Source organism: Diadema antillarum, unplaced genomic scaffold (assembly GCF_040938485.1).
Source record: "Diadema antillarum isolate AM-2024a unplaced genomic scaffold, OU_Dant_1.0 scf00000227, whole genome shotgun sequence".
NCBI classification, from domain to species: domain Eukaryota; kingdom Metazoa; phylum Echinodermata; class Echinoidea; order Diadematoida; family Diadematidae; genus Diadema; species Diadema antillarum.
Window position 1 is genome coordinate 43,011 of NW_027271116.1, and position 63,749 is coordinate 106,759.

At 37.7% G+C, this 63,749-nt stretch overlaps 3 protein-coding genes across 3 annotated transcripts; 1 reads left to right on the top strand and 2 right to left on the bottom strand.

Moving 5' to 3' along the window:
- Positions 1-7,461: 7,461 nt before the first annotated feature.
- LOC139724763 (neuronal acetylcholine receptor subunit alpha-10-like) lies at positions 7,462-25,675 on the bottom strand. The gene is made up of 7 exons (XM_071635881.1): positions 25,559-25,675; positions 24,398-24,442; positions 21,507-21,616; positions 12,729-12,909; positions 9,819-10,176; positions 8,831-9,023; positions 7,462-7,546 (listed from the first exon to the last, which is right to left on the bottom strand). The coding sequence occupies exons 2-7, from the start codon at positions 24,404-24,406 to the stop codon at positions 7,462-7,464; spliced, it is 936 nt and encodes a 311-aa protein (XP_071491982.1). The 5' UTR covers positions 24,407-24,442; positions 25,559-25,675.
- A 14,360-nt stretch (positions 25,676-40,035) lies between these two features.
- On the top strand, positions 40,036-48,799 carry LOC139724757 (uncharacterized). The gene is made up of 4 exons (XM_071635878.1): positions 40,036-40,189; positions 44,035-44,463; positions 46,085-46,225; positions 47,370-48,799. The coding sequence occupies exons 2-4, from the start codon at positions 44,089-44,091 to the stop codon at positions 47,823-47,825; spliced, it is 972 nt and encodes a 323-aa protein (XP_071491979.1). The 5' UTR covers positions 40,036-40,189; positions 44,035-44,088; the 3' UTR covers positions 47,826-48,799.
- Positions 48,800-52,559: 3,760 nt separating this feature from the next.
- LOC139724758 (DNA-directed RNA polymerases I, II, and III subunit RPABC2-like) lies at positions 52,560-60,700 on the bottom strand. The gene is made up of 5 exons (XM_071635879.1): positions 60,606-60,700; positions 58,477-58,534; positions 56,785-56,918; positions 55,570-55,641; positions 52,560-53,283 (listed from the first exon to the last, which is right to left on the bottom strand). The coding sequence occupies exons 1-5, from the start codon at positions 60,629-60,631 to the stop codon at positions 53,196-53,198; spliced, it is 378 nt and encodes a 125-aa protein (XP_071491980.1). The 5' UTR covers positions 60,632-60,700; the 3' UTR covers positions 52,560-53,195.
- Between the last annotated feature and the right edge of the window lie 3,049 nt (positions 60,701-63,749).

The following is a 63,749-nucleotide window of genomic DNA, read 5'->3' on the forward strand; positions in this document are numbered from 1 at the left end:
TATTCTTCGCAATATTAGCAGGCGAATATGCTAATAGGCACACGAAACTCTAATGCAATGAGGGCTCACTGTTTTCAGTTTCATCTTGCTGAAAGACAGTGCTGTGGACACTAAGAGAATCGCAACGTTTGCAAGTTTATATGAATAGAGATATGCATAGTTTTGTGTCTCTTATGGATGCCAATCAAAGTGATTTTAAAAAATTCTTTGATGTCAATGTATTTACATAATCATTATGTCCATACTTGAGTATTTTCATATTTTCATTGACAAGGTGACGAAATACCAAACTTGCTCAATAACGTAGAGTGTACGATATGAAGCACTGAAGTACAGTACGTCTACAGTAGATAGCAAGGGACACTTTTGCAATATATGCCCCGTTACCTTTTATTCACAGATTATACGATGAGAATCGTAGCGTTCATTCTCGCTGGCCTGCTGGGTCTTGCTGTCGTCGTGATATTGGGTTGCTTTGTGTGGAATTGCAAACTCAGGTGAGTTAAATACTAGTACTTTAAAGAAAAGTGATTCAACGTTCAACCTGACATGATGAATCAGGAAGTCACTCAACTGCTTAGGAACACACACATACGCACACGCACATACACTCACGCTCACATACTCACAATATACGCCATCACTAACTCATGTCCTATATGGAAGGACGGTTGAAACTTCAGGATTACAATTTATACCAAAGCCACAACAAAGGTCAGGGCTGATTAGGTGAAACACTCATTTTGACGAGGAAGTTTGTACGTCAGGAACAGCTGTATCCGTTGGGAATCCTTTATCAAACAGATTGTGGGTTAGGTCAATAACGTCCTAGCTCTTTCTCTGTGTGAATTTATCGTGCCTTTCAGCTTGTGTTTATAACATGACGTTTGAGCGTTATTCACGATGAGTCGACTGAAAGTCATTCTAAACATTTCGGTACAGTAAAGAAAACTTGACAATAATAATAGTTTGAGGGCTCGTTTCCTATAGCATGAAAGCAGTGAACCAGCAGAATTATAAGTTCCTCAATAGAAGGTAAAGGTAGTTTAGTGAGTTTGCTGTACCATCGAGTTGCGTTTAGTCCCGCCTGTTCATTTGCTCGGTTGAGTATTGGATTGTTTGTTAATTATTGCCTTTTTTTAATCACCCCTAAAGAATGATGCGCCAGTAACTCGTGGTTCAAACCAAGGAGGTGAAAAAAACCTCCCTTTTTAAACTACAAAGACGCATACATCTTATACTCTCATGTATGATTATGCAATACTCTAAATAAAGGTCGCGTCTCAAGAAGTCGTACACCGTCCAACATGTCGAGTACACTCCAGTCTCTGAGATGGTGGCAGTGAACAACACACGGCCATACATGACTCTCAGCGAACGACGAACGGACGGACAAGGATACCAGTGCCTGAGCGTGCAGAAAAAGACATCGCCGAAGAAGTCGCCGCCTGGAGCGGCAGCGCCATCGTCGCCTGATCTAGACGAGGGCGTCTACCAGGAGCCCGCTATCTACATGGACCCGGATGGCTTCTGCAACGTTTCGTTTCCCAAGAAGACCGAGGATTCGTATCCGGATGATTTACTCGGAGGGAGTAATGAGTATGAGACGTTGGGGGCGTCATGAGACTTAATCTGATGATAGAATGAATGAAGCATCTTATTCAGTACCCTATGACACGGAGGACCGCAGCCTTTCAAGTTGAAGATGGATAGACAAAACAATGCAAAGATAGAAACAGAACAAACCCGACTAGGGGAAAAATCGATTGGTTGAATTTCTCGACTTTGATATTGTTATACAGAGTACATCAAATGAATTATGTTTTCTTGTTTGTTCCTTTTCGTGTTCTATATTTCATACAAAGCACAGTAAATTGCACAAGGTTGGCGACCTGACGTCATCTGCAAAGTTTCTCTTACTAATACGCTCAAAGTTCAATTTGTTACAACGCAGCTGGCTGCTAACGCCAACGTGTATGGGAAAACATTGTTCGCCAAAGCTTACAGCCTTACGCACACTTTTAAGTCGTGAGAATAAATTCAGACATGAGAATCTCTGTGTTATGGCGCATACTTAAGTATGAGGTCGTTCGCCCACCTGAGGCTTTGAGAACGTTGAAGAGGTACTATATCGATATTGACTACTAGTACCTTGAACAAAAAACGATGCACCTACGTGTATGATGTCAATAATTTGTAGTACTGTTGCCAGTTAAAATTCATAGGAATATGTAACGAAGAAGCCGTAACAAGCAATTCACGAGTGTCAAAAAACTCTATACACTGTAGTTTTAAAAACGATGTGGGACCTAGGTTCATTTGCTATACGTGTGGACATCTCACCAACGTTGTAGTCTTAGAACGTCATCTCTTACATTTTATAAACGAATGGCATATGTACTAATTTTACAATTTTATACTCTGGAATCGATTGTAATTTATTATTGGTGCTTTAGAAACCGAGTTTGCAGATGCTGAATTCATTAAAAGTTTTGTGACTGTTCGTTTCAGGGTAAATGAGGGCGATGTCCAATTTATATTGATACATCCAGTCGTTGTAACCATGATAACACTGTCTTGATGTTCACGAGGAGTTGATGTTAGGAGTAGCTGTAATAGAGGTGCTTACTCTTTATGAATTATGTTTAAAAACCTGTCACATAGGGCCTTCTAACTCATTGCGTCCAGTTGGATCTGTCTTACAAATGTACATGTTACTATAGCCTTTACAAAGAAGGTAGCCGCTCTAGACGCGTGCAGTTAGGGAGGATCGTGCAATCTTCAAAAGTAATGCATTTTTGCACTATTTGACGCTTGTACGCTCACAGATCAAGTAGAACACCCCACCCTGAGACGTTGATTAGCTCAGGCAGAACACTCTGAGACGTTGATTTTAATATTTTTGACTAGTGTATACAATGATAACTCCATATATTGTACGAGACGTGGGAATTGCATCTCTAGCGGTTCCTCTTGGTCAATTCGGTTCGATTGTGTCCTCAATCACGTTTCAGTGCTTATGGGTCGCAGTGCAATGCTGTGACCCCCCCCCCCCCCCCCCTTTTTTTTTTTTTTTTTTTTTTTTTTTTTTTTAACTGTACTTCAGTTTGAGTGGGGACTTCATTTTGGCGTCTCAGAACTCTTGAGAAGAATGTGGTGTGAAATTACATTTGAATGTGCATCATATTGTATTCTTTATACCTTCAGTTCATTAAACGGGCTAGGTTAATATCTAAGGTCAATGCAACCACTTTATTTACATTTTGCAAAGATTAAGTTACTCTGTATGACCCGAAGCTTCATCTCTGATATTGTATTGCGAATTTGTGAGTGAAAAATTGAAAATTTCGAGATATGAAATTAAAACAGTGCGCGTAAACGTTCTGTCGATGCTGTAGTGCCACTACATTAAAAGATTACTGAATTATCTTGTTGGATGTGTTTCTGCTATACTTATAAATTCAACACAAATGTCACAAAAATCATACACCAAGAAAATGTTGCTTAATAGCTGTGTTGGACTTTATTATGAATGTTCATTCACAATCCATGCATCCATCCGTAGTGATTTGTTATACAAACGTAGCTTCATGCATGAATATACGCGTAAGCTCTAACTTTGCTTATATGTTGTATTATTCACAAATGATCATTTACAAGTTTTGGTTTACATATGGAAAGATGTGGTGTCGATAGCCATGTGAAGGAAAAGGTGCGAATGTAACAAATTTCAGAAAATTCGGACTTAGCAAAGATAAACGTGTGAAACAAAGCGAAAAGAAGTGAGAGGCCGTAAAACCATGTACGTGCCATCTGCGTGTCTTCAACAGACTTCAATTCGTACTTTGCTTAAAGGACAAGTCCACCTTCATATCCATGTGGTTTGAGTGAATGCAGCAATATTAGTAGAACACATCAGTGAAAGTTTGGGGAAAATCTGACAATCAGTTCAAAAGTTATGAATTTTTGTGCAGTCACTGCTGGATGAGAAAACTACTACAGCGTATGATGTCACATGCGTACAACGATATAAGGAAAATAAAAAGAGAATTTCACAAAACTTTACTTTTTGAATAAAGTGCACATTTCTTCGACTTGTTACTGACGTATATTAAGGGTGATATTATTCCCCCTGTCTTCTGAAAGAGAGAATTCTAGTATTCTTTTGTTATGAGAGAAAAGTGAAAAGAAATATGTTGAATTTTCTTTATTCTTTCTTTATATCGTTGTACACATGTGACATCACAAGCTATAGTAGTCTTCTCACCCAGCTGTGACTGAGCAGGAACTTCAAAAATTCATAACATTTGAAAGGAATGTCCAATTTTTCTGAAACTCTCACTGATGTGTTCTACTAATATTGCTGCATTCTCTCAACCCACATGTCTATGAAGGCGAACTTGTCCTTTAAGATCACTGAAGATCGGTGCGCCCACTACGTCGTTGGAGGCGCCAAAATAAGCCTGGGGCCCGTTGCATAAAACTTACCATTGAATTTCAATGGTAACTACCGTCAAAATTAGGCGTCACAGCCAATCACCATCAAGGATTATAAAATTTACCGCTAATTTGAAGTCTTACCGCTAGAAAGGAGCGGTAATCCAGCGGTAAGGGTTTTATGCATCAGGGCCCAGTTCACAGTTCCGCTCTGCGCATGAGCAGACTACGCATGAGCAGAAAAAGGTCAAAATTTGTGCAATTATCATGTTGGTTTTAAATTCACTGAGGTCAGTATCCGGGATGTAATGAATATTTTATGTAATCTTTGTAAATGTAGCTTGCCATCACATCTACCTGACACCAAGCCTGGCATTTGGCAATATCAGTACAAAATTGTCGTTGATTCTTTCAATACAAAACGAAGAAATAATGAACGACTGCCGAAGTGTCTATTGACTGATCATTCTGGTCACCCTGGGGCCCGTTGCATAAAACTTACCGTTAAATTCCAATGGTAACTACCGTCAAAATTAGGCATCACAGCCAATCAGCATCAAGGATTATAAAATTTACCGCTAATTTGAAGACTTACCCCTAGAAAGGAGCGGTAAGTCCAGCGGTAAGGGTTTTATGCAACAGGGCCCTGGTCTATTTGCAAGTTTGTTCTTTGAACGTGTATTCCATAACATTGTTACGTCGGACAAGCTTATGCATTATTCCGCTTTGAAAACGAGTGAAGTACCAAACAAGCAGAAAAGAAAAAAGGTCATTTTACACATGAAAGTTGTGAACTGGCTTATACAACAACGAAACTCTTCCTCCATTCACAAGGCCAACATAGTTTCGGGCAGGCGCAATCTACAATTGGAAGTAATTACTTTTCCGCTTTATGCTCGTGACATTTATACAAGTTACAGCACCATGCAAAATAATGCTTTCGGGTATGTTTCTCATGGGCTATCCGTGCCTTTCACTGCGTGGAGTTGAGTTACCTTTTATTATGTGGTATTCAACGTTTCAAGGCATACAATTAAGAGTCGTTACACACTATTGACATGGAGGATTAAGTCATATCAACACAATCGAGCAGAGCCTTATAAAATGAATCATTTCTGGTAGAAAAAAGAAACACAATTTTAATCTAAAACATTTGATATGAAATGTGTAATGTTACAAAATATAAGATATACACTTTTAAAGCACAGTAAATGTCGGAAGCAATATAAAAACGCTGGTATCCACCAATAATTTAACATTTGCATCAGAGCTTTTAGATTGAATTTCTTTGAGCTCGGCAATCACTTTCAATCTTCCTTTTTTCACTTTTTCTGTACAGCAAATACTCGGTCACACAGTGTGACTTATGTGAAATAAAAATGGCTCAATTTCACATACATGACATAGTAACTATGCTGTGGTATTGGGACATTTAACAGAACAGCACATCATGATAAACAGTGTGACTGTGTGCTTGTTCCATAGGGATTTTAAGGCATAGTAACTGAGCTGACGTGGCCTTTTTTTCACACGTATGTCGTGTAACGACAGTTACTATAAGTACTATTACCACGCATTTGTCTTGACAAGTTTATGAAAGAGTGTTTTATGTGTCTGTACGGAAAATGTTACGTACTACATTAAATATTATCACATCAGGAAATGTTTATGAAGCAGAATCTTGTTCATATTTGTCTACAAAAGAAGGAGCAAAAGTCTCTTATGTTTTCAAATAATAATGGAAGCTGTTTTCCCGAGCGAAACGGGAGCCCGCACAAATATCGTATAACATATCCCATACTGTATCATTGTGAAAGACGAAATAGACGTATGAGTTGTCATTGAAAAAAGAAGAAGATATTTTGCACTTGCAGATTCAGAACAGACTTTCGTATCATAGTTGGGGTAATAAACAAATTTGTCATTATTGGTAATGAAATTGAATTGGTGATTTGTCGATGGAATTCAATGAATAAACCAAAGACAATTTTTGAAAATGACCGTTTGTGTGACTAATTTGATGCTTTGATTTTGCTTCTCACAATACTGTTGGGTCAAAGATAGTCGTAGAATGTGTTTGAGATCACGTACCCTTTGCTCTGCCTTTTCTCGCCATAGTGTTGCCTGCATTAATGTGATTTCATCAATCAAATTCAAAGTCAAGCAAGTGGAAGAGAGCGTATAGACATCGACGATAAAAAAAGCAAGACTTTGTCAAATTATTTTACAAAAACATCACCTCGCTTCCAGTGTGTCTATTCGAGATGCTCAAGGCGTTAACAACATTACAAATGAGATACATCTCCTATCTTTGATGTGCAACATTAATTTTGAGTTAGAAAGAGAGAATGGAGGGTGAGCAATGATTTCTTGTAGACTTGAGAAAAGAAATTTCACGAGGTTGCGCGGTGGAGGCTTTACAGTTTCAGTTTGAGTTTATCTCATATAATCACGAATAAAAAACCTGCAATCAGTTTATACAAGCTGATTTTCAATGAGCCACAGGAGTTACGTAGGATAATCTTGTTACTCATCCCGTACCCTGGTGAGTCAACTTAAACATGGGATACCCTCTGCTGATTGGAGCCGTTTGAAAATGAAATGTTCGTCATCAATCTGAGATGTCTCTTGGATGTAAAATCGTTTAATGAACAAGATTTGAAAGGTAACAACGAGCAGTGAGGATACAAGTAAAAGAAGATTTCTTAATGTTATTTTTAACCCAATTTATCAATGTGTTATCATAATAGTACCACATGCAAGCGTGTTCTTTTAAAAGGCAAAAATCAAAGCCGGCTTACCTCCTCTGATTAACAGTTTTCCAGAGAAAACAGAATTACCAGTTGAATGCAAAACACAACACTATGTACATCCAAGAAGTGATGGTAACCACCATGATAAGAGAGAAGAAAATCTTGTCCAGTACGATCGCAACTTCCCGCCAAGTTTGGGCAATCAGTTCTCGATCTTGAGAAGCCTGAGGGAGCTCTTCACTGCTTTTCCGCCGAGGCAAACTGAATTTTCTTAGTCCAGTCTGCCTTTCCGCCGCGCCAGTGCATGGACCGTATAGCTGATGTTCATGATCTTGAGCTGGTTCTTGGTCTTGATTCTGCACGGAGTTGATTGGAGCCCTTTCCACCGGTTCGTAGTCAGCCTCGTTGGCATGGCAACGATCCCGTTTCACCAACGAGGACATTCTGTCAAACAACCAAATATTCCGCTTTAATAGTATAATTCCACGCAATACTTCAGTTGATTTTAATACATCTGAGTACAATCAGGCAAACTAATCAGTAGATTAAAGTACTGTTACTGTTACTATTACTTTTTGAAAGAAAGATGAGAAAGTAACAGATTGTTAACCCATTTTGGCCCTCCCCCCCCCCCCCTCGACGTTTCGCGTGATTATTCCGCAACGCGTGATGCTCTTGCCGCGACATTTTATGACTTTTTTTCTTTTAAGTATCGCGCAACTTTTGAGACCAAATTTGTTGCTCCCGGGCATACCATTTGAAGCCACGCCCTTTTGAAAAAAATTTGTCAACCCAAAAATTGCTCAAAAACGTGATTTTGTGTACAAATCCAATGTAAATTGTGTTTTTGCAATTAATTCATATAAAAACAAATATTTTTACTTTCAATGGCTGATAATGATTTATTTTAGCCTGATTATGCTTTTAAAAAGTTCTGCGACAAATATTGACGAAAAAACGAACAAAAACAAAAAGTAAAAACAAAGAAATACATAAGAAATTCAATAAACAATAAAATATATAAGAAATAATCATGAAGCCGAATTTTTGCTTCAATATTATTGTTGAGGATATTGAAAAGAATATGTTCACCCAAAATTAGAAGTCTTGGAGCTTTATTTTTTGATTTATAGGCAAAAAAATATTTTGCATAAATTAGCATAAATCAATATAAAATACATAAATTAAAATTTGAAAAATCTAACTATACAATCTTGTAGATTACATTGGCCTCTACCTCAGTGCAAATTTTCGCAAGGATCACGCTATCCACGACCGAGATCTGAAGGGGGGGGGGGGGGGGGCAAAAAGCCCCCCCCCCCCCGGTGGTTTCAAGTCCCTCAAAAAACCCGGTGGGATTAGGGTTAAGTTTCCCAGTGTGTTTACCTAAAGATGATATTTTAGGCACAATCACATGATTATGTAAATCAGCCAAACTAATGATGCTATCTTTATGCAACACTCCCATCCCATTTTTTTTTTCTACGCGAAAATATAATCAAAATGTATGTTTTGGGTGAATGATTTTTCCACTTTAATTCTTTAGTTACAAGTCATCATATCTTTTCACAAGTTCCACACCCTCGTTCTGCTCTACTATAAAACAAATATTTCTTTTTCACAACTTGCATGAAACTTACTTTCTGTGCTCTGACAGCAACATTTTCTTGCATTCAGGGCTGGCGTAGAGAGGGAGAACGTGTGAACTAAGCATCAATCGTCGTAGGAAAGGCGGGATAGCCCTCTCACCGCCGGTATGGTAAACCCTCAGGACTATGATTGAACAGACGACCTCCACACAACACATGGCGATCATGAGGACGAAAAAGCTTACTGAAACGACAACAACCACGATAGCAAAGAGTAGTTTTAATGAAGTGTACAGATAGAGATGAAAGAAAAAAAGAAGTCAGGATAAGGAAATGACATTGTACCTTTTTACCGAAGCTGTCACCTCACGTACACCAACTTAGCTATTCAAGCTATTTGACCCATGCAGAAGGCCTTCAAAGGCACGGACCGCAGATTTGTGTGTGAATGCATCTCATTTGTAACAATGCAGAAATTGAAGCTACATTGCATTATGACGAAATCATACAAATGACAAGTTTTAATTTCTTACAGGAAAACAACGAGGCATGTAAGAGTACCAGAGAATGTTAGAGAGTATACATGCATAAGAATTTATACAGACTACCAACGTGTGTTTAGAGGTAATATCAGAGAGTGTTTTTCAAAAGCACTGAAGAGTGTTAATAAATACGAAAGTGCATTTAATAGCACCGAGTTTCAAAGAGTGCCAATGGAGTGAGGATGGAATGTGTTTTGACGGTTGAACTTTTTTCATCGTATATGGCCTATTTGGTTGATGACTTTGCTAGTTATGGTATCTGTACTTTCTGTGCTTAGGACTTTGGACAGTGTGTACAGTGCTATAGATTTTTCTGTGTCAATTAACACTTAACACACTCAAAGGGCTTACAACCCGCTCTTTTTTTTAAACAGCAGGAAAAAACAACAACAACAACGCAAAAATAGAGCAATGTTCATACCATGCATATGCTGCGCTCTCGCGCTACATGCCCTGTAGGAAAAATTACATTTTTTTTTTCATGAAGTCTGTTTTACCTATAATTGATGTCGACTCTCCACTGGGAGGCATCCGGTCCGCCACAAGCTGCTGAAAGAGAATCAGCGCCAAAAGGTTGCTGACCGCCAGGGTGACCTTCTCACCGGAAGCCGGGTGCAGCCAGCAGACAAGCGCCATCAACGCCGTGAGTAGGACAGACGGAACTACGACTGTCCGCGTGTAGAACTGCGATTCGCGCCGTACGGTGAGTTGAAAGGTCACAATGGACCAAGTGCGGTTGTCACAGCACAGCGTTTTGTCCACGTTAAAACCTTGGGACTTTTCCAGAATCCAGACCCCGTTCCTGTTAAAGAGGTCAAGGGTCGTGTCCCCTTGAAGAGAGAGTCTGAAATCCACCTGGAATATGAAGGGTCTAAAACTCGATAAACTCTATTCAATTCGACACCATGCATATTCAAACTGACTGTTTTAATAGAGTAGGATACCTACAGTTTATTGATCGAACAGAATCGGACAAAGAAATTTATGGCATTATTATGTTTCACGTTCACGTAATAACTGTTACTAATGAACACATCCAAAGGATCAATATTACATTTTGAACATGAATAGGCAAATTGCAAAGAAAATCTTAAGAGTTGTAAGCCACAGTTCATTTCATTTTACAGAGATTGCTAATGAGCCTTGAGTGGACGCAATGTGCCAGTCCAGGTCCAGTTGTTCATTTTAACGGCTTTAGCACCTTATAATCGGTATTGTATCGCAGAAGATGATTTATTACGACGTCGCACAGTGGGCCAGAATGAGCTCAAAGTGCGCCAAAATTATATGCCGTGGTTTCTTTTTACCCAAATTTGGTGTTTAAGGGTAATTCGTTGCGTAGAATTGATTGAACATAATTTCAAACTCATATGACGTCACTGTGATGCTGTTTTTTCGTTGGCTACCAAAAATCTGTCTGTAAATGACAAATAAAGCAATGCAAATCTTAGGCTGTTATTTTTTTTTTTCTTTAAAGATTAATTTATCTTTTCACATTCACTGACACTGCTTTTATACTACCATTGAATACACGATGCTTACATGTCATAGAAAGTGTATAAACATTCGGGTTTCGTTAAAAGAATCGAATTTATGCTGAAAGTTCCATATTACACACGTACTGCAAAATGATACTGTTGTCCGTGTAAACTAGTTAAAATATAAGTTTATGATGTACGCTGTACGTTTGGGTGAATTTATTCACTTTATTCTAGCAGGACATATGTGCGATATAAAATCAATTTCCGATATAGTTCTTATCTCTCTACTTCATATATAACCTTAGGCCTATGCAATATCAATTCATACAAGCGCAAAAACCATTTTGTCTAATTTTAATGGAAAGATAACAAATTGTGAAGTCAGTAATCAGGAAAATGAAAGGTTATGACTTGGCATCTAAGAATGAGTCTGCCGTGTATGAAAGTTTACTTGGAAAAGCTAAAATATTTTTTTTTTTTTTTGAATGAAAAATTCATCGGAATCACTATCATATGAAATTATAAATTCATCCACGTTCTACAATGATTTTTTTTTCTCATCAGTCGTCGGAAGTAAAGTTTTTTTTTTTTTTTTTTTTTTTTTTTTTTGCTTCCGACAACCCACAAAGTGTATGGGATCACAGTCTGATAAAACCGACTTGTATTGGTCGCCTATCAGGTCAATGTCAGACAGGTCGGGCATAACCCGATGAAGCAAGATCGTCCGATGATGAGGATCACGCGAGCAATGTCTGACACTGACCTGCAATCGGATTCACAAACTGCGATCCTATACACTTTGCTGAGCGGCCGGAAAGCAACAGACTTTGCTAATTCCAACGAGTAACCGATGATAACAAATTCTCTGTGTTTTGGTGTATAACGTTCTATCTGCACATGTCAAGAGTAGGATCGAAGTATTTAGGTGTCCACACAATATGTATCGCAGTGGGAATAGCTATGTTTACAGTAGTGGCTATGACAATTATGGACAATATGGCTATATGGCCTTGGCTATGTGCAATTATGTACTCTTTTATCTTCGGAGGAGGGGTCTTTTAGGTGCCGGACTAGCCCTATACATGTATTTTATAACTCTGTTTGCCTCTTATTCAGTGTTATTCATGTTTCTGTGCCTTAAACGTGCGAGAGAAAAAAATTTAAAAAAATGCCGCCCTCATGCGGCCCCGTATGATATAACAGCATTCCTAAGCGGCTGCAAGATCCAAAATGGACGTAATGTGTCGCGGAAAATCGGCTCTAACACAAAAAGTGGCAAAAGGTGGCAGCCAAATCTGGTATCAGCTTAAAGCTGAGACATCAGGGAATGTGGTGGTAATAGAATTTAGTTGGAAATCCGTGGCAATCTAAACTTTTCATTAGGGTATATTAAAAAGACAAATAATTAGCCTCTTTTCCAGGATATTTAGCATAAAATATTCATGAACATTAAGTTTCTTTGCATTTTTACGGCATTCATAACGTAAAATGAACTCTGAGAAATATGTGGGAGAAATTATAGGTTGATATCTCAAAAACTACACGTTGAAATTATTTATTTATTAAAGAGGTTACAATTTGCTTTGAAACTCTTAAAATATTGTATTTTGCTACTTCAGGTAGGAAATATACCCCTTTAATGTACATACCTGATTTAAATATTTTAATGATATATTCTTCAAAGTATTGCCTCTCATGAGCGCATGTCAAAAATTAAAAAATCCCAAGTGCCCAAAGTGACTTTTGGCGCACTTTGGTATCTCTCTGGCCCACTGTGCGTCGTTGCAACCCCCTCCACTTGAGCAGGCACGTGCGCGCTCGCGCACACATACACACATACACACGTACACACCTGCACACACACACACACACACACATACACACACACACACACACACAAATACATTGTACGCAGGTTTGGCTTACCATACTCTTCATCATGGTCCAGGGCCCGAACGACAAGTTGCACATCTGAACATCGTAGGGGAAAAATGTGATATCGATGGTGCAGGCTGCAATTACGTAGGCGGGAAAATACCAATCGAGGGAGCCGTTGGAGTTGACCAGCACGTACGTGTCTACGATACTGACGAAATCTTTCTGAGCGCTGAGGAATACAATATAGTACAGTCTACTATGTCGAAATATTGGGTCCCGTGAGATTTTCGTGCCAAAATTGATTTTTTTTTTTTTTTTTTTTTTTTGGCTAACTTGGTCAATTTGGGGGTGCTGAATCTAAAAAACTTTGGTTCCATTTTTTCCAACCACGTCTTCAGCCGTCATTTTGAATTTCAAAATGGCCGCCATAGCAAACTGTATTTTGACCCAATTATCATAATGTGAGCACCATGAGAAGGCTCAAATTTGATGAAAAAAGCATGTTTATGATGTCAGACATTCTGGTACACCATTTTCTGATACTGTAGATAGCATTAATACAATTTTTAGGCAGCCATCTTGAAATTCAAAATGGCCGCCATAACTAAATATATTTTACCCATATTAGGCCATGGGGTGAGCTGGTTTTTTCGCTTGTTTCGTTCCGACAACTGCGGCACTAAAATTTCTCTACAGCTACGTGTAAACAAATAACCAAAAAGGCTACAGGAAAAAGTTCGACACAAACCCTCCTGTAGTATTTTGGTAATTTAGGGGGAAACAGTGAACTTTTTTGTCACTGAGGAGCTGAATATGTACACTTTGCCGTGTACGATATTCATTCGCGAACGATCATGTGATGTATCTTATCCAATCTGAATCGAGAATTATCGTTTACGAGTCAAAATGGCCGCCCCCTGTGAGCCTGTCGACGCGTCTACGTCGTCTGCTCTGCCGAAACTTTTAAGATGCGTTATTATGCATGTAACATCGATGAAGTTTGAAAATTTCACGGCCATGACAAACCTAAGATAGACGAAACCTATTTTGTGTGCCAAAGAGTGGATCAAATTGAGTGGGGGATACCGTGAAATCGCAGATCAGAACGAAGTGATTCAGCTGCTCGGGGGACTGACTGCAACCTACGTAGGATAATTTACAGGTTAGTTTACGTGCGTACAGTCGTAGCAGTCGACACTGCAGTGCAGTCTCTCTCATGTTATATGCGTAATGTTAATGACCATGATGACTACAAGTACAACGTTAGCTATGTTATGAACGTTGCTTGTGTATGTTATAATGGGCGCTAATGCAGTAGCTTAGCCATTAGCGTGTCTGTTACATTTTAGATAAATTATCTTGAATTTCACCTTGGCATGGCATAGCGCCGTTATAATGTAGCCTAGATGTAATTTTACATGTTGTTCTATGTACAGCCCAGGTTAGGTTGATGTGGCTGATCGGTGATATTGTTTTGTAAAAATCTTGACACGCAGGACTGGATTGAAAAAGGTCTAAACTGCATGTAAATTTATATTTTCATAATCATGGCCATGGAGTATTAATATTAAAAATCCATCATGTTTCTCTCACCCCGAAATTGGCAAATTCCCCCTCAAAACACACATTTAGCATCTCGTTAAATTAACTTATTAATATTTGATATAAATAGGTCTAAAAAACCAACAATGACAAGAACATAATTTCAACAATTAAACTCCCTAAAACATATGATTACCATTATGTTGTGCCAAACTATAAAGCAGTGGGTGGTGGCGATAGTGAAAGGCCAAGGATTACTAGTATTAATGATGATAAGGCAGTTGTATTCATAATTATGATAATTGATATTGCATGTGATCAGGTGCTGAAAGCTGTAGATGTAATTTAAAATCAGTAATTGGACTGCAAGTACAAGTTGAAGTAGTTGATGACAATGATCATGAGGTGTTAATGATTACCTGGCATAGTACTAGGGCCTATTGGTAATTACAAGATTCAAATATTGGCAGTCAGTAGTCTACTGTACATTTAATGATATATTGAGTGTAATGTTCAACCCCTCCCTCTAGCGTTTAGCCTTTTTTCCCCCTAACAAAATCCAACGGCTAATCATTGCTGTTCATTTCTCCATTGTATTGAATAGGATTCCATGAAACGTGCTACAAGAGGTTTATAGATAGCAAACGCCTGAATCTCGCTAGGAAACGAAAGCTGAAGGAGGAGCCTGGTCCGTCAGCAGGAGCATCTGTTTCCTCCCCTAAGATGCTCACATCAAGATCAAGATTTTCTTCTGGAAGCTCTTCAGGTTCTGCTGTGTTGCCTGTAAAATGCATCATTTGCAACAGAGTCAACCTGCTCATTACTTGCCAAGGGAAATAGGTTAATATGATTGATATTGAAGCATGAAAACATTGTCATGTTACTATAAGTTGTCCTTGACAAAATGGAGCAATATATATACACCACTGAAACATTCACACACATACACAAAGAACTTCAGTGCAAAGTTAAGAAACAACAGAATGTACTGTATATGCACCAGTGCTTTGGTCAATGTGATTGATATTCAAGAATTGACATCTTACCAAAGTTGTGCATGATAAAATGTCTTTGTAATACAGATTGCTTCCTGTATTTTGAATGCCAATGTTTATGCAACATGTTTTGACTCCTTGCCTCAGTATGTGATTGTTCGCCCTTTAGCAAACATTTCTGCCCACTATTATGATTTGATTAGGGTTGAATTATTCTAAGAACAAAGATGTTTTCCTAAGTGTGTTTTTTTCATAAAACTGAATGACTACAATTAGAATTTGTTTCTCCCACTCTGGGAAAAAGAATATGTAAATATTATTAATATTGAAACAGAATGTTCATGTAGAAAGGTCAGTACAATGTAGGTGTGAGTACAAAATCAGTTTGCTAAAACTAATACACACCAGCCAAATGAAAATTGTGCATAAGTTTAGTCAGGTTTGCACAGATCCTCTGATATTGGAAGTTAATTGCAATGTTATCATAATTTTTAATGCCAAACCTGTTTTATTCTCTCCAAGATTTTCAGGTACACATTGCCTCCAATACAGAATCCAACAGTTTTCACTCATGAATGGGTAAACTATAATTTTGCCTTTATTTTATATATTGGCATTTTTCAAAACTTTTACACCCTTTCAAAGATATTTGGACCATGGAATGTTCCAGGAAATTTATTAAAACTAGAAAATTTGACTGATTATCATTTTGAGCTATCTTACATGAAAGGAGGTAGTGTCCCACCATGCTGTAACCTAATGATAGCAATGAAAACTTCAAGAAATTTTATGAAGATTAAATTTTTTAAAGTACTGTATAATATTTCATGTACAACGTGATTGCTATGTGATCTAAGTATATTAAAGCTTCTTAAGAAGAAGAAGAAGAAGAAAAGAAAAACATGTTTACTGATAAACAATATGATCTGTTTAATAGTAATGTCTCATGTGTGTAAATGAGTTTGTATAAAAGTGTGCGTGTGAGTGTATATAATAGGCCTATGTCAGCGTTTTTATGCACCTGTGTATGTGTAATGCACTGATCAATACATGTATTATATCATTGTGTGTGTTCATGTTTATGATCATCTTTTTTATGATGCTGATGTGATAAATGGCCAAGGCATGTAGAATAATATTTTAATACACTTGGGTATATTGAATCTTCATAACTATGTGTGTGCGTATGTGTGTGTGCATGTGAGGGTGTGTGTGTGTGTGTGTGTACAATAAGATTCTCCCACATGCACGCGGACACACACACAAACAAACGCACTGAATTTTTTTTTTTGCCTTGAATGATTAGTCATTTGATTAATAACATGTCTTTGAACAGAATATAAGGCATTTGCCTTGACCTCTGACGGTCAGTCAGTGCTCTCTCTTATGGTCTCGAACCACTTTGCTCTGTCTTCCTTTGCATAGCCAGCATCAGGAAAAGCTGAAACATGAGATATAATGCAACTATTAAACCAAAACTTCACTTTTTTTTCTAGGTATATGGCTAAAAGCAGTGCTTTACAAATGTGTATATGTATTTCAGCTTAGAAACACCATGGGAACTATACTGCGGCTAGCAGCCCCATACGCATAACTGCGGCCAGCAGCCCCATACGCATAGCGTCATGGGGCTGTGAACTGTAGCATACAGGATCATGACGGAAGTTTTATCGCGGACAAATATCAACTTAAAATCGGGAAAAAATCTTCAATTTGAAGACTTATTAATAAATTTAAAGTATTGATAACAGAGTTCGTGCAAGGGTTGCTTCTGCGAATGGTTCCTTTCTGTTCAAATTGATGACTAAATGTGACTCGGTCGAGAGGAAACTGGGAGAACTACACTGAATTGACGGCCAGCGCATGCACACACAGACAGCTTAATATCCAGTCAATGGATTCGAAATTTGTGCGCAGTGATGTGTGCGCCTGCGCTGACCGTCAATTCAGCGTAGTTCTCTCAGTTTCCTCTCGACCGAGTCACATTTAGTCATCAATTTGAACAGAAAGGAACTATTTGCAGAAGCAAACCTTGCACGAACTCTGTTATCAATGCTTCAAATTTATCAATAAGTCTTCAAATTGAAGATTTTTCCCCGATTTTAAGTTGATATTTGTCCGCGATAAAACTTCCGTCATGATCCTATATGCTACAGTTCACAGCCCCATTACGATATGTGTATTGGGCTGCTGGTCGCAGTTTATAAAATATGGATTTTCGCAAAAACTACAGGATATTTCGAGGAGAACTTTTTACAGTATATTCAGGATGTACAAAACATCACATTTCCGCATTCAGAAAGTAGTGCCAGTGTTGCTGGAACGAAACCCATTTTCTAAGCCTCTTTTTCAGCTTCACCCCATGGCCTATATCTAAGGTTTTAAGCATTATGGAAAAATTCGGGGTAAAAAAGCATGCTTGTGATGTCAGGCATACTAACATATACATTTTTTTTTTTAATGATGGATCATTTTATTGGCGGTCATCTTGAAATTCAGAATGGCCACCATAACAAATGTAATTGGACCTGTATCTCATATCGTATACATTGAGTAAGGTTGTATTTCGGGGCAAAGAGCATGTGTATGCTATCAGACATTCTGGAACATCTTTTTCTGAAACGATAGTTCATTTTGATATTGAAGGTGGCCATCTTGAAATTCAAAATGGCCGCCATACCAAAACGTATATTTTGACCAATATCTCATGTTGCTAGGGGCTGTTGTAAGCAATAAAGAAAATTCACATTTCGGGCATAAACCAGGCTTATAATGTTGAACATTCAGATGCACTTTTCCCCTCCCTGAAATTGCAGATCACTTTCGAGGCGACCATCTTAACATTCAAAATGGCTGCTTTTCGGCTAATATCTCTGGTTACAAGCAATGAATGTCTATGGTGGCTTACAGTGTACATTCTTTTAAAAACACACACATAGGGCCTGTACATTCTGTAATACTGGATTATTCGCATTGGCCGCCACTCTTGAAATTCAAGATGGATTTCGACCATATTATTTGGTGCTGTAAGATCATTAAACTGCAAACCCAAGCATGCTGGAACACTCATGTGTAAGTCAATCACTTCAGTGAATTGCGTAGGCGGGCGGGATTACTTCCTGTCCGTAGGTACACTGCCATGTTGAAATGCAAAATGGCAGCCATGGGAAATACTCCTTTAAAAGCGTAGCGTTTAGGTAAAAATTGTGAATGGGAAATCATGTGATTCTGACGTCAAAACAAATGACTTTCAAAATAACCCCTTAATAACTGTGTCTGAGTGACTAAATGCCCCGTTTAGACGAATTGGTTGTAGAGTTTACAATATTAGCCCTATATTCTAAAGATTTGTGGGATAGTCACTTTAATAGATATAATGTCTTCTAGGCTCATTCCCTGCATGAGTTTTTGAAGTCACAGCACTTTAAGGCTGTACACGGGGAGGATTGGTTCTATAAAATTCTTCCAAAAACAATGACTTTTGCATTTCGTTGGTGTAGGAAGCTCCAAGTACTTAATTTAACAGTTTATGGATACCCTCTGGAAATAGCTACAATGTAATATATCATATTTCCCTGTAGTAGAGGCACAAATTAGGTTGTGAGAGTTGACGACGAGGTTTGCTCTCTCGATGTGTTGTATCAAGACTCTACTAGGGTAAAGCGGGAGATTGTCCTGGTTGAAGTCATCCTCAAATTTTCAACTTCAGCCAGCACCATGAAAGGCATGAAAAAGCAGACCTTTATAGTTTGTTTGTTTGTTTTTCACAACGAACTGCAGAACATAATCTCTCAATAATGTCAATTGTACTTTTATCATTTTAACAATTTTCCAGTGATGGAGCAGACATCATGCAATGCAGTAAGTAAAGCAAACTGCAAGATCCATCAGGAGAATTGAAATGTCAGTGTATACGTAATAATCATCAATATCTCTGATTTTCCCGTTGCTCTTGAAGTAGCATCAATACATACAATGGAATGAGGCTATCTGTTTCCTCGTTGTGATAGACGGGTGACAGCTCCCATGGCATCTTTGATGAAACCCTTTGTTTCTTTTCTTGCCGTGATGTGGTCTCTGTGTCAGATAGAAATGACTGCTCAGTATTTCAACTTTCAGGCCGATTATTCGGCTCAGTTTTGTGGATTTCTAAGGCATGGGTATGAAAAATGAACCTTTGTTAGTGAGAATGAGGAGAAGGCCATGAAATTATGAGATGAAGAGTGATTGTGGAATTACTTAGAACTTATACCTTCCGATAATTGTATCGTCCAGCAATGACTGGATAATGACAGGTCTATTAGACTGTAGAACCAGTAGAAATGTTTTGAGAAGTTGGTGATCCTCTTATGCTTAATGACTTTGGATCCAATCTTGCATGGTGTATTTTGATTGCACGAGCTGAATACCTGGCCTTTTCATACTATCCGAGAAATGAATATATTTTCATTCTCTTAGATACGAATTCTTAGTACAGAAGATGAAAACTGCCCTTTTCATCTCTTTCTAGAATATCCCCCTTGCATGTTTCCAATAGCTGAATGCCAAACACCACATTCATCAGCTTCAAGGCAGTGACAATTTTTGAGATTACCCTCATGTGATGGTCTTCTAAATTGAGGAGGAATTCTGATGCATGCAAAGTGCCACAGAACTGAGCTATTATTGCTCCTTTGTTGTTTTAGAATCGGCATTTCTTGCCATTGCGAGACTTTTCCTTGTTTGTCTTCAATCTCTCGAGGCAGCATCAAGTTTTTGAAGATCACCTTCAATTGTATCAATGGTTGCTTTTGTACAAATATTTTACTGACTGGGATTAAATGTAATCATTAACGAGGTTCCACGATGCAAAGTGATGTGTTCCCTGAGAGGCAAAAACAAACCGCTTTAGCGCGCAATTCGGGAACCACATATACCCGCCTGGCTATATGGGATGGAACGCTTACACGCTTGCTTGCCCACATGTATGGGACAGGGGTATGCCCCCCCCCCCCCATGCTCAGTTTTTGCCCCGCAGCATGGCTAGATAACGTCATTGGAACCTCGTCCTTACATTTTGAATTTATGGCGATCATTTTGAGAGATGGCTGTCATTTTGAATTGAGAGATGGCTGTCATTCCTGCTTGAAATGGAAATGAATTCGGTCTAACTAGAACTATTTTGGCATATTCATCTCAGGCGCTTACAACAGTATTATATGTTTTCTATGTAGCAGCCATCTTGAATTTCAACATGGTTACCTGTCTAATGATCCACAATTAGGAAACAGCTGTACTGGAACGTTGGACACCACAAGCATGCGCATTCTTGAAAATTTGATGCTTCTACAATAATTGCAACCTAGGATATGGGTAAAAACGCTACGGCGGCCATTTTGAAATTCAAGATGGCAGCCTACAAACTGGACAAAACAATGCACAATATTAGAAAAAGATATATCATAGTGTCTGACATCACAACGAGGCATTTTGAACCAAATTTGAAGCTTCTACAATGCTCACTCTATGAGATGTGGGTCAAATTACAGTTTCCCATGGCGGCCATTTTGAAATGAAAGATGGCAGCCTACAAATTGTATCAAAACAATCCACAATATCAGAAAAAGATATATCAGAGTGTCTGACATCACACTTATGCATTTTGCACCAAATTTGAAGCTTCAACAATGCTCACTTTATGAAATATGGGTGAAAATACAGTTTGCTATGGCGGCCATTTTGAAATTCAAAATGGCGGCTGAAGACGTGGTTGGAAAAAATGGAACCAAAGTTCTTTGGACTCAGCACCCCCAAATTGACAAAGATAGCCAAAAAAAATCAATTTTGGCACAAAAATCTCACGGGATTACATAGTAGCCTCTACTAATAGGATGTGTGTAACTTATCGCGACTTAAAAGGACTATGCAAGGCAAACGCTTGTTGACTTAAATTGATTCATAATATCATGTACACTATTCCTTATGTGGTTTATGTCCTTATGTCCTAATTTAATAAGGAAGTACATGATGACAACCTGAAATTTCACAATTTTTCGGAAAACACTTCTTGCATGACCAGTGGTGAAGAATATTCAATTCAGCAAGTTGACGATGTCTGCCATAACAATTTCTCATTCATTTTATACACAGAAATGACCAAAGTCTGATATTTTAACTTTATGAGAACTTGCCTCAAATCCACCAAAAACAAATAAGAACAAATGTTAACTATGATATATTTTGGTATGGGATTATGCTTCCACCTGTGTTAGCTAAAGATAACATATCTTCCGAATTACGAAAGACTTACTTTTCGTAGAGGTTGACATCAGGTGTCCAGATATCATTTGGCCTGACCGTGGTCAGTGTCAGACCTCCGTAGTCATCTGGATCCCACTGCAGATATTCGTCTGTCCACATCTGAAATGGTCAACGTGGGATTTTTTTTTTTTTGTTTTACTTCTGTTTATTCATTTGTCTCTGTTTGTTTAACATCTGACACATGCACACAAACACAAACGTACAGGTTTGTCAAACACTGCAGAAAAAGATTACATAAACTGATGCACAGTAAAAAACTAAATACAAAACAAAACAAAAAGAAACAACAACATCAACAAACATGAACATATTTTAAATGAAAATGATAAATTTTGCTTCAAAAATGTTATAAAAAAGCATTTATGCCATAACATATTCTGTATCACATATCGCTACAACATATGAATCGGCAGCTCTGTACATTATCAAAAGCACATCTAATGATTTACCCTTTTTTTCCCCGACATCCAAAGGGTATACATTCTTAGCTGATGGCGAACAGTTAATTACAGCGTTATAGCCCTATCACATACATTACAAATGGCGGTTTTTACACCACTATCAAGGGAGTCAGTGTACTATTAGACTATTAGAGCGGAACTGGTACGGCATCGTTAATTATAATTATTATTTTTTTATGTAGTGTGCATGCTGTCCATTACCGGGAACCGCACACTGCAAGCTCCCCTGCTTTTGATAGCTCGACAAGTAGGGAATCATTACAAGGCAGCAAGTGTGGGTTTAGCACTTTAATCAGTGGAGAAAGCCGTGTATCGTGTTGCACACGAATATGATACCCATTATCTGAAATTATGATATAGCGTAATTAGCATAGCCCGTTGCATGTTGGTAAAGAATAGTTCAAGAAAAACAGCCATTGACAGATTAGAAAACAAAAAGCAGATGGATACAGAGGTGCACGCACGTAGACAGACAGATAGATAGATAGACAGATAGATAAATAGATAAATATAGATGAATAGATAGATAGATAAATTGATAGATAAATAGATAGATAGATAGATAGATAGATAAGAAGGTTCTTGACAGATGGATGGAAACAAAACAATACAGAATTAAGAACTCGGAAAAGATAGAAGAAAGATGGATAACTAGACAGACAAATAAATGAAAGAGTATATAAGTAGTAAAATGGATAGATAGATATTTTGAATACAATCCCAAAAGTTTAGGTTCTGCATAAGAATCGAAAAAAGAAATGATTATAAAATCAAAACAAGCCTATGAATCTCCGAGGTTTCGGCACGGAGATAGCTCCAGGCGAATGTGGATACCATTGGCCTTTGGCCTGCAGCCAACCCTTACAAACACACTTACATACTATAAAAAAGAAAGAAAACAAAAACAAGAACAAAGTATTGACTTGCATTCACTTACATCATGTACGTGATAAAATATACATAAATTATATCGTCGCTGGGGTGACAAGACCTTGTATCTGCAAATTTGGTGAAAATGACTTTTTTGGATTAATGGTCAAATAATGGGTTAAGTGATGTCCTGTCCAAATCCCAACTGTCTAACTCCAAAAATGAAGCCACCACGGCATGTCAAAGGAAAGGTTATCCCATTCACCACCGTGCTTTGGCCGCCATGTTTTTGGCTCTCCTGAACATTTGACATTTCGTAGGTATGAGGTCTTGTCGTCCCCAGCGACGATATGCAGATTTTCATTTTTCGAGACATTTTACTTTATGCCACAATAAATATTCTCCTTGTTGATATCAAATGATGTCAGAGAGAGAGAGAGAGAGAGAGAAAGAAAGAAAGACAGGGAGAAAGTGAGAGGGAGAGAGGAGGGGAAAAGAGAGGGAGAGAGAGGGAGGGAGGGAGATACAAGGCAATGGAAGATGCGAGGACTTTCATGGCAGATTGAGGGTAAAGAGATTGATATCAAATTTCGTTGAAAGTCTGCTCACGCGTTGATGATATCTTTGGTGTAGTAACTGTACCTGATCTCATAAATATGCATGTGGCGGCTGATGCTGTACAATTATTATACAGTGAATCCGTGAATTCAATCATCGAAATGGCTTTTGCAAAGCGGCATCAACGCACCCTGCTACGATGATTCTTTCAAAAATGACTTTCAGCTATGAAGTTGCATTCTTTGTGTGTATAACCGGATGAGCGATCTCACAAAATGCAATATCCATCATCTCATTTGATCGAGACACATCGACCTAACCAGACAAGTAATACATTATTATATAACATATTTATTTCCGAAAGGCCTACCTTGTCACAGTGTCTGGCCAGGCCGCCATAATTATTGAAGTATTTTTTTTTATATCAGCAGTGTCGTCAACTTTAGAAAGACAGAAGCACTGGGAACGTTTTAAAAGATCGTTGTCAATTAAGAGCAGGTAGATCATCACTAATGAAGAGTTACTTATTAGAGGTTTATTCATCTCAATTGAAGAATTATCGTGCAAACTACACTGAAAACGCAAAAATAAAGACAGATATAAAATTTATTGTAGTACACTAGCCCTTTCACTTTTCCTCTCTCTCTCTATTTGAACAGAATCAAAATGATTACACACACACACACACACACACACACTCACACACACATAACTACATGTGTGTATATTTTCATACTGTGTATATATGCACAAAGGGCCTACATTTTACCCTGCTTTAGATGTGCTCAGTAATCTCATGTATTTTACCTTTCCTCGCTTTATATGTATTCATACCGGATATCACACTCACACACACACACACACACACACACACACGCACACACACACACAAACGTGCATATATATATATATATATATATACATACGTGTGTGTGTGTGTGTGTGTGTGTGTGTGTGTGTGTATACACGGTTCAACGACATTTGTACTGACCATTCTCATGTACACAAGAAGAGTGAGTTGTTGGTTTGCTTCATCCTGAAATGAAGAAGCACATAATTATGACAATCGAACATTACAGGAAATGCAGAAGAAATTCCTCTTTCTGATCCCACCCCAACCCCTTCACCTCTTCCCTTCCTCACGCAACCTGATATTATCAATACCATAAACGTCTTACGAGAGTTTTTGCGTATTCCAACTCCATGTTCAAAGTGTGCTTCAATACACAAAGTGAAATTGAGCAAAAGAAATAATAGGTTTCAATAAAATTGAAGTAAATTAGAGTAACTCAGATAGTCTGAAGATCAATATAATTCTTTTTTTTTGACGTAGATATATCAGTCACTATTGGCAGAAGGGACAAACTATGACAATCACAATTTTTCCTCAGTTACTAAACACTGATTTGTCACAAGTCCTTAATTAGTTGAATGATTGACTGATTTGAATTTATTTCCACTTTGTAACAAACAAAGTAACAAACAACCGAACTGCAATAATCATTACAATACAATGTCATTTTTTTCTTTAGGGGGGGGGGGAGGAAATAACAGTAAAAAACAACCTCAAATCCAGTATCAAAAGTTTGAAAAGGAATTGCCTGAATTTTAGGTTTTAATTCTAGAACATATGTTCATACATTACGTATTGTATTGTTCTTATGTATCAATTTTTTTACATGAAATAGCATGTAATAGCATAAAATAATAGCATGAAATAATCTTGAAAGAAATCTTGACATAAAAATTATGCAGTCGTGTGTTCCATGTAGAAAAATCATTTTGATAAGAGAGATTCCAGGCAGAATCTGAAAAAACAAGCTGTATACTCATTTGGTATTTAAAAACAGGTGTGCTGAAGGTTATACAGTGGACTCCCGTTATAACGAAGTCCTCGAGACCGGCGGTTTTCTTTCGTTAGATTGAAATTTCGTTATGACCGAACAAATAAACAATAAAAAGCATAGAGTGGATAATGTTGCGGCCTGAAGTTTTTCTTCGTTGTAACCGAAATTTCTTTATACTAGTGTTCGTTATAAAGGGAGTGCACTGTATCTGTTTTTGACATGAATTTGGTAGATTTTTTTTCGTGGAAGTAAAGAGAAATAAAAATTCAATCTAGAGACATGGATGAATAGTTCATCTCACTCACAAAATCAAGGAGTTCCACTGGAAGAAGTCGGAAGTACACGTTCGATGGATGACTGAAATTCTTGACTGGTCTGACGGAGCGGGGCCCATAATTATCCAAGAGGTGAGCAACCAAGGTCTTCTCATAGCCCTCTTCAGACGTTACAGACGAGCAGTAAAGAAAATTGGCGAGTGCATAAAAAGGAACATTGAAAAGATTTTGGCTGCCTCATAATTTACGTATTACCGTGGCTCTGTAATTGCACGCTCCACATGCCGACAAAATTGGAGGATTTCCTTCATACTTTTATTGGTAAATAAATTGAGTGTAAGTGCAAAAATAACTTTGAAAAATGACTTTGAAAGCAATAGGATGGTTTATGTTTAGACAGACAGACAGACAACAGTAATTTGTAAGGTTGTAATTCTGTGAATTGAATTCGAAGTGTTTGTTGTGTGTGTGTGTGTGTGTGCTTGTGTGTGTGTTTTATGTCATATCAATCACACATTAAATGAAGTCAAAAAAAGAGACACATAAGTAGGCCCAAATCAATGAATAACTCAGTTAATAATGAACTAATAATAATCCAAGGAAATGAATGCAAAGTATATCTAGGATAAATTGAAATGAAGTTAGATAACGCCATTTTTCCATAAATTTCTCTAATCAATCTCTAATCAATAATCATATTGTTCTTTTTTGTTTCTATGATTTCCGTAAGATGAACATACACTCTAAGATGTTAATATGACTATTCGTGAAATTTTCTGAAACATGCAGAATAACATGAATAACAAGCAATACTTCAGGTAGGATTAACTATCTAGTATACTTTTAACGGTTTGATACGTGAAATTGGTCAAAAATCACGTTGTCATTTAATGTTTTAATAGAGATATAGGTTTTTGCGTTCGGTATATAAATAGGGGTACCATTTGTTGTATTAAAAAGATCAACATAACAAAAAAGTATTCATTTAAATGCCATCTTACATTAGCTGTCCTACCTGATTGCGAACTGAACATCATTACAGATTAAACAGGCTCTTGCAGTGCTGTCCACCAACCCTTCCTCCCCCCCCCCCCCCCACCCCCCGTTCTTGGCTGATGGTGCTCATGCTCATTTAGGAAATTTTACATAATGTTTCATCCGAATGAGCTAGTTCATTTGATCAGTCACAGTGTGCAGACAACATTAAGATAAACATCAGAAAGTACCTCAGAATGAAATCATCGAGGAAATTTTTTTTCCTGCCTCTAATATAATGATAACAAGCCTGTTTCAGAGTCACCATCTCTCTTCCTTGATAGTATTACTGATTCCTTCTCCTTTCATCAAATCCCTTTGCAATTAAAGAATGTCACGGAGGAAATCATTGCGATTATGAAATATAGAACTATTAAACGAATATTGAACTTTCCTTACTGTCCCAGTTTCTTCTTTATTCTAATGCCTCGGAAGTCAAATACGATTACGATGGATTTTCAGAATAAGGCCATGAATGTATGCTTCTTGTGTGCTTTATATATGTCAATCAGTATGCCTGTGATAATGAGGCCTTGAGCTAGTCTGTGGCAAGCCTAGTATACTGGTCTTAATGAAAACATCATTATACCTAAGACATATAATTACGTTTTAATGAATTTCAGCCTTCTATTAAGGTAAGCGTTTACTCGATTCCTATTCCACACTAATTAGATATTTCCTCGCGTCGTGCTGGTATTAGTTGCTATTATGCATTCTTTTATTTATTCATTTGTTTGTTTATTTATATATTCATTAATTTTTCATTTACTATTCATTCATTCACTCGTTATTATTGGGAAATACTGTGTGCACATGACAGTTTCCAAAACATTCTCCTGGTCTTAATAAGTACTTGCCCAAACATGGAATAAGTGAATGTAAGTGGGGGATGGATTGGATGGTGCTCATCCATTTCGATGTTGATCCCCAGATATTATCCATTGCTGTTGACGTCAAACAAAAAATCAGGGCAACGTGATTTGTCTCTTCAAATAAACGATATAACTATAGTCTACAGTTATTGATTATATAGGTAATGATTCATTAGTGCATTTATTCTTCACAGGCTTCCATAAAACACATCATTAAACCTTTAATCACAAGTGTATGATAAGGAACGTGCAGATTTCTAATGGATATTTTTGTAGTTACTATCGTTCTTTAATTCGCCAACAGGCTGGAGTTAATTCCCGACTATGTCACGGGTGGCTTGATTCTAATTGTCAATGAATAGCAATTGCCTCATCCACCGAATCTATAATAATTGTTACCATCGCATTTGATTCGGATTGAGGCACACTCCAAAAACTGAGTGACATTCAGAATTTTCGGCTAGGCCAAGATTTGATTATCAACTCTTAATGTAATAATGTGGCTTGTTTAACACCCAAGTACGGTACCTGTAGGTAGATGTACATAAATCGTTATGGCAACTTAAAAAATACTTACAGCGACGAGCAACAGAAGTAATTGCAGTCTGTAACTTCTCTTGACCTGATCGAATCGTAAACTGACCTTATAACTTTAAACCATTATGACGGAATTGTGTTGGTTGGTTCTTCAATATTTCCGTCATCTCATCACTATGATTATATATATATATATATATATATATATAGCGAAAACTTTGAGCAAAGAAAATGGGTTTTCATCGGGATTCGAACTCGAGACCTCCGGATTACTAGACCGGTGCTCTACCGACTGAGCTATTGAAAGCCCTAGATCGGTGTTCGTCCCAAATCCTTAACTCTCTTTGCTCGTGTGGTCAGAAGCTATAGTGTGTGTATGTGTGCCACACACACACACATTAACCTGACATAAACCCAAATGATGTAAATCAACTTTAGAATAAATGTGAGGGATCGCCGAAGCGATGCAGCTTTTTGTTATATATATATATTATTTTTATACACTAGGGAAGAGGATTCTTGCAAGAGTGCATGATTGGCCAAGATCAACAAGGTACACACTTCGTCGAGCTACGAAAGCTACTATAGTGCTAATGAAAGGAAGTGACAGAGGCAGTCCGGCGTGACTGATTGCTCACAGAGGAATTAACGATGCTTTCTCTGTTATGCTCCTTATGACAAGGTACGGTTAACTGAACTAAATTGTCAACTCCTCTCCCTAAATTATGGATGATTCACGCATGATTGTGAGTCAATATCCATTAGTCTCCAAGTCATGCTAGTTATGAGAGGAGAGTACAGCATGCTTGTTTAGTTATCAAAAAATCGAGAGAGAGAGATATAGGGAAACGAATATATGCCTCGTTTCCTTTTATAAGTAGAAAGCTGAGATAAAATTAGGAACAGCAGAAGACTAGGAAGAGGGAGCACTGATGGAAGGGTATAGGAGAAAGGAAATTGGAATAGAAATATAGAGCCAAAAGAGTTGCAAGAGAGATGGGGCGGAGACGATCTTGAATTTAGGGGGAAAAGACGGCGGCCTCGCGGCATTTGAGAATAGAATGTTATGAAATTTATCTTCTTGTTTTTTTAATGGACCACGTCACACTCATTTTCCCTCTTCAAAGTATTAACGCTCGTAAAAGAAAGCATAACAAGAAAACAAAACTATACAACAAACAAGAAATGACGTGCATGTTTGGTCTACTGATCAAGGTAAAAGAAATACCTCGCACGTCCCTGTAAATTCATTAAATTACGTGAAGAAGAACCAAATACAATTGAAGTGTACCAAAAACAAAAACAAGCAATATATTACTTCGAAATTCAAGCATACAGGGCATATGATGCTCAGATTTGTTTCTGTGAAAATGTTACCGACAACCTGTTGTGTTGCAACTGATTGACAAATTGCCCTACATCGACGTAAATAAGCACTGAATTGATCAGTGTTTTAGTAGTAGCCATGATAAAAAATCATGGGCGTACATACTCGAGCAGGATTCGAACCCACGACCTCCTGCATGATTTTTTATCATGGCTACTACTAAAACACTGATCAATTCAGTGCTTATTTACGTCGATGTAGGGCAATTTGTCAATCAGTTGCAATGAAAACATCTCGACGGAAGAACTTCATAAATTTGAATAACCTGTTGTGTCTTCTTAGGTCGACTAAGGAAAGATATAAAGTTTGTCTACTGACAAACAGATGAATATTGCATCATGGGTTATTTGGGTCCATAGTGCTTGTCGTGTAGGTTCATCGACCGAAAAGTTTCGGATGTACTGCAAGTCGCAATTTTCGTCAGACCGTTGACTAATGTCAATTGATTGATTTTGATTATGGCCATTAGAACCAAAATCCCTGTCCATGGTGTTTTCTCGTTTCAATTTTAACGGATCCTTCGGCTCCCCAAAGTTTTCACGGCATTTCCCCCCGTAATTACGTTGGAAGTTGTTCATGTGTTGGTTTTGCGCGTGATCTTTGGTTATTATTGTACAAGAGAGATTGTCTAAAATGACTGTCAATTTGATTTTCAAATCCTGACAGTGCAAAGATCTTGCAATTGCTAAACTTGCTTTTATTGTAAGTTAAAATTAGATTTAAAAAAATATATGTAATTTCAACCCATTCGTTTGAGATAAATGAGACTGATATGTCTGGAAGCGCCTTAGTTTGGCCTTATTGGCAATGTTTTGATGTAATTGACAGACTAGCTACTTACATAAATTCATAAAGATGTCTTTGTGTGATTTATAAAACGTCGCTGGGGCGACAAGACCTCGTATCTACAAAATGTCAAATGTTCAGGAGAGCCAAAAAAAAAACAACAACAAAAAAAAAAAACATGGCGGCCAAAGCACTAATAGAGCGAATGGGATAACCTTTCCTTTGACATGGTGTGGTGACTTCATTTTTGGAGTAATACAGTTGGGATTTGGTCAGGACATCACTTAACTCATTATTTGACCATTAATTCAAAAAGGTCATTTTCACCAAAATTTCAGATACAAGGTCTTGTCACCCCAGCGACGAAAAGAGATATTCAGTGTGAATATGTTGGTTTCCTGAGGAAAATATACATCACATGAGAGAAGTTAAGTTATAACAGAAAGGCAGGCGGGAAGACTAGTAGGTCCATTATTTTGTGTGATCACAGTTTTATGCAGGCATTCAGATGATCAAAACGGTTTCCACTATGAATCTTTTGCCATCTCTTCAATCATTGATAAATATGATACAGTGTATACATAATGTCATCGTTTGATTATTAATCTCAAATTCATCAAACCCGCAAGACATTACATAAAGCTCCGTGTCAAAATGAAAACTCTGTTGTCTTGAGTAACCAAGAGTAAATGTCACATCTTGATATGAACTATCTTAGTTTTTCCTCAACTGATACCAAATAAATTGTAATATCGACCCCACTAGCCATTTTTCATGGTAATTGTTCTTGAAGCCTTCTTACCATCAACGTCAGGATCACTGATGAATGAAAAATTAAACTCTCATGTTTTTGTTTAATTACTACCTCTTTCCTTTATGTGGGACTGCATAGGGGGAAGGCGGGTGATGTCGCTCATTTTGATAGTATTGTCTCTTTCATCATTGTAATTTCTAATTTCATTAAATAAGTTATTTGAAGCTGCGTTGGATATCTGTACACTGCATCAGCCGCCTAAAAATCGAAATACTGAAATGGAGCTACTTATAGCCTAACCCTCCCGACGACAAGCCATTCCCTTCCCCTTGAGCCCGGCCCCTCTTCAATTATGCGGTCTTTGTCAAGGGCATACTTCAAGCACGAACTGACGAAATAAACCCACGTCCATTCATCAGTGGTCGTACCAATCTAAAGCAATGTCTGATCCACTTTACACACTCATCCAAGCAAGTATCCTGCGTAATAAAAGCGGGCCTCCCATCATCTGATGGGAGTGTTTATCATTTAGGAAAGTGTAAAATCTGAAGAAAAAAAAAACTGTCTCACAGTAAACTGTTAACACCACACGCGAAGACAAAAACAACTGTTTATAGGACAAAGAAGAAAGTTATCAGTACTGTGTGTTCAGAAAGAAATCTTGGACGTGTGGTATAAATCAGCGATATCTATCATATTTGATGGATTTATCAAGTTAACTTGACCGCTGCTGTTATTTTTTCATGTTATCAGATATCCATGTAATACACAGTTAAGGCCTGGTTTTCGCTTAATTCACTAATAAGAAAGCCTTCGTCAGCTCTACGAATATTTCTGCATTCATTTTTGCTTGTAGGCCTATAGATTTTCCTTTAAAGACGAAATCATAGTACTTAAACTATTGCATACACCAAGGGTAACATTTGTTCAGTCCTGTAGACATTTTTAGGCATCGTAATGCAGTAAAATTCAATGAGTAGGATGGAGAAGGAAGGGTTTTTTCCCCAATATCTCGGTACTTCCCCCCCCCCCCCTCCTTCCCATCGAAAATATGTTAATGTTTACTTAACGCAAATCCTAGTTGCATTTGTCGTACAGCTTAAAATGTGTAGTCCATGAAATGTGCAATGGAATACGTTTCGCACTGCCCTGGGCATACACTGTACATACATAAACATAAATGAACTCACCATCAGCGGTAGATATTGACCCACCGATACAAATCAACCATGCCAACCAAAACAGTCGCACTGCAAGGAGGCGAAAATTTTGCCCGGTTGTTGCGGAGTGGAGTCGGTAACTGCTGGTGGTGGCCATGATAATCAGGCTGGTATTTCATACCAAGCTATTCCGCTCAGCGAGGAATTCAAAATCCGGCCCTGTTAAACATCAGTGCTCCTCCTGTGTAACCTCCGTGATGCGACTGGTTACAGGACTATCGGTCCGACTTTAATACGGCCCAAACGGCCACATCTTGTGCAACGGACTGTGCATTCATCATCGCAGCCTGCGCGCGCGGGTGGTATTAAAAAAAGTCCATGAATAGTATGACTATGAATTCATTTTCTTTTCAAACTCTGGAAAGTCAATAATGGGAAGAGTTCAAGCGGTAGCAGTCTGGAAGACCATACCATACACGAATCCTGTGTATCTCCATGCATGCCCGAGTCAAAATATAGATGAAAGGAGACTCTGCGGACCAAGAATTTCCTTTACACACTCCCTCCGGGGGGACATTGATGATATGGGCAGGTAATGAAAGCCGTTCTCGCCAAGAAAGCACTTTGCAGAGCAGGTGCATAAATAATAAATGTTGATGTCAGTTTGACGTTCGCACAGCATCAGTCTTTCTCATCACATCGCCTCCGGTATTCTCGAAGTTAGAAATCAAATTGGCTCTTAGTGTATTACGAGAGGGCCCACGACTGCAGGATGGTCCTATCAGCGGAATTTGATTTGGGTATTCTGATGATTAAAGCGATATGCTTCGAAATATTTTTGCAATGAAAAAAAATTCTTCTCGTAATAAGGTGTTGAAGTATTTATTGAGTTTCCTTTTTCTTTTGAGTTTCGCAAGAACTATGTAGTTTCATAGCCTCAAAAAAAAAAATAAAAGTTTGAATGCCCGTGTTTCAAGAATGTTTAATGGATGAGCCTGTGTTTATCTGATATGCCATATAGGTACATGATTTTGTATTGGATTTAGCCTGTGTTTATCAAATATACTATAAACATGATATTCATGCTCATATATATAATGTGTATGTTTGTATGTGTACTAATATATCGAATTATATGTCACAAAAACTTTATTCCCTTTTTGTCTTTTTTTTTTTTAGTTTTAGGTAAAGATAGATCACCTTTTTTTTCAGAATGTAAAGGGAAGATGCTTCTACAAATTAAGAGCCAGAAACATTAATGGATTTTTTTTTTTCAATCGGATGGGTACATTTGAAATGTAGTGTTTGTCGATTCTTGTAGGCTGATTGTGTCCTGATCCGAATTCGACTGGACGACATGTGCTGGCGCAATTTGCTGTGCGATAAATCAAAGCTATGCATCTCACCATCTTTTTTCACATTTTCTCGATTGTCTTCGTTGGTTTCATCTTTCTTTCTCTTTCATCAAGGATGCACTCCTTTCTCATCATATCTCCTCCGCTTGGTTATTTTAGATGAGCTGGTTGTCCCAGGGACCCAAAATCATACCAAATTTAGGAGAAAAAAAAAGCCCCACATGATTTACATTTTCACACTTAGCTATTAATGTTACTGTTATTTCCCACGGGCTACCAATGGAAGGCAATCCAATTAGTTCTCAGGTAGATATTTGAATCATTGATGAGCATTCGCAACATTGTGAGAGCAACGTGGACTTAAACATAAGTAACGCGTGGCTGGAATCGCCGACTTACCCAACTACTGTGTGTTGAAAGTGGCAACATCGGTGGCTGATGACCGCGGGAAAAATAATATCAATGTTGGTTCTTTAGATTTCCCTTCTTACTGACGGCGAAGAGTGCAGACAAAGAGAAGAAAACGACAACATACCAGACAAGAATAGTCAGTCACCGCGCAATTTTAAAGTGGATTGATAGTATGGGAGAGGGATGAAAATGGAGTGCGAAAGTGATTAATACTTAACGTGAAAATAATGACATCCCACATCACCTGACAAACGTACCGAAAACGCCGGGAATAGAACGACAAAAAAAGAGAACAATAACAAGGAAAAAAGACCTTGAGAATGAAGCGGTAGTAAATTACCAGTAAACCGATCCCGTACATCTTTTTTTTCCTTTCAGATTGGAATAGGAAATGCAAAATTCTGCCGTCAAAGTCTGCTAAAGGAGTTAGGCATTTTTTTTCTTTTTTTTTTGGGATAGATCTTGGTATGATGAGAGTCAGCAGACATTACGTCAGCTTACCATTGATATCATAAGTTAATCCAGGGGCCTGTTGCATAAAACCTTTTACCTGAGAAAAACTCAGTTTGATTTTTAACATAATTTTTCCTGTGTTAAAGTCAATGGCAGCATCATACTAACCTGAGTTTTCAGTTCTTACCGAAGTTTTTCTCAGGTTAAACGTTTAATGCAACAGGCCCCAGGACCTGTTTTTTCACAAAATATGGTCAAATATGTACGGCCTATCTAGTGCCATATTCCACACGAGGCCGGAGGCATAATGGAAAACGGCACCAGACCGCAGAAAATTCTCGTACTTCATTTCATTTCATTCCATTTCATTTATTAATTAAATTTTCACACAAATCATACAGTGTTGTATTTAAAACATCCATCTATGACAATGTGAAGTAGCACATGAATTATAAGTGATAAGTTCAGAATATACAAATAGCATTTGTATATTCAAACTCAATAGATTCATGACGGATAAATAAAATTGTGTTTTGAGGAAACCTACGTAGAAGCAGATGCTTGTGGGAGTAGGTTCCCCGAAAGAAAATCAAACACAGACTGTTACACTCACACACACACTCTGCACGCACGCAAGTGCACCTGGACAAGCGTGCGTGCGTACACACACACACAGCAAGGAGAAGAGAATGAGAGAGAGGAAAAGGAGAAAACACCAACAAAAACCGTCATAGGGACAGCAGCCTATTAATGACAGTACCTGCAGATGCAAGAGGAAAGAAATATGAAAGAAAAGAATTAAGAATAAAACCAGTATCTAATTCTAAATCAGTATCAATAATTTCAAATCATCTGCTAAAATCACATTAATTCATATTATCAGCAGAGTATGGCAAAAGAAGTTTATTTTTAAGCTTACGTTTGAATGAATACCAACCGGGAGTTCGTCGTATTTCGCTACCTAAAGAATTCCAAAATTTGGGGCCATTGTAAATAAAAGTGTTCTGTAATTTTCGTAATCTAGATTTCAGTATACTAAACATATCACTCTGTCGTGTTGGATATCTATGCATTTCTTTATTTTTCTTAAATAGAAACCCCAAAACTTGAGGCAAAACACAATTATTCAAATTATACATAAAAATTCCTAATTTCATTAAATGAAATCATGTATTTTCATAATTTTACTATCTAAGAAAAGTGGTTCAGTATGGGCCTATAAATTACATCCATAAATGCATCTTAAAACTCTTTTTTTTTGAGTAAGCAATAACTTATCAATATTCATCCTAGCTGAGCTTCCCCATGCTAATATTCCATAATTCAAATATGGCAAAATCATAATTGGATATAACATCAAAAGTATTTGAATTGGAAAAAAAATTGTTTTAATTCAAATATAACACCTTCATTTCTTGAAATCAGTTCATTCAAACGAACAACATGAATGTTCCAATTCAAATGATTGTTGGCAATTAAAAGCCTCTAGAATTTTGTTTAATGTACACGACGTATATGTTGATTAAAGGCAATTTGTCCAGAAAAAGTTTCTGAAGAATTACTGAATAGCATGTAATGACATTTTTGTATATTCCACGATAATTTATTCACTTGAATCCAATTGTTTAACAAACACAATTCTTTATTAACAGTTTCAAAAAGTATTTGGGGGTCTTTATTTTGGGGGTCTTTTTGAGAACAACTTGGTGAGAACAAGCAGGAATCAACGATTTATTCTTTGTAGATTTTTAGATAGATGAATTCTGTGGAGTAATCTCATTGGGAGATGTTCGATATTAAAACAACAACAACACATAATTCAATGCTTCAAGTGCTTTGGTCTACTCTTCCTTTGTTTTCTTGTCTTCCTTTTATATGACCGTTGCCGTGCTACTAGTCAATTTCAACAGTATTTTGTTTTGTTTTTAAACAGTGCGCAAGTATATCAACAGCAATGCATGAATGTGAAATATATTATGGTGATGACCTTTAATAGTATTCACCGAAACATGGGAAATATTGTATGGATGATTAATCAATGATGTCAAAGATTTTATGATCATTACAAATGCGTATATGTATATATATATATATATATATATATATATATATATATATACACAATTCATAAGCATAGACCTGTATAAATTATGTAGATATAAGAATAATATATATATATATATATATATATATATATATATATATATTAACTTAACGTTATTCGTTACAATCTATACTGCATTCGGTTTTTGCCAGCCTTAGTAATCATTAATACAAATATGAGAAAAATCGGCTTGTAATTTCGAAACAGTAGAATGTGTATCAAAAGATGCATGCGTTTGAACACATTTACTTATTTCAGAGCGCGATAGTAACGTGTTGCATATGTCGAGTGACCACGCACACAAACAACACCAACAACAATTAAGACATGGATTGCCGCAAGAAGATGCTGAACTTTATATGATTTTCGACAAATAACCAAATAATAATCGATATCTATTTTCTCCGAATCACTTTAGCCGATTTTAATTACGTTATTAATGTGTTGACGCCTGGCAAATCAACTACAGGCCTACCTTGAAATGATTCACAAATAGGTATGAAAACGGATTGTTTCCATCAAATTGCGTCATTGTCTTCCTTTATCTTACATCATTCTCTTTCTCACTCTCTTTGTGACCTTCTGCTACTAATCTCTCTCTCTCTCTCTCTCCTTCTGTCACTATCTCTCTAAATATACTTGTTTTATACGTAGTGTTTTTTCTCCCTGTAGTTCTGTGTCCTTGTTTGTTTGTTTGTTTGTTTTATTTCCGTTCTAAAAATCAACATATTTCATACATAAAGGTCCAATGACGAAAGAAGAAAAATACATACGGAGGGTAGCCCATTTTCAGTAGTGACAATGACAGCCACTTCTTGACTTCCATGGGGCCCTGTTCACAGAAATATCATACAGTCAGGGACTGATAGTAGAATAAAATATACACAAACACAAATGGAACGGTACATACATTACTACATTATGACTACATCATATACCATTTTGTTACACATTGTTCAAAGGTTTGGAGCATGAAAAAAAATCAAATGGAAAAGAATTCGGTTTTATTTAAATTGAACTTAAAAATGGGTAAAGAGGAATTTTGACATATATCATTAGGTATGTTATTATACACTGCTGCAGCTCTGTATGAGAATGATCTCTTACAATAATTAGTTTTAGGCCGTGGTAACTGTAAATCGTTTTTTAGCTCCATCTCTCTTTATCTCTTTATCTGTCTGACCTGTCTTTCTGTCTGTCGTCTCTGTGTGTTTGGAAAGGAATAACATTCATGATAGCATTATCCGGAATTATGATGAGACCTGTCCAAAAGTGAATTTTATTTTACGTCTTACAGACAATGTTAGACCTGCAAATTAGAAATGGATGCAGCTCGCCCCCCCCCCCCACCCCCCACTTTAAAAAAAAAAAATCTATCTGCTGTTTGCGTGGGAAATGCTCATGTGCGGTGACTTTGCAATCTGCTTATTTTTTTCTTATCATGTATTCTCAGCTCCCCCCCCCCCACTCTCCCACGACCAATCAATTATTCCTATTTTCACATCAAACAGATGTGGAGATGTCCGCAAATAGCTTTATGTACTCACTCATTGAACGCTCTCTCGAATTGATGGCCAAAGGTGTTTGTTTGACTAAATAATGGCTCGTTCCTCGGGATTTCAAGATAACACTCCATTTTACGTTTCAATGAACCACTCCATAATTATATGCCCAAATCTATACCACGTATAGATTCAGTATATTTACAAATATTAGCAGAACACAGTAAAATTTCAGAAGTATCGGACAATTCGTTAACAGTATTTCAATTAATGTTGGTTAAATCTATGTGCTGCTGTTAATGGTGGATACAGCAGTTCGTGGTAGTATTCGTCTTTTTTTTCACACATTTTCAGTTTTAAGAGCACTTAACCTCTTTGAAAAGGTATGGGAATAATCACCATTGTGTCAGTGACAAGTTAATAGACGGACTGAACTTCTATCTCTTAAATTCTTTTGAAATTTTCTGATTCTGTTTGTATTGGACCTGTACTTTTACGTACATAGCATTTTAATAGGCAGAAAGTTTCGATACCCAGAAATTAAAAGTAAAGATAAAAATGTGTTCTGCTAACACGGATTATTCTTTCAATGAATACAAATCAATGGATTTGATGAACTCCCCTGTATGATATAACAAATCTCGTTGAAAGGACCTTTTATTGAGAAGAAATTGATTTTATATTTCAAGGAATATAACATTCTTCATAAATAATGTAACACGATCTTCTTTTCTGGAAAATTATTTCATTTCGTTGATGGGTTGGAGAAGTTGAAGTTGACATCCTTCCAGGCCCTAGGGAAGGCGTAAGATGATGGCACGAGGCGGACTCATTCAGATATTTATCAATCTCTCTTCATACTTTTTGAAATTATCTTTATATTGTTCTGTTAAAAAAAAAGATCCATAAGATTTCAAGTAAAAATAAATAAAAGAATGTTGTACAATCCAATACATACCTACTTTTGGCTCTAAATCGTATAACACCCAACCCATTTTATTGTACATGCTTTGGTCTTTAATGTATTGTTTTGCTTAGATATGACGTCTAGGATAGCATGCACATGTTTGTTTTTTCGAACATGATTTCAATTAATGTGATAACAACAGTCATCTACTGTATAGAATGTGATGCGTATGACGAGATAATATGATCAGTCAAAATACAATCGACCATACATACGTGTGCTTACTCACACACACACACACACGCACACACACACGCACACACACACACACACACACATGCATATGCTACATAAAACACTGCACAAAAAAACCACACTCACACTGTAAACACAATGCGAGCATACACACATACACACCCACATACACACCCACATACACACACCACACATATCCTTTTTAATCCATGTAAAAAATCGCACACACACACACACACACACACACAGCTATGAGCCTTGTCGTGTAACAATAACTGAAACATTACATAATAGCATGGATGGCTAGCTGGTATTACCATCCTTGATGTTGAGAATCGCACTTATAGTATTAAATGTATTCAAAGCGCTTAATTTGCTCGTACTGCACCTTGAGGAAGAATTAACCCTAAGTACAACGCACCTATATTGAGTCTGCTACTACTAAGCTGTGCGTAAATGTGTATTTGCGCTGGGTTGCCTGAGATTTTGTGAACCGATCCAGGAATTTGGCGCTGCAATCATTCCATTGTGAGGCAGATATCACTGGGATTGTACCCCCGCGTCTTCGGCACCAGCACTTTGGACCTGGCCATGATGAAGGAAAGCTTGAGTCTTCCTGCCCACAAACTTTTCCTGTATATCTTCTCTTACAATCTTTTAAAGGGCCCACGAAGCGGAAAAGTAGAGCTAATCCCTAAACAATCCTGGCAACAAGGACCACATTCGGATCTACAATAAGTGTGCAGAAAGAGTCAGGCCATCCAGGTAAGTACCGTGAATGGTGACGAGAAAGCTGCTAGAATGGAGAAAAAAAAACTTAAGCGGAGGGGGGGGGGGAGGATGAGAAAGAAAGGCACCAATACCCCGCCCTTGTCCGAGCTATGATGTCCATGTGGCACAGACAGACGAGGCAAACATCAGAAAGGCATCGGCACACAAAAACACCGAAACGAAACGGGATTCGTGCGTTAACAAAAGCACCCAACTGAACCAGCGATGCCACGTATACCATTGGAAGTACCAAGATACTCGGTGCTGAAATACACGTTTATCGTATAATTGCACTCTTTTCACGAGCTTCATACAAGGAAACCGTGATATTTCCTCTTCCCTTCGACAATGCTGTATACGGATCCAGCTGCGGTAAGTAAAGACTCCCCACGTTTTAGAGAAAACGAGGTGCCTGTGAATGAACGTGATTCGTAGTCCGTATTCCACATTGGCAGTAATCGGGATGTATTCACGCTGTCTTTATCTCCTTTCAGAATAAATCAGTCGAGCGCGGTTCAGTAACGGTTTAAGTATGTTTTGGACTACTAAACTAGGGTTCCTGGGTTCAGTTTTCACTGCAGTGTGGTCATCCCTGGACCAGTGTGGAAAAAAAACAAAACTGAATTCCTGACGATGCTTTCATGTAATTGGTAGAGCCCACAGGAAAGGAGAAGTGATAACATTGCTAAGGCGCCTATATCAAGAGAGTGAATTATCCATTTTAGTGTCAATGGTGTTATATTTATCATTTTTCATTGTCATTATCATCACTTTCATTAATGCAATTATTTTTATCCTTTCGTTAAAATTCCCCACAATGGTATCTACTGAAGATGATAAACTGAAAGGGTTAATGGCCAATATGACATCCTGAAAATTACAACTGGTTCTGGTATTCTAATGAGTTTATTTTTGCTCAACGCGTGGGAATTAAAAAAAAAACAGTTTCAACTTCATACTCTTGCTAGAAACAAACAAAGAGAGAGTTCAGTCGTAAAGAAACATAATACATGTAGGGCCTATAGTCGAACTGTGTGTAAGCCTATACCCCTATCATTTTGCATGTTTTCATATACGGCACAATCGCAGAGCTCCCATACTAGAGCTGGAGATGACGTGATTACGTCACCACCCATCAACTGTCCGCTGCTATTTCTGCTGTTTATTACATATAGGAAAGTCAATTCCACTGATTTTCATCAACGTTTTATTGATCATGTCAAATCATGACCCCAAGCATTCATTATGCTGTGTTACATCTGACAGTAAGATGATTCTCGTTATAATAATTACATTTTACGGATAACTGTGCTTCTTCCTGAACTATCAAGGTGCGACACTCGTATAAAAACTATCTTGACAGTGTGTTTCTTCAAGTATTGTTCATTCGGTCTTTCATTTATTCATTCATTTTATTTCAGCACGGCACAAGCGTCATTCAGGGCCGGACGTTCTTCAGCTTGTCCGTGCACAGATGAAAAAGAAAGAAAGAAAAAGAAACAAAGATACAATATGATTTTACAATGTTATATAAAATGAGATGCGAAATCATAGACAAGGAATTAAGAGAAATTAAGAGAAAAAAAAAACCCCGATGAGTAAATGCAGCAATAATACAAGATTATGATGCGTAAATATCAATTGGGTAAACATAACTCTTCAATATAATCAGTGTAACATAGTTTGGTGTAATAATTGGAAATGTTAAAACGATTCCTTCTAACTAGTTATAACAGACAACAGCCGTAGAATCGGAGTGCAGCTTCTCTTGTATCATGCAATTTACGATTACATACTACGCTTCATTCTTTAACAAAGCACACGGCAGGGAGTTTAACAGTTAACCCGTTCTGTTGAAATATAGGCACACTAAGTACATAAGCATCTATGGCCATATAAACTGACAACCCTATAATTCTATACAGAGAATAACTGATGTGAATGAATCATATCAAAAATATAATTCAACCACGTATAAGAAGGTTATTGCATAAACACGAATGTTTTGGAAAGAATAAACCTACATTCTTGGAGCTTATTGTAGCTTCATGCTATAAATTAAAGGTCTGGTTTGGCTTTGAAGGGAACCTTGAGGGAATCTTGATGAATGAATCCTTTCTGTGTCTCAGATAATGACACCGGGTCACGCATTCTGCCCACACTGTATGCCAGATTCTCTGATTCTTTGCCTTAAATCTGTTTGGTCCTTTGAAAGGGATACCTGTACATTGTCGCACATGCCTCGATGGAGCCGGACCATAGTTCTTAAAAATAGGCGTGAGTATTATAAGACGTAGGGACAGGTTTATAGCAGCCAGCCAGCGAATAAACGGTATCACGACTGTGTACTTAGCTTCCGAAAGAATAATGAGTGTTACATAACATGCTTTTCATCAAGAGCAACGTTTGTTATCCTTTCGCGAATAACTTGCCCTCCTTGAAAAGGCAGCCTCGTCGTTTTGAGGATATTGTGCAGAATACACAAACCAAAGAACTGTGAACATGCTTTCTGGTTAGCATATCAACATAAATTATTCTTCAGGCATGCGATGTGCAAACTTAATGATGAGGAACTACACAAATACAATATAATCTGTCGCATTGTCCCGAAGTCCTCATGTCCATAATGTATTTTGTAGCTTACTGCAGCATAACAATTGCAATTTTGAGTTCATCGAAATCTCCATCGGAATAGCGAAGGTTATATTGTGGGGCTGCATGTGATGAGACTGGTCGGTTTGCGTCTTCTCGAAGGTGATGGGTTGTTTGCACATACCAGATTCACATGCTGTCTCCCCAAATTACCAAGCCTCTTTTTTTTTCTGTTTGTCTTCATCGTTCCTCTGTCCCTCTCCTTTTCTTTATGGCAGACACACACGTACACACACACACACACACACACACACACACACACACACACGCACACACACACACACTCACACATCCACGTTAATCGATCCAAGCTCATGTTTCCATGCGGTGGAGTCCACTAGGCAAGCGTGATTCGAAAAAAAAAGTTATGACAACGTAAATTATATCTTGTATATTGTATAATCTACTGCATATTTTTATGCATAATAACACTGAGTATGATTATAATATATTATGCATTTAATCATGCACGTGGGTTTTGTTACGTAGCATGGCGAGGCATGTGTGTGTTTCCACTATTACACGCAGTGTACTGAGTATTTTAGATGATAAACTTCACTCGTTTTATTCAATTCTTGCCAAAGGTTGATAATAGAAAAAAACTTTCCTCTTTGCTTATTGATTGTTTGTCGGCGATTTCGACCAACATCTGATATGGAATACAAAAAAAAAAAATCGTATATTATGCAAAAGTCACGTAGCGGCATTTCCGACAGTGTAGACAGTGAAATGCGGCTGATATAATTCTAGAAAGACAGGGGCAAGGGGATTCGGGTTCGCATAGGGCATTCCATTATGTATTATACACGGACTATACTCGCAAACCCGATCAAATCAAATCAAATCAAACCAAATCCAATCCAATCCAATCCAATCCAATCCAATCCAATCCAATCCAGTCCAATCCAATCCAATCCAATCCAATCCAATCCAATCCAGTCCAGTCCAATCCAATCCAATCCAATCCAATCCAATCCAATCCAATCCAATCCAATCCAATCCAATCCAATCCAATCCAATCCAATCAAATCAAATCACATGACCCGACCACATAACCGATTCGTTTTGAGGAGGTTAAGTATTGTATGCAAACGTAGATCCAATGAGGTATGTACTATCACATACCTCTTTGGTCGACAGGGAATAGTGATGGGTTGCGACAGCAGAACCGAAGGATGAGGGAGCATTGATGTTGAGGTACTGCAGAGAGAGATCGGTACCGTATGTTGCATAGCACTGTAAGCAGAATGACAACTTAAATACACGAAAGAAAAAGTATCCCTTCTCTTCATTCTTTTTTCCTCTCCCCACTCCAACCCAGCAATACGGTAATGATTGTCATTAGGAAATATATTGACATCATGAACTGACTCGAAATATATCCTTCAGGTTTATTCCAATGATAATTATGCAGGCGCCTATAATGATACTGATGCTGAATGATAATATTTGTGAAAGAGTTTTTAAGTCTATTTATGTTGAAAATATCTGATATGTGTTATGTTGAAAATAGATACTGAATGAATAGACACTGAAATAAATCATGATCTTGCTATATCTATCAGCTCCCGTCCATTTAGATTTTGCCGGGTCATTGACCTCCAGAGCACGTGACAAAGATGATAAAGGATTCCTCGCAGACCAAATGCGTCTTGAGCATTTCGCTGAGCCTCATCCTCCTCTCCGTCATGATCACCATCGAGACGCAGCGAAAGGCCAACGCCCTGGTCGAGTACAACGACGAACTGCAAGGGCGGTTGCAGGAGATCGCCAGGGAGAGGCGGTCGCTAGGCAACGAGATGCAATTGATATCGGACAAGTTCAAGGCCATCGTGGAGGAGAAGCAGGTGATGACGAACATGGTTCGGGAGAGGGGCGAGGACTTCGAACGGTATCGGGATGAGTGCGATGCCAGACGCAAAAAGCAGGAGGAGGAACTGAAAAAGGGCACTGATCAGTTGTCCGCCGAACTCGCAGAGAAAGCTCAGTTACAGGTATCTAATTTTATTTATTCATCATTATTTTTTTTAAATTTGGCATTCATATATAGATCATCTGGATGATTTTATTTTTGTTGCATTTATTCATTTATTTACTCATCTACCTTACTGGAGTAGAAGCTCATCTGTATTAGAAATTCAACTGTTAAACTTTTGATCTCAATACAATATAAGGTAAATATTTTGTATTGATATCAAAAGTTTAACACCAATTTCAGTTCACTACTCATCTACCTATTTATTCATATATCTATATCATTATACTCATATCTATTCATTCTGTCCTCCACATGATGCGCAAATCAGAAATGAATTAAATTTAGGTCCTTTAAAAACTTGATATGTTCCCATGTTGAGGACATCTCTTGTTTTTTTTTTTCAAGGTTTCTATCTCTTAATCTGGTATATTACACCGTAAATGGTGTTTCCACATGTTTTTCCTCCTTTTCGATGTTAAAAGTGAATCTTTTACACCGATTTTTTTATGCACTACATGTTCCAATTCAAATCATACACATACAATGTACACTGTAAAAACATCGGTGTTAGATTTAACACCACGGGTGTTAAATCTAACACCGATCAAACTTCAATAAAGGACCACACCCACAGGTGTTGAAAATGCACTGTGATGGTGTTGAATAGTGTTCACCTGACACTTCGTGGTGTTAATTTGACACTGTACCTGGTGTTATTTTGACACTGTACTGGTGTTAATTCAAAAATGACACCACATGGTGTTGATTTGATATTTGTTGGTGTTAATATCAATGGTTTAACACCCGTCCAGCTTCAATAAGAGACCACACCAGCTGGTGTTACTGTGGTTTAAATTTACTTTCACATTTTTTTTTTCAAAAATCTAATTTTAATTTAAAATTCTTGATTGTCTTGTTTAAATTAAAAATCAACAAGAAGTGCAGTTACTAAGAAACTCTTCAAAAAACAGTTTAGAATTTGGAAATGACACCCGGAGGTATTAATTTAACACCATAAATGAGCACCGAAAATTTAACACCAGCTCGGTGTTCACTATTTAACACCGGACTTTTTGCAGTGTAGAATATTGTTGGCAGCACATTGAAAAGAAAAGAGCGAACTACCGCTTCTATGTTACGGGGGGGGGGGTCTTTTCTGCCGTGAGAGTCTGCACTGTGGGGAAAACTTCTCGGCGGTGGCACACATGATTTGAGAGGAAAGCATTAATTTTTTTACTCCATCTATAACGGCTTGAGGTAAAAAATGTCAGCAGTAAACATGTAAATCGGTGAAAGTGTCAGGGAAATTAAAGCCAATGAAAAATGCAAGAGATAAAAATAATAGGGGGAATTTAAAGGGTACAAAACAAAACAACCTCGTTACCAATGGTACGTTCACTCAAACCAGTACACTGTTGACAAGTTTGTATAGAACCCCATTTCTGTTGGATATCACTTTTTGCGGAGACTCATAAGCAGCGTCACAAGGTATATGCTTGCAAAATCATGATTCAAACATAACCTTGTCTGCAATATCTAATGTCCTACAGTTATATAATATCAGCTGTCATGGTTTACTTGAATCACTTTTGTTTTATTTCGAGCTCATGTTCTTACCACTTCTTTTTCTAACCCAGGAAGTTCTTGCTGGTGTTCGTGGGGAGCTACGTGTATTGACAGAAGAAACAGAAGACATTAAGGCAACCAAAGCATCAATGGAGGGCAAGGCAGCCGAGTTACAGAACGAAAACAGCGAACTCAAAGGCCAAGTAGAAAGGGTATCTATCATATTCATTTTTACTTTAGCAGTTGTTTGTTCTTACAGTACATAAAATTACAGTGCTTTTATTCATTCGCATGCTCTTGTGTCTTTAGTGAACTTTTCACAGATCAGTTGGTTTATAGATATTGTTGTCACCTTCACGTTAGTCCTGAATCCGATGACTTCACTATATCGGTTTGAAAAATGGGTGTCATTGTATAGGGTGTATATCTTTCTACTTATCTCCTTATATGTATATGTATGTATATATATATATATATATATATATATATATGTGTGTGTGTGTGTGTGTGTGTGTTTGTATATATATTTATATATGTACAAACACACACACACACAAATATACATATAAATGTATATACATATATATATACATACATATATATTCAATATATATATATATGTATATACGTATATGTATATAATATATATATATATATATATTATATATATATATATATATATATATATTTATATATATATATATATAATGTATATACGTATATAATTATATAAATCAAGATTAGGCATAATAGCCGACCAAGTGACGGTAGGCAGCGCCCTTTATATTATAATACTGATGTCTGTATAGCGTTACTTCTAGTTTCCGCTTTTCCATCATTATTCAAAGTCTAAGGGCAATTCACTACATTATGACAAATTTTGATAACAAAACCCCAAGTTGATGCAAAATGCGGGCAAATAAAGTGTCATATAAAGAGATTCTTTGCGGAACTGCTGATTATACATATAATGAAGTATTATATGTCTATCATACTAGATTATCGGAACAATATACTACAACCGTCTGCCATGAAGATGTCGTCAAAGTTTTGATACAATTTATTTTTGCTTGATATTTTGCCCTGTTTAGCTACAACGGGACGCCATGTTGGCTGACTATAGCTAAAACTGTTAATCCGAAAGCTATCATCCGTGCAAGAATTTATATTTTTTTTTTATTGAAGTTGTCTATCTCTAATTTGGCTGTCACTTTGTTACGTGTTCTAGTAATAGTATTTTCTTATCTATATTCGAAAGTTGTATTGATGTATCTTTTTTTTTACAAAGATTGATGCCACATGTGTAATACGAGTTGATAATTGTCGAAATATATTCCATTCTCCCCGAATGTACAGTTAAACAGTGAGCTTAAAAGCGAACAAAGAAAGCTTCAAGAGGCACAGCAAACTTACGAGCAAGAGACGCAACAGCTACAGCAAGAGCTACAGCAACACAGAAATGAGCTGCAGCAATTGCTACAACAGCAACAGCAGCAGCAGCAGCAGCAACAGAGCCTGCCACAGCAACAACAGCCGCAACAACAAAATCTAGAACAACAGCAGGCGCAAATACAAGGTTCACAACAGCTGCAGCAACAAATTTCGCAACAGCAACCCGTGGGCCAAAGACGAGAAACTCAGCCCAGACCTGGGCGAACGGAACAACGTCCACTAGTAGTGGCTCAAGAGCATCAGCAGACTGGACAAGAAATGCAAGCGCAGGTAAAACAGGAACAACAGCAGCAACAACAGCAGCAACAACAACAGCAACAGCCCCAGCAAGACAGAATATCAACTGGACGACAGACTTAAAAGTACGGTGCACACTATGTGCACGTGGGCTTTCACAAAATATAGAGGAGTCAAACCAAATTAGGCCCTATAGACTTACCCAATAAAATGAGCTGTTTGTGACCGATGACACTGATACTCTGAACAATGTGCGCTTTGAAATTGTCAAACTTTCGTATTTCATTTCAGATGCTCACAAAAGGTCGATCATTCTATCAATTAGTTAAAGGTAACATGAACATTGTGTGGAATTGCAATTTGATAGTATATGTAGCCTACTTTCTTCTCCTTTATCAGGTGCAGTAGAAAGAAGAAATGCGAGAGTCTGAATTCGATGCTTACCTGCACTCCTTACAGCTCATTATGTTTTACGTCATCATGACTCATTCAATCAAAAGAATTTATTTTCCAACTTATTTGTTGTTGTTTTTTAATCAGAATGTGCCTTACTTCGGAGATGAAGGCAATAGCGCTGCCTTTTAGATGTTAAACAGTGCTTTTCAGTAAACTTGGCTAACGGTACACTATGCGAGGGCTCTACTTTAAAGATTATTGGAGTCATTTATTATACATATTTTGATGAACCTTCCCGACACAGAAACAAGTCAGTAAACAGAGTTACGTCATCAGGAATAGGAAGTGACGTCAGGCAATTGACCTGTCGAGTCCTACCAGTTCCTAGCTCAGTCTTTCTTTCGTGTTTATCTGCGACATAAGAACGTAATTTAATCCTATAGCTCTCAACTGTAACTTGGTGCATATGTGTGTATGTGTGTGTGTGTGTGTGTGTGTGTGTGTGTGTGCGTGTGAGCACTTACCATGGTGGAAAACGAGGACATTACACACGAACTTTGTGTGTGTATGTGTGTGTGTGTGTGTGATTATGTTTAGCTACACAGACCATGGGACCGTTTCATGAAACTTTTTGTTAGTGATTTACACTGACAACGTTCAAAACTACTGAAATCCTTGCGTCTGATTGGCTGATAGCAAATTTGTCGGTGAAAACATCCGACGAACTCGTTGATGAAACGTCCCCCCATGTCCACAATTCTAACGAAGCTAAGGATTTAAAAGCTATCACATACAGTGCATCTCAGTGTCTTCCTCATTCGCCGCTGTTTTGAACCATTTCCAGACTTGTCATGGCTTCTGTCTCAAACATCTGTTTTATCTTAACTAAATACGAAACCCTAAAAAGACCTCTAATTTGTTACGTAACTATGAAGATGGTAACATATCAATATAATATCACTTTAACTGTATCACACAGTATACTCTGTAGATGTTTTTATCATTGTCATCTTCAAGCAGTGTTAGCAGCCAAATTTTCATTTTGATTTCTCTTTAAATCCGTGCTTGGCCTCGTTACAAAAACAAACAAACAAACAAAAACAAAAAACAAATAAAACAAACAAACTAACGCCTATGAGCGGAATTGGCTGCACCATGATGAATTAACTCTTCCATTACCATAAACAACTTATGTGTAAGCCAAAATCAATGACACTTTGAGAAGAAATCCAGCGAGACTTATTCCAACGTCAGCTGAAATCAATGACTTAATCGAAATTCTTTTCCGTTGTACAAAATAATAGGAACCAAGCGCGTGACTTCGGACATGTACACAATGTGCCATAATTACATTTGTCTTTTCGGATTACATGTGTTTAATTCCTTGTGCATACAAAATATCAGATTAACACACATCAAGGACTCTTACGTCATTGTTTACTGAGAATATCTGTGAAGTTTTCGTTTTCATTTTATTGTCTTTGAGTAGCAAACTCCACTCCATTTTCATTTTTGTGTGTGTGTAATGTTGCCTCTGTCGAAATATTCACTGAGGCAGTATGCTAATGCTGTAATAGCCACGTCTTATGTCTTTACCTTTCCCCTTTCTAAAAGTATACTTTTTTTTTACCATCCCTGGTGTGATTACAAAGAAATCGTAGTAGAAGTTTGTGTCTTTCATTTACTTGTTATATCAATTCACTTTCATGAACTACGCAGAACAGTTGTGTATCTTCTTAATTCAACATGCATCAATTATGCTGTGTGCATTTTCTACTTTTCAATTGCATCAATGCCCGAAATTGCTTCATATTGTCCAATTAAAAGTACATTGTTATGAAAATCTGTTTCTGAACAGTTAGCATTTTAATGACAAAGATCGCATGTACTAATTGATTACCTGCTGCTATTCTTCCGTACGAGTAAATACATTTACTTGTTTTTAATTTCAATTATGTGATGTCCGGATGACAGTGTTGATTATTTATACATGTATAACAATATTTATCAAGACTAGCGATGGCAATAAATTACCATATATACATGTCTTTCAAGCACAACTGGACTTTTTTTCTTTTTTTTTTTTGGTTAAACTATATATACATTGTACAATGTTACGGGGTGTCATTCTTTGATCATGCATGGCATGATGAATGAAGGTGTTCTTTTTTAATTCTCCACAATGTAATAAGTTATTATATTGAACAACATACTACATTGTCAATATCGGTATGTAGTCGTCCCCCCACGCCCTAACACAGACACACACAAACACACACGCGCGCGTGCACAAACAAACCTCATCAAAGAACGTACAGTATTGAATTCACTATGACAGTTTCTGCTCATGATTTCCAGTTACGATATTGTTATTCAGTAGGTTTACAAATAATGCATATCTCACACGGTGTTAGAATTATCCACCCGATACAACTGTAGTAACTTTCGAACAGTCGGAAACACACAAGGCGAAACCGTGTACTTGCTTGACCTTTTGAAAACTGTTTGACAGTTTGAAAATTATGGAAGATGCATGGATAATTTATCAACATCCGATCTGGGCCTCATTTCATAAAACTTATCAGTGACAACTGCCACATTTTTATGACAAATTTGCTCTTAGCTAATCAGATGCAAGGATTTCAGTACTTACAATAACTATCACAACTTGTCACTGATCACAGGTTTTATGAAACGGAGCCCAGTAATGTGCATTATTTGTTTTATGAAATGGTGCAAGCCTGTAATATCATTTAAATCCTGTGGCAGAAATGTTCAAAAGATTCTCAGGGCCAAACAAAGTGAACCGCACACACACACACACACACACATCATTGCAATGCATTCATAACACACAGGCAATGCTGCTAAGAGAGTTTGGTTCAGGTGAGCTAAAAAGACTGCTACCTGATACATTGTAGCTCTTAGCCAATCATTTGATGACGATCTATACATTGTATCACCATTTCACAATGTACATAATTATCACACCTAAACACAAATTATTGTTTCACCTCAAAACAGCACTGGTACTAATGTCACAACATTACTTTACACATACACTTTTGCCAATATTCATCACTTTGATTTATTTCTGTGTCAAAATTAGCATCTTTACAGACAAGACAATGTCTCACTTTTAATTCAAGTCTATGAGCAAAGTAGCCAAGGTATGGCATGATATTTGTACAGAAAGGTATACACGTACTTCTACAACAAAGACATACATGTATACATGGATATGAACACATGTACAGTATTATTTTTGTATTCATGAATAACAAAGCGGAGGTTCTTCCTACTTAAATTTGCAGTATGAAAGGGGTCTAGAATCCCATTAGTATGCATTCTTGCAAACTACAGTAAAAGTGGAAATTTTCGCAGTATTGAAATTTTTTCGCATTTCGCGCAACGAGAAGCTAGCGCAAAAATAACAGCACGCGATTATTTTTGCGTGCCATATGTTCCAGTATTTGATGTCTTGATTCCGCGGAATTAAAAACATGCGACAGTCTTCTGGCACGGCCAAGCACGAAAAATTAGTCGTGCGAAAATATCCACTTTTGCAGTATACAAAGTAAACGGTAGGGCCACTGTGGTCTACTGTCTTCTCCCTATGACATCAAGCTTTTCACATTTTTAAGCCAGTTTGTCAAGGGAGCTACGCTAGAGCTGTATCCACAGTACTACACTTGGTGAGCTGGAATGCAAGCATGCGCTCACTGCAACATGAGCTTTATTTAGTGGGTCATTGAGAGTGGAGAGAGGTGTTTGCTCGTTATTTGCTGATAAACCTCCCTCATCTAGACTGAAGACAACTATAAGTGGTGACTGTTTTCTTTCAGTTCTAGTAAGGAGGATGAAGGAAAGAAATGAAACAACCAGTATGAATGCTAATCAAACTCCTATAACATCATTTTTGCATTCCTTCACTGGTTACAACAAAATGTTTGTTGGAAGGGGGAGGGAGGGGCTTATCTGGGGGAGGTAGGGAGATAAACTTATATGTCATAATGGTATGCACACATACTGTAAAGACAAAATAAAAATAGTTCAGTCTATGCTAAACTGAGATATCTTATCATGAAGTATCAATTTGGAGTACAATTTCTTGTGCATGAGGCAAAGCACACTGCAATTAACATTTATTTGACAGCATTTCTTTTTTCAAGAATGAGTACAGCAATCTAGTTTATCACATGGACTAGCAGTATGAAAACAACGTCCAGCACTCTACAGGATGATGAAAATGGATGCCCCCCCCCCCCCCCCCAAAAAAAAAAAAAAACTTGAATCAGAAAAATATAAGTAAATAGGAGAAGAGCTGGTTCTTTCTATGATAATAAAAGAAGAAGAGGGAGATAGGAAAAAACATTTTTTTTCTTTTTTTTTTTTTTTTGGGGGGGGGGGGGGGTGGCATGGGGTGGGACAGGATCTAAACCTCATAGAGATATTCCTGTTTAAGGTTGTTTTCTGGACCAGGAATGATTGTTGTTTTCATTTGTGTCCTAATCCTGAAATGACACTTGGTGTTAATATCAAAATATTGGTACGTATATCTTCTTTACAAAAACACAAGCAGGGAAAACAAGCACAATCTCTTATCTATGCTTTTATGATAAAAAATGCAAAAAAAAGGAAACAAATTGTATCATTAAAGTGAACTTACAACCTGTGAGGGTAATGGTGCCTCATTACTTTATCAATGAAGTTCAAAGATACATTACATCAATGGTAAAAAGTACATAGTTACAACACATCAGCGATGTGGTCAGGTTTTTCAGTCTGTTCTCCTACAGGATCACATCACCTGTGATCTTGGCGTAAGATCTATTTACACATCGTCTAGACGATCAACCATTGTTGTCACTTGGCTGCGTGGGTGGTACAGACCACTGAATTCTCCTTCCAGACAACACTGTGGGAGAAATGACAGTTGGGAAAACCTTCCACACCTGTGACACACATCATCTCAGCAGTAGCAGTTTGGCAAATCAGCGGTGGAAAGCACAGCCTAACAAAGGTCAAGAATGCGCCAGATATGCCGTCACACATGTTTGGTCTTCGCCACACCTCCTCAATCCAGCATCCACACCTTCAGTCGATGATCAGCTCGTCGCATCCCCAATCCTCAAAACTCCCGTCCGGCAAGTACCTGCGGATGATGATGGGTATCTTCCTGGCTCTGCCAAAGAAAATGTAACAGAAAGATGGATCACACATTACAATAAACTCCAACCATTTAACTGAGTCCACTAGAGTGTGTCATGACCAGCTGACACCAACGCTCATATACAGTACCAGTTAAGGAAAGAAAAAGAAATAAATTATTGGCACATGTGCAATAAATGAGTTGACAGCGAGACAACTTGTATCCGTCTAAACTCCCATTAGAAAGGCAAAATAGATACCCCAATCATGCATGTAGATACATCAATCATAAAGCATGTGCAATATGAACATGTCATGACCAGCTGACACCAATACTCAAACACTTGTTCAGGGGGGGGGGGGGGATGGAGGGGGGATAAACAATTGCCACATGTGCTATTGAGTTGACAGAGACAGCTTGTATCTGTCTATATTTCCCATTAGAAAGGCAAATGGGTATTCCCATAATGCATGCAATCATAAAGCATGCGCATAAATGCACTGACGAATACATTTTGCCGAATCAGTTCCCAACACACAGGCCCGAATTCACAAAGGTGGTACAAATGAAACCATGGTTTAAACCATGGACAAAAACCATGGCGCGCCAAGTGTCGCACGGAATATTTCGTTATGAAATTGGTCATTTCGTCGACATAATGACCCTTTCGTTAATAAAATTATCATTTCGTGGACTAAATGTTCATTCAGAACTACAAAATGTTGTCATTTCGTTACAAAATAATCATTTCATCAACGAAATGACCAATTTCATAACGAAATATTCCATGCAACACTTGGCGCTCCATGGTTTTTGTCCATGGTTTAAACCATGGTTTCATTTGTACCACCTTCGTGAATTCGGGCTATAATAGTCTGGTCAGTTGATCGGTCATGTAAGAATTAAAGAGAAAACTACAAATGTCGCTCCTGTGATTTGTAAGCTTCCACCATCTCGCACTGTTCTCCCAATAGGTCTATGGTACACTTTGACAATACATGTATGAGATGACTGTCATATGATTGGCCAGAAACTGAAATGACATGTTTGAAAGTATGATGCAAGTATTTGGCAATTTCTACATTTTCATTTGAACTCTGACCCTTGCCCTTTGACCCTAAGGTCAAGAACTTCCTTCATATAACTAGTAAAATATCATGTTTTAGGTTAAGTTATGCAAAGCACAACCCCTTTGCCAAAAAAAAGTCACTGTTGCAAGGTTATCAAAGGACAGCAATTCTTTAGTATGAAGGATATCACTTTATATCATTGGACTGATGCTTAAAAAAAAAAAAGAGGAAAAGGAATTTCAGTGGCAGATTCGGGTGGTGGGGGGGGGGGGGGGAGGCAGGTGCGCACACTGGGCGTCCATTCCCCATTCATTTTTTTTCTTTTTTACAAAAGAAATAAAAAGAAAAGAAAATGAGCACAGGGTCAACCCCTTTACATTTCTGAGTTGTGTTTTTCTGTTTTTAAAATACAAGTATGCCTGAAATTGCACAATGATTTCTGTTATGGCTTTTTTTTTTTCTGCTTGTCAGAAGATAAAACCCAGAAGGGGCACTAGAAATATAAACTGCACTCCCTTTACAGAATTCCTGGATCCACCACTGAATTTGGTGATGATTTACAAACAAACCAGACGGATACTTTGTCAGGTGATGAAATCATCCCCTCCTCAAAATTTGCATGATGTATTTGTGGTTTCTACTCGCTGCTTTGTGGAAACAGGAGAAACCTCAACACTTCTACAACTTTCTTATTTTGCATTCGATTATGATAAAAACCACCATCATTTTGTTTGTCTGCTTTGAATGAACTCTTACAGCCCATATCAAGCTGAGCTTTTTTTTTCAGAATATCTACGGTTATAACTATGGAGTATGATTCTGCGATAATCTTTTTAAAACGGTACACACTGAAAGCCTATGTCTCTGTAGAGTTAATCATTACAAGTATGCCATTTAGACTTTAATTACTGCGTAGCAGCTAGCTAACTGCCAACCCTGATTGAAAGCAGTCATATCTAAGCCAGACTTTTTTCTTTCATGGTTTCACCACGAACTGAAGTTTGGGAACCTGGGTATCTGTTCATCATTGCAGGTAGTTTTGAAATTTAGTACTTAAAAACAAAACAAAAAAAAAGACGGACAGGATTGATACATTAGAACCTGTACAATGTATACGGATGTATCAGATCTCTTTATATCAAGTCTCCTCATTCATAAGACATATTTTGGGGTGACTATTTCTTGTGAATGCTTTGCTGGAAATTTCTCTTCTTGATCCCCCCAAACCTAATCTCCAATCTCAACTTACTTGAGCTCTTTCATGGCAATCTGCAATGGATCAGTCTCACCTTCCAGTTCCACCATGACAGGAGCATTCATTCTGCAATTAAAGAACACCAACAAGACAGAATCGTGCTTTTAGTTCAGAGGCAATTGGTTGCCTGATAAAAGCTTTGCAAGTTTGGGGCTAGACTACACTGTAGCTGTCACATTGTGGAGTAGAAAGAGAAACTCCACTTAGTCAACTGAATCATAATACAGTGGACTCCCGTTATAACGAAGTCCTCGGGACCGGCAGTTTTCTTTTGTTATATCGAAATTTCCTTATAACCGAACAAATAAACAATAAAAACAGCTAATAATGTTGCGGCCTGAATTTTATTTCGTTGTAACCAGAATTTCGTTATAACTGTGTCGTTATAATGGGAGAGCACTGTATCGCATTTCAAGTAAGCGGCAAACTCATGCAAGCTGCGATTGTACCTCCACAATTATTCCCCCCCCCAAAAAAAAAAAATAAATAAAAATAAAAATAAAAATAAAAATAAATTAAATAAATAAATTGTCGGAGCACTTGTTTCATGGTATCACATTTTGACATCTTCTGAATTCATTTTTAGTAAATGCTGATTTGAGGAGGTATATGTCAAGTGGATGATAGTCTCTGACATGTGATCAATCACCACGACAACCTGATGAAGTCATCAAACATTAATATTTGCTAACATCAGTCAACAATTCTCTGATAACATCAGGGTTTTATGGTGTTTTTTTTTTAAGGTTACATATACTTTTAGTGATCATGCTAAAATAAAAAGGTTGATTTGGACAAGGTTATCTAATAAATGAAATAGATGTGATGGATAAGAAATACACTTTTTTTTGGGGGGGGGGGTGGGGTAAGAACACTCTCAACAAGAAAAATGCAGTGCCTTTCTTACCAATTACATACACATTGTACACTCAAAGTGTCCTTCCATCAACCACTGGGAAGATAGCTCTATGCCATAAACTACAGTATGTTACTTGACAGAAGAACAGCCTTGCACTAAAAGTAGACTACATTCAAATGCATCTTGTGGAAACTATCCCATGGTGCCTGAGCGAACAACACGATACTAACAACAGAAACAAAAACAAGAGCAACAACAACAAAACAATATAGAACTAATTCCTGTCAGGCCAACATAGGAACACTATTGCTACACAGGGCTCTGTTTAATAGTTGGAAGATGTCTCTTACGCTATCTGCAACGCTCTGGTACCCAGGACTCTGGCCCTCTCATACTTGGTCATGTAGGGCGTTGTGATGCGCTCAGTCTGCTGGACGGCCTCTCCAGCGGGCAGGACCTCAACATGGTCTCCGTCCTCCACCTCCTGCAAGGTTTACAGAGGAAAGTCTTTTAATAATTGCCCAGGAATCCCCTTTACACCAGCTCATTTGATGGAGATCCTGAAAATCTCACTTCAAAATGCACATCGCAAAGAATCTAATCATATCCCAGTATTTTCCTATAAATCCATAGATCATTTACTGTATTCTGTGCCGAAAGAAATGAAAAAAAAAATTGTCAAAGGTCAGACTTTTTTTTGTGTGTACTGAAATTAATTTAAGTAGTGAAGAAAAACCACACACAGTAAGATCAGGATTCCCACAAACAAAAGCAATTTAAGCATATTGGAAATATTAAAGATTTACATTGTCACTTATTTACCTGAACACTTCATATCGTACAGAAAATAAATTCCATAACAATGGTGGCTTCCATCGCAACTAGTCTGCCAAAGTTCATGATAAATTTATTGAAATCCACGACCATCTGCCTGCAGACAAACTTTAATGATATAGATTCTATGATTTTACTGAGGCTAAAACTAGTTTTAGCTCATGAATGGCCACAAGGAATGCCTACCTTGTACATTAATTAAACATTGCTCAGTCATTGCAAAGCATGGGAATAGGTAAAACATAAGGGACTCTGCTTCCTTAGCTTTCACAATGAAATGCACACCTATAGAATTTTGTTGCAAAATACATGTATGGGAAGTTATGAAACACATATGAAGATATCATAAGAACACTGTATCCAGTGGCAGATCCAGAGGGGGGCGAAGCCGGTGCACTCCCCCTTTATTTTTCGTTAAAAACAAAAGAAATAAAAAGAAGAAATGAAATGAAACCCCGAACTGGCACCAGAAATATAAGTTGCACCCCCCCCCCCCTCTTTACAGAATTCCTGGATCCACCCCTGGTATCACCTTGCATAGTAACATTGAAAGGAACTTTGTACTTGACAGCATAGCCGGTTTCATACTTGTGTTTTTCCATTCAGTGTAACTCAAAAGGTTTGTTGTTGTTATGGCAGTAGCGAGGATGAGCACTATGAGCACCCAGATCATCGCTATGGCAACTGCACTTGATGCCATTTGCACCACTTGCAAACATCTTCATGAATCAGACCCCAGATCATATGGAAGCAAATCATCAGAGATTGTGGAAAATAGGGAAGCTTGGAATGTATATACTTTTGTTACATCATCTCTGTCACTTGCAACATGTGATAAGACACGGCTACACACTAACCCATTTTTTCTACTGGTCTGACCTGCTTGTCAGGCCAGTAGGTGCCCATTTTTTCTATTTCTTACTGGTCCATTCCTGAAAAAGTTACTGGTCCCACAGTGATTTTTACTGGTCAGGGACTGTCAGACCAGTGCCAGTGTGCAGCATTGGATAAGATATGACTCAAATATTGATTTAAGTTGTATCATGCTGGCCTACCTTTCTCTTTTTTTTTTCTCTCTCTCTCTCAGAAAAAAAAAAGATCCTGAAGTAAACTTTGTTGGCATACTCTTTACCCTAATGGTACACATAACAAATCTCAGCTTGATGGCACAGAAGAAAGTTTGTCTTGCGATGTTGGCAAATTCATACCTCTTCATTTTGAAGACCATCCAAAGGCTCTTCTGCATCGTCAAAATCTTCGTCAAAGCTGGGAGATATGAGAAAGAAAGCAGTGATGGCATAGAACATAAATTACTTGGATTGTTCATTTAGCATAGTGATGACAGCAAGCCAAAACAACCAAAGCCAAAATAACCAAAGACAAAGTTATTTAATTTGTAGTTCAAAGTGGATTGGAGTTGATTGTGAAACCACCTACAGGTGTTCATGACTTACGGTGTACCGAATACACTGTTCTTTTTCTGAGATGGAGCTTTTAATAATCAGTGGTTTGACTGTAGATGGTGCAATGAAAGATCATCTACATGTAGGCCAGGTAAGGTCAAATTCCTACATTGATATACAGTAGAGGATAGAATTTACAGTAGGGGATCTACAACACATGATCTACATGTAGATCAGTTTTCTTACATTTCCATCCCATGGCCATGATCGATACTCACCATTCCATTGATTAACAAAACAAATTACTAATCAAACTCAAAGTGGTTATGGATGTACAGACAATTGTTTATGGAACTGGTGTGAAATAAATGTGGAAATCACATCAAAAACACTTCATGAAATGCACAAATTTTAACTCTTCAGCTGCTCTTGAGAAATGAACGAGGTGAATTCAGACTTCATGGATCATCTACTGTAAAAGTGGATATTTTCGCGCATTTCGCGCAACCAGAAACTAGCCCGAAAATAGAAGCACGTGATTATTTTTGCTTGCCATATGTTCCCGTACTTACTGCCTTGATTCCACGGAATTTAAACACGTGAAACTCTTACCGGGTCGAGCGCAAAAAATCAGTCTCGCGAAAATATCCACTTTTACAGCGCTAGAAATCTACAAGTAAATTCAAATCTAGCTAGCTAGCTAGGCCAGTTTATTGAATACCCGGGTAATTTACTTATATGATGTCACTCTCATCACAAAATGCTTCATGAGTTAATTATTTGTGTATCACTATCAATTCATTCAGAGCAATTTATAGATTTTTAGAGTAGAAAATTATAGACAGGATCTTGCTTACTGCCAAACTTAATCAGCAGACTTTTGTCGGATTTGCGAAGCTCAGTGTCGAACGGAAGTTTCAGCAAGGGGTTAGATTTCCAGTTCTAACCGACTAGAAAATTTCTAGTCTATAGCGATGCTGCTGAAAAGGCAAGAAGAGTTGATTTGCTCGATCTAAAACTAGTAAAACACTTAAACAGTAGGGTCGGGGGTACCACGTATCGACACCCTAAGGATCTGTAGCTTGTTTATTCTAAAAATATAATACAAATCCGCCTAATTCTTACCTCAAATATGCCATAAATACTGCAGTTTTGAATGTCGTGACCGTCTCGTTGATTATGAATCTCCGTTTTAAAATAGCGCAATTTTAGTGCGTGCGTTCCGTTTTCTTCGCGCAGCTAAAAAGGGAACCTTGCGATCGACACCCCCTCTCCTCCATAGGTATACACGTGAATTTCACAGCATAGGTATACACGTGAATTTCACAGGCCATAGGTAATACACGTGAATTTCACAGCCATGCGTCGTTACTGATCGGATGTGTAATTTTTAGCTTGGTTTGTTTGAGTTTGATTTTCGTTTCTTCGTTTTTATTGTTTTTATAGCTAATGACACTTAATCCCGCGCGTACTTTTTTGTTCTATACGCAAACAGCCATGATACGCAGGGTGTCGATGGGAAGGTGCCCTGTCGATAGGTGGTGCCCCAACCATACATGCAGCAGGGAGGCGTGTACGAGATAGACGTCTAACGTTACACGTACAAACTGTATGTGCGTTAGACCTCCCTGCCGAGCTGCCAGGCCTTGTCATTGGGCTCTGCATGCAGGTTGCTGTACAGCCTGAATGTAGGGCCAGGGCCTACTGTACTTTCAATACTGTGTGTGGTGTGTAGCTGTGCAGCGTGCCACACACACCTCACACAAAATTAAATACATGGGGCCATTCATTGTCACGCCATGTCGAAGTCACGCGTTTCGTACTTCGTAGAAAACTATGGCAGAAATACAATGTACATACGCCGAAACTTTACCTTTTTCTCTGATGTAAACACACGGGCATGCCAACACACGATTAAATAAGAAGTTACTCACTTGTCAATGTCTTCGTCATCTGCCATAGCTCTTTTTGTACATAAATGCAAGTGATGCAACGAACAACGCGCTGATCAACAATCTGCCAGTGCAAGTGATGTTGAAATTCAAATACTGGTACTGAATAAACGCCACCTACGTTCCGTGGTGCGGTGAAGAAAAAAAAAAATCTCTTTAGAGCTAGAGTGGAACTGTTTTTGTTTGTTGTTGTTCTTTTTTAATAATGATGATAATAATGATAATGATAATGATGATGATGATGATGATGATAATAATAATAATAATAATAATAATAATAATAATAATAATAATAATAATAATAATAATAATAATGTTATTATTGATTATAATAGTAACAATGATAATAATTATTATCATCATCATTACTATTATTTATCGATTCATTTACTTATTCATTTATTTATCTATTGTTATCATAATGATAATGATAATTATAGTAAATAAATTTAAAAAAATATGACGAACTGAATGCGCACATAGGAAAGGATCTAGTACTCAAAGACATACGTGACTGTATTGTTTTCGTCCGACATTGTTGCGTCGTCGTCATACTATTATCCATGTGTAGGTGGTTTTTTTTTTCTGTTTTTTTTTTCTCCTTTTTGAGAGGTGAGATCTGGGGAACGATGTGCCATCAGACGCGACTGAAAATTGCGTCCGATAGCGAGCTTATAATGATTATTTCGTGAGACGACTTTGCTTCACCGGATCTGTGGAACGGGGGTATCCAAGGACAGATCTAGCTTTTTCTCATTTTTATATTGTCTTTGCTGCCACTTCTTACCCCCAAAATCGGCTGATAAAAAAAGAAAAAGAAAAAAAGGACTTCAATTTTTTTCTTGCCACTTCTCTCCCCAAATCTGCTAACAAGCAAAAAAGAAACAAACAAACAAAACCCAGACAAACCAAAATTTTTAAAAAAGGCCAGTGGTTAGGCGGTTAAACCATAACTGTAGACGGTTTAGTCTTGAAACATTATTACTATAACTATCATACTGATTCAAATTTTCACATTGCTGTTTCTATCCCTAACTCACATTTTAGAACTATTTTGAAGCATTAATCAAAGCTGGGTTTTTGTTTCATCTGCAAATGGTTAATGGTAAATTACGCCTTTAAGTCTGTGTCATGAAACGTAAAAGCTGAATTCGATGTGAACTTTTAGATGTCAGAATCCCCTAGTCTAGGGGCGGATCCAGGAATTATGTAAAGGAGGGGGAGGGGGGGGGGGGGGGGAGCAACTAATATTTCTGGTGCCACTTCCGGGTTTCATTTCATTTTTTTCTTGTTACTTCTTTTGTTTTTAACTGTGTAGCTATCACTTAAAAGTCTCATGATATCATAGGATTACCTTTATCCGGAGTAAAGAAAATGTCATAATCATTTCATTTTGAAAAGAGCGCTCTCTGTGCCGATAATGGGTCTGTACGCAGACAGATTCCATTCTTTAATTGCCAATCAGTTACGAGCAACTTTCTCTACAGCTTTACAAACATTGACAAAGGAAAGGAAGCTAGAATCTGCCTTGAAATGGCTTATGATTTATGAAGTTTCTACGTATATTCCTCTTATTCCACATGTTCAATAATTGTCTGAATTGCTGTATTCTATATACACTTCACCAAGATTCTTATGTTTATGGTTAATTTATTAAAATGTACAATACGGAACAATAAAAACAAACAAACAGACCGATTTTTTTTTTTTTGTCCAGTGTAGTTCTTTTAGAAGAGGTCAGACTTGATCATCGTGAGGAAGATGATCAAAACTTGGCTGCGGGTAAATCGGACTTGCGTGCGCTCCTTATGGCAACTACGGGAGAGATACGTGCTAGGTATTGTCATGTGCGGGCCATCTGCGGGAACCTCCGGGTAGCAAAATTGCCTCCCGCAAGTTACAAGTAAGGCTTAATAAATTGCCCGAAAAGGTTGGACAAGCCCTTGAGTATGGTCAAAACCTGTTCCGGGTGAGTCACGAGGATTGCAAAACGCCAGTAGGAGGCTCGTAGCAGCCGCATCTCGCAGGCAACTCCATCAAAACGCAGGTATTTCACTGTGCCCGTATGTCGTCCGTTACAGGAAGGCATAAATATAAGTATAGCACGCGTCCAGTAGGTAAGGCGAGCGCGAAACTAGCTGAAATCCTTCTCTGCCCGCAGAAAATTATCCTGCGTGCTGGAAAATCCCTTCCCGCAACAAGCTCGCGTAGATTGCCCGGAAAGGTGTGACAGGCCTTTCGCATTACGTTCGGAAATTAAGAATAGGCCTACATGTAGAACATGCAGAAAGTCTTCATTGTACCATGATATCCGTCATCTCACCCTACATACAATGTATTCAACAGTAGCGAGAGCAAGTTTATCAAAGAGTGACTAATTTTTGCTTATCTTGAATCGAAAGAGTTTGCCTCATGCACCCTAGCACGGAAATGATTGAATAAGTAATTGAATCTTACAATGTCTCCACGAGGTCTGTTCTGTCAATTGACTTGTAGTTACACAATTAGCCCCACTGTCTTTCCTTGGATTGAAAAGGGAACACAAACGGATCACAGAATCATGTATATTTGGTTGTTTGTTTGGATTGATCTCTTTTTTTTTTTCAAATCATACCTAACAAAACAATACAAACATGCATTTAAGCATAACATTAGACGATGCGTAGGGCTTAGCATACTATATTACAAAATGCTAGGTTCAGACGGTGATCCTTAACTTCGAGAATACTCGGTAGGAAGCTGACTTCGAGGATAAACTCGTAGTAAAGTATGGAGCGTCAAGTGTCTTGTGGTCTCTGTCGTCGACGAAATTGTCATTCTGTTGACGAAATTGTGATAATCATTGACAAGATTGTTATTTCGGTGACGAAAGATCCCACTTGGCTCCCTATGTTTACCTATACAAGCTTACCGTTGAAGTTAGCTTATCCTCAAAGTTAGCTTATCCTCGAAGTTAAGGATCACCGTCTGAACGTAACTAAAGTGATTAAAACGGAGATTGTAAAAATGATTGTGTATTAGTTACATAATGATTGCATATTCATTCAAAAATGTTATGTCAATACGATAACCAAAATTTAGAAGAAAAAAATAAAGGAATAAAGAGCGATTTAAAGTAATAAATTG

Excerpts from the sequence above, each read along its gene's own strand:
- LOC139724757 (XM_071635878.1), top strand. The coding sequence starts at position 44,089 with ATGATAAAGGATTCCTCGCAGACCAAATGCGTCTTGAGCATTTCGCTG. Across the intron at positions 44,464-46,084 it reads CAGAGAAAGCTCAGTTACAG|GAAGTTCTTGCTGGTGTTCG; the intron begins GTATCTAATTTT and ends TTTCTAACCCAG. Across the intron at positions 46,226-47,369 it reads TCAAAGGCCAAGTAGAAAGG|TTAAACAGTGAGCTTAAAAG; the intron begins GTATCTATCATA and ends CCGAATGTACAG.
- LOC139724763 (XM_071635881.1), bottom strand. Across the intron at positions 10,177-12,728 it reads GGACCATGATGAAGAGTATG|GTGGATTTCAGACTCTCTCT; the intron begins GTAAGCCAAACC and ends TTCATATTCCAG. Across the intron at positions 7,547-8,830 it reads TTGCTGTCAGAGCACAGAAA|AATCAAGACCAAGAACCAGC; the intron begins GTAAGTTTCATG and ends AACTCCGTGCAG.
- LOC139724758 (XM_071635879.1), bottom strand. The coding sequence starts at position 60,631 with ATGGCAGATGACGAAGACATTGACAA. Across the intron at positions 56,919-58,476 it reads ATGGTCTTCAAAATGAAGAG|GAGGTGGAGGACGGAGACCA; the intron begins GTATGAATTTGC and ends TAAACCTTGCAG. Across the intron at positions 55,642-56,784 it reads ACCAGAGCGTTGCAGATAGC|AATGAATGCTCCTGTCATGG; the intron begins GTAAGAGACATC and ends CTTTAATTGCAG.